General features: G+C 35.7%; 2 protein-coding genes and 1 non-coding gene across 4 annotated transcripts; all 3 read left to right on the top strand.

The window, feature by feature from the left end:
- Positions 1 to 21,456: 21,456 nt before the first annotated feature.
- Positions 21,457 to 22,029, top strand: LOC107952504 (uncharacterized). The gene is made up of 2 exons (XM_016887770.2): positions 21,457 to 21,699; positions 21,790 to 22,029. The coding sequence occupies exons 1-2, from the start codon at positions 21,457 to 21,459 to the stop codon at positions 22,027 to 22,029; spliced, it is 483 nt and encodes a 160-aa protein (XP_016743259.2).
- A 22,073-nt stretch (positions 22,030 to 44,102) lies between these two features.
- On the top strand, positions 44,103 to 49,836 carry LOC107945936 (arginine/serine-rich protein PNISR). Of its 2 annotated transcripts, none has more exons than XM_016880105.2 (6): positions 44,103 to 44,819; positions 45,423 to 45,474; positions 46,425 to 46,508; positions 49,058 to 49,122; positions 49,269 to 49,427; positions 49,519 to 49,836. In XM_016880105.2, exons 1-6 carry the CDS (start codon positions 44,148 to 44,150, stop codon positions 49,567 to 49,569), a joined length of 1,083 nt encoding a protein of 360 aa, XP_016735594.1. In that variant the 5' UTR covers positions 44,103 to 44,147; the 3' UTR covers positions 49,570 to 49,836. The 2 variants fall into 2 exon arrangements, with proteins under 2 accessions (XP_016735594.1, XP_016735599.1); XM_016880110.2 differs by having other exon boundaries at positions 44,104 to 44,819; positions 49,516 to 49,836.
- A 14,037-nt stretch (positions 49,837 to 63,873) lies between these two features.
- LOC121205545 (small nucleolar RNA R71) lies at positions 63,874 to 63,980 on the top strand. The gene has a single exon (XR_005900621.1). It is a non-coding gene; the product is annotated as a small nucleolar RNA R71 (small nucleolar RNA).
- The last annotated feature ends 8,109 nt before the right edge of the window (positions 63,981 to 72,089 follow it).

Genomic DNA, 72,089 nt, shown 5'->3' with positions numbered 1-72,089 from the left:
ACCAAGGATACGGGTAACACCCTCCAACCAGTACTTAGCACAACTAGTGTCTCCTCCCGTAACTCCTCGAAACTCCTTACCACTTAGAGTCGCAGATGCTCTAGTGGTAATCTTTGGCGAACAGGAGTAGTATTGGCACTAGCGATACGCTGTAGCGCCTCGATCATCTCAAACATCAAATGCCCGACTCAATATAGATGAGCATCCTAACATAGTCGCGGTGGTGCATCTCCATACGGCAACAGTGGTACATCTTCATGTGGCTACAGTGGTGCCGACAATGAACCGTGACTACCTAGTCCTAGTCACAGAGGCATAACATAGATCGAATACTATAGAAAAAAGTAGGGAAAACAAACCATGAGTGAGTAGTAGTAAGTGATCCAAGGCATAACTAAATATAATTTCCTATAAGGCATTGTTTCTCGACTCCTACCCCAAAAGATAGTTTATTAAACAATGGACATGCAGGGGTAAAACAAACAATTTCAAGCAATATTATCAGGTAGGCTAGGCTTCGGGTTACAAAAGCCGTGACCTTTAATGTTTAACAAACCTGGCTTTGATACCACCAACTGTGACACTTAAAACTCGACCTGTAACGCCCCGTGCCCGAGACCGTTGCCGGAGTTGAACACGAGGTGTTAACAGACTTATTTCATTGTAAAACACAGTTCATTTTAAAATTTCCAGACAAGCTGGTTAACTGCATCACAGTCACTTTAAAAATCATATCTCGAGTTCCAAAACTTGAAAACTGATTCCGTAAATTTTCCCTAAAACTAGACTCATATATCCATCTACAAATTTTTTCTAGAATTTTTGGTCGGGCCAATTAGTACAGTTTATTAGTTAAAGTCTCCCCTGTTACAGGGTTCGACTACTCTGACCTTCATGCATTGCGACTTAGATATCTCCCTGTACAGGGCTTCAATACTTATACCGTTTGTTTCTAAAGAAACTAGACTCGAAAAGGAATCTGTACATATAGGGCATGACTTCTAATTGTCTGTGGTTAATTTATAGTGAATTTCCAAAGTCGGAACAGGGGATCCAGAAATCGCTCTGGCCCTGTTTCACGAAAACTTATACATCTCATAAAATACGGCTCATATGATCGTTTCGTTACTTTCATATGGAAATAATTCATCAAGGTTCGATTACATAATTTGTTCACTATTATTCCATTCCTACTATTTTTAGTGATTTTTCAAATCCACATCACTGCTGCTGTCAGCATCTATTTTTAAGGTAAACTTTACCTATTTCATGGTTTTCCATGGATCAACTAGAATTTTGTCATACATAGCACCAAAATGATCGTGATTAACCATTCCAATGGCTAATCGTTACCAACATTTCCATACCACTCAATGAACAGCATACAAAATGATTATAACGCTATGCTCAAAATATATATAAGCCATTTTCGCATGGCTATCCAAATATATACATTACCGAAGGTACTTGTCTAACAACAAAGGGCAGTCCTATACATGCCATTAACAGAGTTCAACTAAAAGAGTACCATAAAGGGCTTTGATAGTGTGGGCGACTTTGACTTTGACACTCTCGAGTCCGATAGCTGACGAACCAAAATCTATAGAACATAGAATCAAAGAAACGGAATAAGCATTTAATGCTTAGTAAGTTTTGAATAATGAAATTAGTTTCGGCTAAGGTATAACATTCATATGGCTAAATGAATAACTTCATATATGCACATTCTCATAATTATACTTACTTCACGCTTCAATCAATATATTCATACACAAGGTATCAAACCTAACTAAAGGCCGAAAATTCGTTAGTCAATTGAACGAATACTATTTAAAACGAATCGAACTTTCCGATGCATATACGAAACATACCTTATCGTTTGGAATTTTATGAGCGTATTAATTGAAATTATTACAGCAAGATCGCTCACTTCCAAACCCAAGTATCCTCGGGATTTAGCCGGATATAACAACTCGCACAAATGCCTTCGGGTCTTAGCCCGGATATAATCACTAGCATAAATGCCTTCGGGACATAGCCCGGATATAGCAACTCGCACGAATGCCTTCGGATCTTAGTCCGGTTATCATCCGAATAATCATGCGCATATGTCCACAAATCATAACACATTTTTATTTCGTTTTCATTACTAGGACTCAGACACAAGGCACTTATCTACCATTACCATTTTCAGCTCAATAGCCACATACAAAGAGCATGGTTTTGATTCGCTATATAACATGATCTAATCGAATCATAATCTAAGTTCCATTACTCGAAACTTACCTCGGATGTTGTCGAGCGATTTCAACGGCTATTCGATCACTTTTTCCTTTCCCTTATCCAACTTTGATCCTCTAAGCTCTTGAGCTAAATCAAACAATTTGCTTCCCAATCAAACACAATCACATGGCATCCATATATATTTTAGAACCATTATTAACATACTACTCATTTACAAAACAAAACACTCATATCACAATTATAAAACTACAAGCCGAATATACCTATACTTACCTCACTTAAACATCAAACCTCAATTCATGTACATTCTCAAATAGAGTAATCCTTACTTGAACTATTAGCCAACTTTATCAAATGAACAATTTTACTTAAAGTGCCATATATATATCTACATAAGTGCTTAGATACCATGTTTCCAAAAATTATTTCCTAGCTTAGTAGCCGAACCAATATTCAATAACAAACTCCTCTTTGATCAAATATATATTTGGCAAGTACATGATAATTTATACTACATCAATTTTAAGCACATAAATTACTCAAACATAATCAAATTCACATTCGGTCTTGGTACATAATAAGGTAGCCAATTCTTTACCCTTAGCACCCAATGCTCACATATGATTTTTTGTATAGTTCAAACACTCATCTACCATCGTTCATCTAAATTTAACATGAAACAACAACCATATATCTCTTCCATTTTCTACCATGGCCGAATGCTCTAGCTACCACACCGTTTCAAATTTTGCCATGGGTTAAGCAAAGAACTTAATGACTAACTCAAAAATGCTAAAAAGAAAATCCAAGAATCATCAATCCACCATCACATGTATCATTACAAAGCTTCACACTTAGCATGCTAATGACATCAACACAAATCCACCTTAGCCGAAACTTAACTCATACAAAACCTATCTTCAAACCATAAAATAGGTAGAATTTAACTAATCATTCAAATGGTGCATAAGTTATTTTTTCAAGAATGGCATTGAACTTACCTTCCTCTTGCTATCCACCTTGGCCGAATTTCTTCCCTAAAGATTTTTCTTCCTTCTCTTTCTCTAGTCACGGCAATGGGGGAGTAAGGGTGAGACAACTTTGGTTTCTCCTCCCAGTCACCTCATGTTTTATCATTCTTAATTCACTATTTTATTTTCTAAACTAATAATGCTAATAGAAAATTCATATTATCATCAATGACCCATCCATGGCCGGCCACTACTCATTATAATTGGAAATTTGACATGCAAACCAATCATTCTTATAACATGCATTAATTTATCCTTATAGATTAACCTATCACATTTTAAAAGTGTCACACATAAGTCCTATTAGCTGAATTCACATGCAATCGACTAAATCGGAGCTTAAAACTTTCACACATTCATATTCACACATTTTAGACAATAAATATCATATTCAAATACTTCGGTGATTCGGTTTAGCGGTCCCAGAACTGCTTTCCAACTAGGGTCAATTTAGGGCTGTCACAACTCTCCCCCACTTAAGAAATTTTCGTCCCCGAAAATCTTACCGGTAAATAGGTTTGGGTATCGTTCTTTCATAGAGTTCTCGGTTTCCCAAGTAGCTTCTTCGATTTCGTGTTTGAGCCATAACACCTTTACTAACGGAACCCTTTTGTTTCGCAACTCTTTCACTTCACGAGCTAGGATACGAATCGGTTCTTCTTCATAACTCAAGTCAGATTGAATTTCAACCTCTGATGGACTAATTATGTGCGAAGGATCAGATCTGTAACGTCGAAGCATCGAAACATGAAAAACGTTATGAATCCTTTCAAGTTCAGGGGGTAAAAGCAACCTATATGCAACTGGACCAACTCGTTCGGAGATTTCATACGGCCCAATGAATCTCGGACTTAGTTTGCCCTTACGGCCAAATCTGAGTATCTTTTTCCAAGGTGAAACCTTAAGAAACACTTTGTCTCCCACCTGATACTCAATATCTCTTCGTTTTAAATCCGCGTACGACTTCTGACGATCGGATGCTGCCTTCAGACTTTCACGAATTATTTTTACTTTCTGCTCAGCATCTTTAATCAAATCAACTCCGAAAATTTTACTTTCACAGAGCTCGGTCCAAAACAATGGTGTACGGCATTTACGACCGTACAAAGCCTCGTAAGGTGCCATCTTAATACTTGATTGAAAACTATTGTTGTAAGCGAATTCAATCAAAGGTAAATATCGTTCCCATGAACCACTAAACTCAAGGATACAACATCTCAACATATCCTCGAGTATCTAAATTATCCGCTCGGATTGACCATCGGTTTGGGGATGAAAAGCAGTGCTAAAATCCAACTTGGTACCCAAGGCTTCTTGCAATTTCTTCCAAAATCGCGAGGTGAACCTCAGATCTCTATCCGACACAATAGAAATAGGTACCCCGTGTAATCTCACAATCTGAGAAACATACAATTCAGCTAGTTTATCCAATTAAAAATCCGTACGTACGGGGATAAAGTGAGCCGACTTAGTCAGTCTATCAGCAACAACCCAAATCGCATCTTTCTTACTTGCCGACACTGGCAACCTAGATACAAAATCCATCGTGACTCGATCCCATTTCCATTCAGGTATCATGATCGGCTGAAGTAAACCTGTAGGCACTTGATGTTCCGCTTTCACTTGTTGACATATTAAACACTTCGAAACAAATTTGGAAATGTCTCGTTTCATACCATGCCACCAAAACTGACGTCTCAGATCGTTGTACATTTTCGTACTCCCCGGGTGAATTGACATTCGGCTACAATGAGCTTCGTTCAGAATCATCGAAATAAGTTATGAATTTCTTGGAACACACAAATGACTTCTGAACCTCAAACAATCGTCATCATCAATTTGAAACTCTGATTCCATATTCGAAACACATTCAGCCCGTTTTGTAACCAATTCATCATCGACTTTCTGAGCTTCACGAATTTGATGAATCAACAATGGTTTGGCCTTTAATTCAGCTACTAACACATTGTCGGATAGAATAGACAAGTGTACATTCATCGCTCGTAAAGCAAACAGTGATTTACGACTTAAAGCATCCGCAACCACATTAGCCTTTCCCGGGTGATAGTCAATGACAAGCTCATAATCTTTTAACAACTCAAGCCAACGTCTTTGTCGCAGATTCAAGTCTCTTTGAGTCATCAAATATTTGAGACTTTTGTGATTCGAAAATACATGGCACTTCTCGCCAAATAGGTAATGTCGCCATATTTTCAAAGAGAATACGATGGCAGCTAATTCGAGATCATGGGTTGGATAATTTTTTCATGTGGCTTCAATTGCCTCGACGCATAGGCCACAACTCGACCTTCTTGCATCAATACACAACCCAACCCAAGTAAGGATGCATCACTGTAAATGACAAACTCCTTGCCTGATTCGGGCTGCACTAGCACTGGAGCTTCAGTCAAGTAAGTTTTTAGTTGATCGAAACTTTTCTGACATTTTTCTGACCATTCGAACTTAACATCTTTCTGAAGTAGCTTCGTCATTGGTGTGGCTATCATCGAGAAACCCTTTACAAACCGTCTGTAGTAACCGGCTAGTCCCAAAAAGTTCGAACCTCAGTAATATTTCTCGGAGGGTTCCAGTTAAGTATGGCTGAAATTTTGCTCGGATCAACTCGAATACCCGATGCAGATACCATATGACCTAAGAAGCTAACCTCTCTTAACCAGAACTCGCACTTACTGAACTTAGCATATAACTGCTTATCCCGTAAAATTTGTAACACTAATCCCAGGTGTTCAGCATGATCGGTTTCATTTCTCGAGTAGACCAAAATATCATCGATAAACACAACTACAAACCGATCCAAATACGGTCTGAAGATCCGATTCATCAAATCCATAAATACCGCAGGGGCATTAGTGAGCCCAAACGGCATCACTAAGAACTCGTAGTGACCATATCTCGTTCTGAAAGCAGTTTTGGGTATATTCGAATCTCGAATTTGCAACTGATAATAACCCGATCTCAAATCTATCTTTGAAAACACTGAGGCTCCCTTTAGTTGATCAAACAAATCATCAATACGCGGTATCGGATATTTATTCTTTATTGTCACCTTATTCAGCTGACGATAGTCGATGCACAACCTCATGGTTCCGTCCTTCTTTTTCACAAACAATACTAGTGCACCCCAAGGTGAGAAACTTGGTCGAGCGAAACCTCTATCCATCAACTCTTGCAACTGAGCTTTCAATTCCTTCAATTCCGTTGGTGCCATACGATACGGATCTATCGAAATTGGTGTAGTCCCAGGTACAAGCTCAATACCAAACTCTACCTCCCGAACAGGTGGTAAACCCGGTAATTCTTCGGGAAAAACATCCGGATATTCACAAACCACCGGTACCGATTCAAGTTTCTTTTATGGCTCTTTATTATCAAGTACGTATGCAAGATACGCTTCACACCCCTTTCTCACATATTTTTGAGCTAACATCGAGGATATTATTGTTGGCAATCCATTCAAGACAGTAGACTCAACTCGGATTATCTCATTATTTGCACACCTCAAATCAATAGTCTTGCTTTTGCAATTCACACCGCATCATGCACGGTCAACCAATCCAAACCGAGAATAACATCAAATTCATCAAACGATAAAGGCATCAAGTCTGCCGGAAAATAGGAACCTCCAATTACTAGGGGACATTTCTTACACACCTTATCAATAAGCACACAATGACCCAAGGGATTCGACACTCTAATAACGAACTTAGTAGACTCAACAGGTAAAGTCTTACTGGATGCTAAAGTCTCACATACATAAGAATGAGTAGAACCAGGGTCAATCAATGCAATCACATTAGTATCAAAGAGAGTGAAAGTACTGGTAATAAAATCTGTCGAGGAAGCATCCTCTCGTGCACGTATGGCATAAGCTCTAGCAGGGGCACGAGCCTCAGATCTGGTTGTAGCGTCTCTAGATCCTCTCTGACCACCACTAGGATGTCCCGTATTTCTAGATGGTCTACCTCGAGCAGTAGTAGCACCCGGTTTCCCACTCTGACTTACATTTTGTTCAGACAGTCTCGGGCAATCCTTGATAAAGTGGTCAGCTGATCCGCACTTATAACAGGAGCGGCCATGGAATCTACAACTTCCCGAATGCCATTTACCACAATACTGGCACTCTGTTCTGTCTCGACGATCATTTTCAACACTGGCAACCGAAGTGACTTGTGTACTCACAGGGGGTCGATCACGATCTCGTCTAGAAAAGCCCGAAGTGTCCCTAGATCGGCCTAAATCATCTCTAAATTTCTTCGATGACTGTTGAAAGGGCTTTCCCGAAGATCTCTTACGAAACTCCTTTGCTCCCATATCAGCTTTTCTTTTCTCCATACTGAGCTCTTCGGCTTTGCAAGCTCGCTCGACAAGTACCACAAATTCTCTGATTTCTAAAATGCCAACATACAGCTTTATATCATCGTTCAGTCCATCCTCGAAGTGTTTACACATCACAGCTTCTGAAGAAATGCATCTCGAGCGTACCGGCTAAGCCTTACAAACTTTCGTTCATAATCAGTAACCGACATTGAACCTTGTTTAAGTTCAAGAAATTCCTTCAATTTTGATCAATGAATCTCTGACTGATATACTTTTTTCGAAACTCGGTTTGGAAAAACTCCCAAGTTACTTGCTCTCTGGGCACAACAGAAGTCAACGTATTCCACCAATAGTAGGCAGAATCACGTAGCAAGGAGATAGTACACTTTAGGCATTCATCGGGTGTGCAAGATAGTTCATCTAGTACCCGAATAGTGTTGTCCAACCAAAATTCAGCTTGCTCGGCATCATCGCTGTCCGTAGCTTTAAATTCAGTAGCCCCGCGTTTTCGGATTCTGTCAACTGGGGGCTTATTTGACCTTATTTGGTCAGTTACCGGAGGTATTGTAGGTGCGGGGGTTGTATTAGTCGGGAATGGAGGTTGTGGAACAGCCGTATTAGTTCGAATGTATTGGTTGAACCAATCATTCATCACGCTATAAAAAGCTTGTCTAGCTTCATTATTCTGATTACTAGCAATAGGTTGAGAGTCCGCCGGCGTTGTCCCTTGTGCGGGAGTAGGCGCTACACTCTTAAGATCATCAGCTACCGTTCGGTTGGGATCGGGATCCATTTCTATAAGTAAACACATTTTTAACTGTCAGAAATCACCACACTATCAAATAAACACAAAATGGCATGTATAGCTAGACCCAAACGTATTACGGTAGTCCTAGAATCGACTAAACCGTAGCTCTGATACCAATAAAATTGTAACGCCCCGTGCCCGAGACCGTTTCCGGAGTTGAACACGAGGTGTTAACAGACTTATTTCATTGTAAAACACAGTTCATTTTAAGATTTCCAGACAAGCTGGTTAACTGCATCACAGTCACTTTAAAAATCATATCTCGAGTTCCAAAACTTGAAAACTGATTCCGTAAATTTTCCCTAAAACTAGACTCATATATCCATCTACAAATTTTTTCTAGAATTTTTGGTCGGGCCAATTAGTACAGTTTATTAGTTAAAGTCTCCCCTGTTACAGGGTTCGACTACTCTGACCTTCATGCATTGCGACTTAGATATCTCCCTGTATAGGGCTTCAATACTTATACCGTTTGTTTCTAAAGAAACTAGACTCGAAAAGGAATCTGTACATATAGGGCATGACTTCTAATTGTCTGTGGTTAATTTATAGTGAATTTCCAAAGTCGAAACAGGGGATCCAGAAATCGCTCTGGCCCTGTTTCACGAAAACTTATACATCTCATAAAATACGGCTCATATGATCGTTTCGTTACTTTCATATGGAAATAGATTCATCAAGGTTCGATTACATAATTTGTTCACTATTATTCCATTCCTACTATTTTTAGTGATTTTTCAAATCCACATCACTGCTGCTGTCAGCATCTATTTTTAAGGTAAACTTTACCTATTTCATGGTTTTCCATGGATCAACTAGAATTTTGTCATACATAGCACCAAAATGATCGTGATTAACCATTCCAATGGCTAATCGTTACCAACATTTCCATACCACTCAATGAACAGCATACAAAATGATTATAACGCTATGCTCAAAATATATATAAGCCATTTTCGCATGGCTATCCAAATATATACATTACCGAAGGTACTTGTCTAACAACAAAGGGCAGTCCTATACATGCCATTAACAGAGTTCAACTAAAAGAGTACCAAAAAGGGCTTTGATAGTGTGGGCGACTTCGACTTTGACACTCCCAAGTCCGATAGCTGACGAACCAAAATCTATAGAACAGAGAATCAAAGAAACGGAATAAGCATTTAATGCTTAGTAAGTTTTGAATAATGAAATTAGTTTCGGCTAAGGTATAACATTCATATGGCTAAATGAATAACTTCATATATGCACATTCTCATAATTATACTTACTTCATGCTTCAATCAATATATTCATACACAAGGTATCAAACCTAACTAAAGGCCGAAAATTCGTTAGTCAATTGAACGAATACTATTTAAAACGAATCGAACTTTCTGATGCATATACGAAACATACCTTATCGTTTGGAATTTTATGAGCGTATTAATTGAAATTATTACAGCAAGATCGCTCACTTCCAAACCCAAGTATCCTCGGGATTTAGCCGGATATAACAACTCGCACAAATGCCTTCGGGTCTTAGCCCGGATATAGCAACTCGCACAAATGCCTTCGGGTCTTAGCCCGGATATAATCACTAGCATAAATGCCTTCGGGACATAGCCCGGATATAGCAACTCGCACGAATGCCTTCGGATCTTAGTCCGGTTATCATCCGAATAATCTTGCGCATATGTCCACAAATCATAACACATTTTTATTTCGTTTTCATTACTAGGACTCAGACACAAGGCACTTATCTACCATTACCATTTTCGGCTCAATAGCCACATACAAAGAGCATGGTTTTGATTCGCTATATAACATGATCTAATCGAATCATAATCTAAGTTCCATTACTTGAAAACTTACCTCGGATGTTGTCGAACGATTTCAACGGCTATTCGATCACTTTTTCCTTTCCCTTATCCAACTTTGATCCTCTAAGCTCTTGAGCTAAATCAAACAATTTGCTTCCCAATCAAACACAATCACATGGCATCCATATATATTTTAGAACCATTCCTAACATACTACTCATTTACAAAACAAAACACTCATATCACAATTATAAAACTACAAGCCGAATATACCTATACTTACCTCACTTAAACATCAACCCTCAATTCATGTACATTCTCAAATAGAGTAATCCTTACTTGAACTATTAGCCAACTTTATCAAATGAACAATTTTACTTAAAGTGCCATATATATATATATCTACATAAGTGCTTAGATACCATGTTTCCAACAATTATTTCCTAGCTTAGTAGCCGAACCAATATTCAATAACAAACTCCTTTTTGATCAAATATATATTCGGCAAGTACATGATAATTTATACTACATCAATTTTAAGCACATAAATTACTCAAACATAATCAAATTCACATTCGGTCTTGGTACATAATAAGGTAGCCGATTCTTTACCCTTAGCACCCAATGCTCACATATGATTTTTTGTATAGTTCAAACACTCATCTACCATCGTTCATCTAAATTTAACATGAAACAACAACCATATATCTCTTCCATTTTCTACCATGGCCGAATGCTCTAGCTACCACACCGTTTCAAATTTTGCCATGGGTTAAGCCAAGAACTTAATGACTAACTCAAAAATGCTAAAAAGAAAATCCAAGAATCATCAATCCACCATCACATGTATCATTACAAAGCTTCACACTTAGCATGCTAATGACATCAACACAAATCCACCTTAGCCGAAACTTAACTCATACAAAACCTATCTTCAAACCATAAAATAGGTAGAATTTAACTAATCATTCAAATGGTGCATAAGTTATTTTTTCAAGAATGGCATTGAACTTACCTTCCTCTTGCTATCCACCTTAGCCGAATTTCTTCCCTAAAGAATTTTCTTCCTCCTCTTTCTCTAGTCACGGCAATGGGGGAGTAAGGGTGAGACAACTTTGGTTTCTCCTCCCACTCACCTCATGTTTTATCATTCTTAATTCACTATTTTATTTTCTAAACTAATAATGCTAATAGAAAATTCATATTACATCAATGACCCATCCATGGTCGGCCACTGCTCATTATAATTGGAAATTTGACATGCAAACCCATCATTCTTATAACATGCATTAATTTATCCTTATAGATTAACCTGTCACATTTTAAAAGTGTCACACATAAGTCTTATTAGCTGAATTCACATGCAATCGACTAAATCGGAGCTTAAAACTTTCACACATTTATATTCATACATTTTAGACAATAAATATCATATTCAAATACTTCGGTGATTCGGTTTAGCGGTCCCGAAATTGCTTTCCGACTAGGGTCAATTTAGGGCTGTCACACGACCGGAACGGGCCGACCTGAATCCAAAGTGACACATTAGCCATTGAAGTTACTCTCTAGCACAAACCACCCTAAAACACACCCTAACCTTATAACACCTCAATTCTAACTAATAATTCCCTAATCTTATTGCAAAAGCAATTTGTGAAGCATTTTAAAACTATTTTTACGGATTTAATTCTAAGGGTATTTTAGTCATTTTACCACTTAAAAATAAATGATCCCGATTTTAATTTTAAATGATTACCAAATTCCTTTTAATCAATTTTGGAAAACCCCTAAAATTCATTTTAATTAACCATTTCTCCTTAATCTATTTACTAATTAAGGCTATATTAGCTAAGTTTTATTACTTTAATCATATATATACAATTTTAATTAATCTAATTACAACTAATAAACATGTATTCATAATTTAAAAATTCAAAATCATGCTTAACAAACAACAACTAAATCATACAATGGACTTACCTTAGCCACAAAGCTATCTACTCTTTGACAAGCTACAATTAAAATGTATCAGTGAAAAATTCATGCTCGAATCACCATGTTTTCAATCACCATGATATCACTTAGCAACATACCATAATCCACACAACATTTAACCATAAAATCAATCTTTAAAAAAAAAGTATAATATCTCAACATTAGAATCCAAATAAAGTCTCAAATGCCCATTACAAGTATATCAAATTAACCCAATTGAGTGCGACAATGCCCTCTAATGTTTCTAAAGAAGAGTACTTAATCTATACCACCAAACAGCCTTAAACCTGGACTAGCCTTGCTCTTGTTCCTCAACTTCCCAAAACTTGAAAAAAAAAACTCTACACAAAGCTATGAGGGTGTGAGCTAAAAAAGCTCAATGAGTGGCCATAAATTCAATAAGTAAATCACACCAAAAAGCAACTTAAACCAAGGAAAATCGTGTATCAAATTTCGAGTATACGAATAATAGTTTCAATTATATTTTCATGCTCAATTATAGCATTCAATTGACTAAAATTTCTAGCAACAATGCAACATCATAATATCATAATTCCATATGTTATTCCATGAGTAAAAATTACATTTATTAAGGCATATGGAAACATAATTTAATTAACAAACAAACATTTATATTGGCAAATGGCATCCAAGGAAAAATATAAACATGTGATCATGCATTGGATAAACGAATCTCTGATCTCCTAAATATCGAATACAATACTTAGGTTGAGTGGGGCGTAGCCACACACTCCCTTATATCGCCTCGAAATTACCAATAATTGAGTGGAGAAAAAGGCTCAACACTCTCTTATCCACTCTAACAAAATCAATACTCCTAGAGCTATATGCTCACAAATAACACATATAGTGGTGAGTACTCACTAATTCTATGGCATGCCATCTATATCCAATGGATCCACCATGCAATATTGTCAATATAACCAATCATACAGGGCATAAAAAACTGATATTTAAACACTTAATTCATGATATAAAAATTCAATTTAAATCAAGTCACTTAGCAATTTTAGTACCAACATAGATAAGCACAATAAGTGTCATTGTCCATGGATCTAAAACCAGTAATAAAACCATCATCAAGTGCTCTAATATACAGTAATCCATGCTCCAATTATTATTCAATACAATCCAAATCAATCATACCAAACACACAGTTCATGATCTCCATAAATCATTTACAAATATGCTTATATAAAATTAAAATCAATTTTAATAATCTAAAACATTTGAGATGCAATTGAATCATTAGAAACACAATTCAAAACCCCAATTTAGTAAATAGGCATGTTTACCAATTGCCTTTAAAAGCCACTCACCTTTACAATTTATTTCTCAAGCCAAAGTGTATCAAGTAGTTGTGTTTAGATGTCAATTCTAATAAACAATAGCCTCTCCTCGTTGTGGAGCTTAAATAGAAAGATATCATTAACAACAAGTAACTAAAAAGAAATCATGTACTCACGATATAGCTGAAACACAAAATTCTGTCCCTAAATGACCTTCTCTTCACCAAAAGTCATTTCTAAACATCATTTCTAATCTATCAACACAAATCCTAAGAATCAATTTCATCAAACCATTTTTTTAATTTTTCAGAAAATCAACTAATGATCTTGGTTAAGAATAGATTTGTCAAAGTTGATCAATGAAACAAGTTTAATCTTTTCTTTTCTAGTAAAAAACCTTTTAATAAACATGATTTAAGCTTAGATGTCCATTTAAACTTGGATTCCAACTTAAAACCATGAATTCACCATTGATGAATTTCATGTTCAAGAGAGAAAAGATCAAGATTTGAAAAACCATTTTAATCGATTTAAATAAAAATAATGATTAAAAATAACTTTAAAATGGATTTAGAGTTAAGAAACTACCTTCAATCGATCTGGAATCATCAATATTAAATATTGGATCAAGATCTTTAAAGAACTCGAATGAGTTTTTTTCCCAACTTTGAAAATCTTTTTTGGAGAATTTTGAGAGAATTTGGAGAAAATAAAAGATGAGATCTAATCTTTGAAATGTGGACTTCGAAAATGAAAAAGAAAAATGAGAGAAAACGCTTAGAAATCAGGTGAAAATTGTGTGTAAAGTGAAGAGGTTGAGGTGTTTTTTAGCTAAAGAACTCCCACCTGATTTTCAAAAATTGGGGAAATTGCCATTAGGCCACTCCCACATTTTCCTTGTTTTACAAAGTAATCCTTTCCCTCCAAAATTTCGAGAACATGGATAATTTTCCATAAAAACCACTCGAACATTTCCCTCACTTTGCAAAATGGTCTTATGAAATTAATATTTTAAATTCTCTCAATTAAACCCCCATTATAATTTATTTTTCAATTCTAATCTGACCTAAAATATTTATTTTACCCAAAAATTATTTAAAAATATAAAATTAATTTTTCTAAAAATATTTTTATTTTTCGAAATATTATTTTTTTTATTTTTTAAAATGAAATTAAGCTAACTAAACTAAGAGAAAAATTATTAATAACCCCGATTAACTCTAAAATTTTCACTTGAAACTCGATAAACTTACCTGAAACTACTAGACCTATTTTTAAGGCCTTATAATAAGATTCAAGCTAGAAAAGTATGATGTGATGATATTGATGAGAAATGTATAAATTATGGACTTTTGTGTATAGATTACATGAAATTTGATGGTCTAAGTACAGGGCATGAATCGGAATGATTAGGGTGTGTATATGAGTCTAAAAGCATGAATATGTCTCTCATGAGCAAGTCATTGTATGATGGGTATATGTATGGTGAGTTTATGTTTGTCTCCGAAGTCATCTAAAAAGGTCCATCGAGACTTTAAAAAAGAATATCTAAAAGGAAAATTCAATGGCCATGACATTTTAAATGAAAGGACATAATGTGTAAGACCATAGTTGGTGTAACGCCCCAAAAATCCTGAAATCCAAAAGTCCTGAAATCTTGAATTTTTTTTTTGTACTTAGCAATTTCGGTTAAGTGTTAATTATGCAAGGGTAGGTCTTGGTCAAGGTTTGACTTTGAATTAAGGGGTAGAAGAAATTATAATTTAATTATTAAAAGAATCAGGGTTGGCAAGTAGTTGGGCTTTTAAATAATGATAGGGGAAAATAGCATCAAAAAGCCTTGTGGAGGAGTGGCTAACTGACACCACTTAGAGTGTAGGGAGGTGGTGTTAAAAGCTAGCAAGGAGGTCCAAGGTTTGAATCCTAACTTAGTGTTTTTAGAAGTTTAATTTTGGCCTTCTAGAAGGTTGGAAGTGGCGTGGAAATGGACTCCAAGGGAAGTATTCAGGAGAGAAATCTGAGGTAAAATCAAAGGGTTATCAGGGAGAAAAATGATGAGATAAGAAGTGAGGAGCAAGTGGAGCCAAAATGGGAACTTGGGCTTGAGGAGTTCGGCCATAAGGGTTATCAATAGGTGTCAAATGCAAGGGTATGTGGGTAATGCCAAAATTTTTTTCTCGCTTTGTTGCCAGAAACCCTCTTCCCTAAAAGCCGAAAACCCTTTTGTTTTCTTCCTTTTCTTTCTTCCGATTTATCTAAAAGTAGAAAACCCTTGTTCTCCTTTTTTTATTTTCCTTGCGCCAATTTCTTTGTTTAAGTTTTGGGTTTAGCCGATTCTTCTTCCTCTCTTCCTTCGTGCCAAATAAGTAATTGTTGCCATTCAAATCTCTAGAGCTGAATACTCTCTGACCGAATCTAGTGTAAGTGTTACTCTTCCAATTGGTTTTCTTTCCTAAGTATCGAATATTGTCCCTCACTTTTTTTAATCAACTTTGGTAGGGAATTAGTATCAGATCTCGGATCTTAGCTCATTGCCGAATTGCTCCTTAGGTGTTGCAGTAATCCTCTCTCATTCGCTAAGGTGGCCGAATGTTCATAGTTAAGGTAAGGGGACTTGTGTTGGATACGAGTCATCTATTATTCTGATTTTAATGAGTAAGATTAATGCAGATCTAGGGAGCACGTGATCAGGGAAAGCTATTAAGTATTGGTGTTCAAGGAAAGGTTAAGGTGAGGTTTCGATTTTTAGGTAGAATATGGATTAAGCATATGATTAATGGAAGGGTGATATCATTGTAGGTTGGTGACTAAGGGAATCGCGGTATGCTTGCTTACCAGGTGTGTACATACACTGCACACACACTATGAATAGGCAAAAGCCGAAATGTCGAAATGCCGAAAAGCCAAAAGTTTGGCTATGGTAGTCTTGCGAGTGCGCAAACACTCGTAAGCGGGAGACCAATAGGTTGCTGAGACCCACAGGCAATTCCGTGGACTTGGGTAGTGATTTGGCCATACGGGCCAAAATGGGCTAAATGGGCCCGATGGGCTATTGGGCCCCATAATAGGCAAAAACTAAATATTGATGCTATGTGATAGGAATTTGTATGTGAGCATGAATATGAATATGACTGGGCCTGACCGACCATATAAATGTGATTTGGGCCTAATGGGCCCTATAAATATAATTGGGCTTAATGGGCCAAATACAGGTATGTGAATTTGTTTGGGCGTTGTAAAGGGTTTGGGGCCTAGTATATGATAACTACATAAGACTTAATTAATATATTGAGACTGTGGACAAGTCAAAGGGTTAAGGTGTTGCAACGGGTATATGCATGTCTAGGATTGGATCTAGGGAGAGCTTGGTACTTAAGCAGTCTTAATGACCCACCTCCTCTTCTCTGGAATCTTACCTGGTGCATAGTATTCATTCATCTTAGCTCACAGGACATGTTAACAGGTCAAGGTAAGTGACAACCATAATTAAGGGAAAATTACCGAAATGCCCCTAAGGGCGAAAATAACCAAAATACCCCTAGGTGTTGAATATAAGTTTTATGGATGTGACAAGATACATATGATGTTCTGCTTAGGTTGCATATAGGGTGGGAACTATGGAACGGAGGAAGTATATGAGGTCGCATGGTTGCCTGACAATTGTGGATCCACCGACGGCTTTTAAAGCCCAATATGTAAATGAAGGTAGTTCTGCAATCGGGCTACCATTGATGTATGGGCTGGGTGGGTCGATATCTTTAACCCTACATGGTGTGACCGGGGACGGAGCTGGTGTGTAGCGGATGGATAATTTCGATGGGATTGCATTGCATGTTTGATGATTTCTCTTTGAATGCTTGTTTTTCATCAAGGGTTGTACACACTGAGTTTGCGAAAACTCACCCCTTCTTTTATTTTATTTTCAGGATTTCTTAAATTATACTATGTTTTCTACGTTTTCGCAACTAAGTTTTTTTTTTAAAAAAATCAAATGTTTTAAACAAGGCTTTCGTAATTGAAAAGGTTTTTTTAGTTAATTAGGGTTTCTTTTATTTTAAGAAGGATTTTCAATGAAAACACGATTTTCACTAAAACACTTCAATATGACACGCCGAATTCCGCCATAACGTCCAGGCCGGGTTTGGGGTGTTACATTTAGTGGTATCAAAGCCAGGTTACAAAACTCGGGCTGTGAAGTGGGCCTTATTACTATTTAGTTTCTTTTTCTGTTTTAAAAATATTTTGGATCACACTGTTATGGAAAAAGGGAAATCTTACTGAGCGGTACACTGAGTCTCCGACGTCGAATCAAGTAAGTACTTTTATTTAAGTTTGTTTAAATTTTTATACAGTAGATAGTTAGAGGGCTACTTTAGATGATTGTTAGAATGGAACTAAAGCCCGTAGGATCTGGAAACTGTAGAGGATTTTCGAAAATGATTTTCTTTTTAAATATTTTCATAAATATCAGTGTAATTATTTAATTAACCAAAATTTCATAAAATTTTAATCCAGATAATACATGAATTGATGATGAGTGCTAGAAGAGGTGCAAGGGGTCGTGGCCGAGGCTGCGGAAGCGTTAGGGTTGAATCGTCGGCATCGGGCCATATGCCCGATGTTGGAGTAAAATAGGCTCCGGCCTCATCTGTGGCTGGGAATGGACCGTATGATCGGGCCACGAGAAAAAATGCATTGTCACGGGCAATAATGAGAATTTTGGAAAGGGTCGTTGGGCCCAATAATGGCAGCGAAAATCGGGGGTCCATTCAGGAGCGACTTCATTCGAACGGGGCTGAGATCTTTAAGGGCGTGGCTGGCGTGGCTCCTAATGTGGCAGAATATTGGTTAGAGGCCACTGAAAGGATAATGGAGGACCTGGACTGCTCACTTGAACAAAAGTTGAAAGGAGCAGTGTCACTGCTTAGGGAAGAAGCCTACCAGTGGTGACTGACAGTAAAAGACAGAACCCAACCGGAGCGGGTCACTTGAGAGTTTTTCAAAGCTGCGTTCCAAGGGAAGTATGTGGGTGCAAGCTATGTGGGTGCTAGAAGGAAGGAGTTCTTGAACTTGACCCAAGGAAACAAATCGGTGGCGAAGTATGAAGCGGAGTTTCTACGCCTTAGTAGATGTGCAAGAGTAATGGTGGTAACGGACTATGAGCGTTGCGTTAGGTTTGAGGATTGACTTAGAGATAGCCTCAGGGTACTGATAACTCCACAAAGAAAGTGAGTTTTCTCGGAGTTGGTGGAGAAGGCAAAGATAGAGGAGGAGGTTAAGCGCACTGAGCGTTTAAATCAAGAAAAAGAAAGGGGTAGGAATAAAAGAGAGGCTGAGACTTCTGGTGTTGGAAAGAGGCCTAGGGCTGGGGCCAGAGTTAATGGGCCAGTTAGAGCAGGGCCCCCTGCTGCTAATCCAATGGTGCCACCTTGTGCTGACTGTGGGAGAAGCCACAGAGGCGAGTGTTGGAAGAGGATGGGAGCTTCTTTCGCTTGTGGGTCTATGGAGTATAGGATCAAGGATTTCCCTCGAACACTAGGTCGAGAGCCAATAGTGGGACAAGGTGGTGCTCAGTCTTTTTGGCTGTTGAATGTGATTTCGGCATTGAAGGCTGAAAAATTAGTACGAAAGGGATGCGAAGTCTTTTTGGCTTATATTAGTGATATAGATGTTAAGAGCCCTACTGTTAAGGAGTTGAGAACAGTTAGGGAATTTCTGGATGTTTTTCCCGAGGAGTTGCCTGGGTTGCCACCCAGCAGAGAAGTGGAATTTAGAATCGAGTTGTTACCTGAGATGGCTCTGGTGTCTATCGGTCCTTATCGGATGGCACCAAAAGAGTTGGTAGAACTTAAGGCACAGATTCAGGAATTGTTGGATCGAGGATTCATCCGACCAAGTGTGTCTCCATAGGGAGCACCGATGTTATTTGTGAAGAAGAAGGATGGAACCTTGCGAATGTGCATCGATTATCGACAGTTAAACAAGTTAACTGTTAAAAACAAGTATCTTCTATCGAGAATCGATGATCTTTTTGATCAGTTTAGGGGAGCTTCTGTTTTCTCAAAGATTGATCTGCGTTCAGGATATCACCAATTAAGGGTTAAGGAGGCGGATGTTCAGAAGACAACTTTCAGAACTCGCTATGGGCACTACGAGTTCTTGGTGATGCCATTCAGGCTGACGAATGCATCTGCCACTTTCATGCATCTCATGAATCGAGTTTTCCAACCCTACTTAGATCGGTTCGTGGTAGTTTTTATAGATGACATTCTGATGTACTCAAAAGATGAGAAGGAGCATGATGCACAATTAAGAATTGTGTTGCAGACTTTGAGGGAGAAGCAACTGTATGCCAAATTCAGTAAGTGTGTATTTTGGCTAAAGGAGGTTACTTTTCTAGGACATGTAGTGTCAGCCGAGGGAATTAAGGTGGATCCTCAAAAAATTGAAGCGGTGTTAGACTGGAAAACACCTAAGTCGATACCGGAAATTTAAAGTTTTCTGGGCTTGGCAAGATACTATAGGCAGTTTGTTGAGGGCTTTTCAGTAATTGTTGCACCCTTAACTAAGTTGTTGAGGAAAGGGGTACCATTTGTTTGGACGGACAAGCAACAAGAGAGTTTTGGAAAACTTAAGAAAGTTTTAACTGAGGCCATTGTGTTGATTCAGCCAGTGCCTGGGAAGGAGTTTACGGTTTATAGTGACGCGTCGCAGGTGAGCTTAGGATGTATATTGATGCAAGAAGGAAAGGTGGTTGAGTATGCGTCACAGCAACTTAAGACTCACGAGGTGAACTACCCAACCAATGATTTAGAGCTAGCTGCGGTGGTTTTTGCACTAAAGATATGGAGGCATTACTTATACGGGGAGAAATGTATAATTTATTCGGACCATAAGAGTTTGAAGTACCTCCTTACCCAAAAGGAGCTAAACCTTAGGCAGCGTAGGTGGGTGGAATTATTGAAGGATTATGATTGTATGATTGAATACCACCCTGGAAAAGCAAATGTGGTAGCCGACGCATTGAGTTGTAGGCCTAAGTCAGAATTGAGGGCTATGCTCCCCCGATTAAGCTTGTTAGAGGATGGTAGCTTGTTAGCTAAGCTTCAAGTAAAGCCAATGTGGGTCGAGCAGATAAGGAGTAAGCAGTTGATGGATGAGACCTTGGGTGCTCGTTTTAGACAAGTAGAGAATGGGAAGACATCAAACTTTAGGATAAATAGTGAAGGAGTGTTGTGTTTCTGTAGGAGAATGTGTATACCTAAGGATAGTGATCTAAGACAGTCTATTCTATGAGAAGTACATAGCAGCCTCTATGCTATGTATCCTGGCAGAAACAAGATGTATCGGAACTTGCGAGAGCTTTACTGGTGGCCTGGACTTAAGTGCGAGATTATGGAGTTAGTAAGTAAGTGTTTGGTCTGTTAAAACTGAAGGCGGAACATCAGCTGCCTTTGGGATTGCTTCAGCCAGTAAAGATTCCACTCTAGAAGTGGGAAAGGATCAGTATGGACTTTCTTAGTGGGCTACCCTTGACGCCTACTAAGAAAGATTCGATATGGGTTATAGTGGATCGGTTAACCAAGTTTGCCCATTTTGTACCGGTTCACACTGACTACTCGTTGCAAAAGCTGGCTAGGTTGTATGTGGCAGAGATTGTAAGATTGCATGGAGTGTCGGTATCCATAATATCTGATAGGGACCCACATTTCACTTCGTGATTTTGGAAGAAGCTGCATGAGGCATTGGCTACTAGGTTGAACTTCAGTACGGCTTTCCACCTTCAAACTGATGGACAGTCGTAAAGGGTGATCCAAGTATTGGAAGATATGTTGAGGGGGTGCGTGATTGAGTTCTGAGGTAGCTGGGAGGACTATTTACCATTAGCCAAATTAGCGTACAATAAGAGTTACCAAACAAGCATTGGGATGGCTCCATACGAAGCACTGTATGGGCAAAGGTGTCGAACTCCAACATGTTGGACGGAGTTGGGCGAACGAAGAGTTTTGGGGCCTAAGTTAGTAGCCAATACTGAGGATAAGGTAAAATTGATTCAGGATCGTTTGAAGGAGGCCTCGGATAGGCAGAAGTCGTATGGTGACTTTAAGCGTCGAGAGATAAAGTTTACAATGGGAGACTCAGTTATCCTTAAGGTCTCTCCTTGGAAGAAGGTATTAAGGTTTGGACGGAAGGGGAAGCTAAGCCCAAGGTTCATTGGGCCATATCGAGTTGTAAGGCGGATTGGGCCAGTCGCTTACCAGCTAGAGTTACCTCCTCAACTAAGCCAGATCCACGACGTATTTCATGTTTCCATGCTAAGGCGGTATCGCTCGGATCCTTCACATGTCGTGGCGGTTGAAGAAATTGACGTTAGGCCAGACCTAACTTTCGAGGAAGAGCCCATACAAATAATTGGTCGAGATGTCAAAGAGCTGACAAGGAAGTCCGTTCCATTAGTCAAAGTGCTTTGGCAGAATCTCAAAGCTGAGGAAGCTACTTAGGGACCTGAGGAAGCGACACGACACCAATATCCTCAACTGTTTGAATCAGGTAAAATTTCGAGGACGAAAATTTTTTTTAGGGGGTAGAGTTGTAACGCCCCAAAATCCCGAAATCCAAAAGTCCCGAAATCTTGAATTTTATTTTTTTTATACTTAGCAATTCCGATTAAGTGTTAATTACGCAAGGGTAGGTCTTGGTCAAGGTTTGAGTTCGAATTAAGGGGTAGAAGAGATTATAATTTAATTATTAAAAGAATCAGGGTTGGCAAGTAGTTGGGCTTAAATAAAGATAGGGGAAAATAGAATCAAAAAGCCTTGTGGAAGAGTGGCTAAGTGACGCCACTTAGAGTGTAGGGAGGTGGCGTTAAAAGCTAGCAATGAGGTCTAAGGTTTGAATCCTAACTTAGTGTTTTTAGAAGTTTAATTTTGGCCTTCTAGAAGGTTGGAAGTGGCATGGAAATGGACTTCAAGGGAAGTGTTTAGGAGAGAAATCTGAGGAAAAGATCAAGGGGTTATCAGGGAGAAAAACAAGGAGATAAGAAGTGATGAGCAAGTGGAGCCGAAATGGGAACTTGGGCTTGAGGATTTCGGCCATAAGGTTATAAATAGGCACCGAATGCAAGGGTATGAGGCTAATGCCGAAATCTTTTTCTCACATTGTTGCCAGAAACCCTCTTCCCTAAAAGCCGAAAACCCTTTTGTTTTCTTCCTTTTTTTCTGTCGATTTCTCTAAAAGTCAAAAACCCTTATTCTCCTTTTTATTTTCCTTGTGCCGATTTCTTTGTTTCACTTTTGGGTTTAGTCGATTCTTCTTCCTCTCTCCCTTGGTGCCGAATAAGCAATTGTTGCCATCCAAATCTCTAGAGCTGAATACTCTCTGACCAAATCTAGTGTAAGTGTTATTCTTTCATTTGGTTTTCTTTGCTAAGTATCGAATATTGTCCCTCACTCTTTCTAATCAACTATGGTAGGGAATTAGTATCGGATCTCGGATCTTAGCTCATTGTCGAATTGCTCCTTAGGTGTTGTGGTAATCCTCTCCCATTGGCTAAGGTGGCCGAATGTTCATAGTTAAGGTAAGGGGACTTGTGTTGGATACGAGTCATTTATTATTCTGGTTTTAATGAGTAAGATTAATGCAGATCTAGGGAGTACGTGATCAAGGAAAGCTATTAAGGATTGGTGTTCAAGGTAAGGTTAAGGTGAGGTTTCGGTTTTTGGGTAGAATATGGATTAAGCATATGATTAATGGAAGGGTGATATCGTTGTAGGTTGGTAACTAAAGGAATCGTCGCACGCTTGCTTACCATGTGTGTACATACACTGCACACACACTATGAATTGGCAAAAGCCGAAATGCCGAAATGCTGAAAAGTCGAAATGTTGAAAAGCCAAAAGTTTGGCTATGGTAGTCTTGCGAGTGCGCAAACACTCGTAAAGGGGAAACCAATAGGTTGCCTGAGAACCATGGGTGATTCCGTGGACTTGGGTTGTGATTTGGCCATACGGGCCAGAACGGGCTAAATGGGCCCAATGGGCTGTTGGGCCCATAATAGGCAAAAACTAAATATTGATGCTATGTGATAGGAATTTGTATGTGAGAATGAATATGAATGTGATTGGGCCTAACGATCTATATAAATGTGATTTGGGCCTAATGGGCCATATACAGGTGATTTGGGCCTAATAAGCCATATACAGGTGATTTGGGCCTAATGGGCCCTATGGATATGATTGGGCTTAATGGGCCAAATACAGGTATGTGAATTTGTTTAGGTGTTGTAAGGGGTTTTGGGCCTAGTATATTATAACTACATAAGACTTAATTAATATATTACGACCGTGGACAAGTCAAAGGGTTAAGGTGTGGCAACGGGTATATGTATGTCTAGAATTGGATCCAGGGAGAGCTTGGTACTTAAACGGTCTTAATGACCCACCTTCTCTTCTCTGGAATCCTACCTGGTGCATAGTATTCATTCATCTTAGCTCGCGGGACTTGTTAACGGGTCAAGGTAAGTGAAAACTATAATTAATATAAAATTACAGAAATGCCCCCAAGGGAAAAAATGACCAAAATACCCCTAGGTGTTGAATGTAAGTTTTATGGATGTGACATGCATACATATGATGTTCTGCTTAGGTTGCATTTAGGGTGGGAACTATGGAACGGAGGAAGTATATGAGGATCGCATGGTTGCCTGACAATCGTGGATCCACAGACGGCTTTTAAAGCTTAATATGTAAATGAAGGTACTTCCGTAACCGGGCTACCATTGGTGTGTGGGCTAGGTGGGTCGATATCTATATCCCCACATGGTGTGACGAGGGACAGAGCTGGTGTGTAGCGAATGGATAATTTGGATGGGATTGCATTGCATGTTTGATGATTTCTCTTTGAATGCTTGTTTTTCATCGAGGGTTGTACACACTGAGTTTGCGAAAACTCACCCCCTCATTTATTTTATTTTCAGGTGATGCTCAGTAGAAGATTCGATGTTTGGAGGGACTTTGGGTGGCCGGCTAGCAAGATAATTCGGACTTGGTTTTTTTTAAGCATTTAAGTTTTTTTATTTCTTTTTAAGTGTGTTCAGACCAGATTGTAATAAGGTTTTCATTATGTTATTGTTACTTGAATTATTATTATTATTTTCATTGTAATTATGAGAAGTTGAACATGGATTTCTTAAATTATAGTATGTTTCTACGTTTCCACAACTAAGTTTTTTTTTTAAATCAAATGTTTTAAATAAGGCTTTCGTAATTGAAAGGTTTTTTTTTAGTTAATTAGGGTTTCTTTTATTTTAAGAAGGGTTTTCAATGAAAACACGATTTTCACTAAAACACTTCAATGTGACACGCCGAATTCGGCCATAACGTCTGGGCCGGGTTTGGGGTGTTACCGTTGGGCTATGGCGTCATATGGTAAGACATAAATAAAGGTTATTACCTAATGTGGTTTCTATGTGACCCAAAGGATAAGAGGCAAACCTCACGTAATGCAAGTTTAGGCAAATCCTTAGTGTAAATACGCCAAATGGGGGATGTCTTTGTGGAAATCTTTGTAAAGAATGCCTCTGTAGCGATCTCTGAAAGAAAAGACTTTGTTGTGAGTACTGAAGGAAAATGGATGCCTTTGTGGCAATCTTAGTGAAAGAAACACCTTTATGGCAATCTTTTTAAAGGGCGCCTTTGTGGCAATTTTTGAAAAGAAAGTCTTTGTGGTGAGTAGTAAATGAAAATGGATGACTTCGTGGCAATCTTATGGAAAGAAATGCCTTTGTGGCAATCTTTGTAAAGGAAGCCTTTGTGGAGATCTCTGTTAAAGGAAGACTTTGTGGTGATCTCTCTTAAAAGAAGCCTTTATGGCGATCTCTATTAAGGAAAACTCTTGTGACAATCTCTATAAAGGAAGTCGTTGTGGTGATCTCTGTTAAAGAAAGTCTTTATGGAAATCTTTGTAATGGAAGCCTTTGTGGCTACCTTTGAAAAGGAACGGCTTCGTGGCATAGTTTAAAATAATTTCCCTTATGGCAACCATTTGAAGGCAACGCCTCTATGGAAAATCCTGAATGAAAGGAAAGGAATTCTAGGTGATCTTTGAAGGAATGACGTATACGGTATTCTAAAGGAATAATGTGTATGGTGAACTCTAATAGTAAGGCCCCATAACGTTAAGATGAGTCCCGCATAGTACTAAGGTACGAACAGTGAAGCTGGAATGTGCCCGAGTACGTGACGCATCAAGAGTATTTTGCTTGTATGGTCCTTTGAAATATAAATGATTAAGGAACAAGGTAAGGGCAAAGGAGTACGTGAATGAGGTAATGTATATATGAGAGATAAGTGATGATCTCAGGGCAAGGTATAGCTTCTGTGGCTTAAGGAATGGAACCTTAACGGTGTACTCACCACAGTCAAGGATAATAACAAGGGTATAGACAATGGAGTCTCTGATTACGACTCAAGTAATTAAGAGTTTACTTACAAAGTTCTATCTAACTTACCTTTGTGGTTTTATGTCAAAGGTACGATGAATGATCGAAAAACCACCAAATAAACATAATGTCATGTGTTAAATGAAAACGACCAAAGCATAATTACGTACACAATTTACTATTATGACATACTTAAATATTCATGCAATATTTACCAACTCAATTAGCTTATTAATCACATATTTATGCATACATCACATATCGTAATATTTCATTTAATGATAAATTAGCACTTGAGGCCATGAACATTCTTTGAAAAAAAATTCGAAAAAAAATTCGTGCAAAAAAAATTAGTCTCCATTCAAAATTCAAGGAGTGAATATTTATCTTTGCAAGTGAAAAAAAATTCGTGAAAAAAAATTGTTTAAGTTCTTGTTACTGAGTTTGAAAGTTCTACTTTCTGCCCAAAATCAACAACCTGCCATTCGGCCACACTCTATTCTTTTAATTTCTTATTTCAAGCCTACCTTTTGTCCTACAACATTCCTACTCAAAACCGAACATCAATTTTACAAGCCAACCTACAACAGCTACTTCTAAGTTTAAATAGTTCCTTAAGAACTTAGAGAGGAAGAAGTGAGTGAAAAAAGGCACGAGAGTTGTGAGCTCATCCGAGTGAAGAAAAATCCTTTAAAAGAGTGTAAACACAAGTGTGAGTGAAAATTTGTTATTTTTCTTTCCGAGTGAACTTGTGAGAATTTGTGGTGAGGTTTGTGTGAGTAAAGTACTATGTCAATAATTTCAAAAGAAATGTGGCAACTGGAGGAGGAGTTCCAGATTTTACACTCCAAACCTTTACACGTGAAATGGAGCATCTATTTGATCGAAAACTCTAACCCATCAAGAAACGATTAGAACGTGTCGAAGAGCGGGGCCAGCGAGAAAGATCCCTACAAAAGTAAATTTCTTCGAGTCAAAAGACAGAGTCAAGAACTTCATGGAGACAAACTTTCAATAACTATGTGGGAAGAGACTTATATCGATATTCTTATTCATCAAGGAATCGAGTCGGTATAAAGCAAATCACGAGTTTGAAACCGTTCAAGGCTACCAACTAGAAGGCAGAAATTTCTCTTCAAATGTTTCAAAATATTCATATACGGAGAAGTCCTTACAGAAAAGTGAACGTGTTTCGTATTCATCCATGAAGGGTCAATCTCGAAGAGATGATCATGTTTTGTATGAAGATTCGTATTCATCCATGAAAGGTCAATCTCGAAGAGATGATCATTTTTGTATGAAGATTCTTTCTCTCTTTCCCAACGAAAGTCTACTTTTTTTGAATCTTTTATGTTAACTTCTTCTTGTAACAAAAGAAAGCAAGAAAAAGAAATCGAGAGAAGAAAAAAAGACATGGAAGAAAAAGAAAAGGAAATAAAAAGAGAATGTGTGAGAAAAGAGAATGAAAAAGAAAACAAAATTGCAAAATCATGTGAGCAAGAAAAGAAAGTTGAAAAAGAAAGAGAGATTGAAGAAAGAAAATAAAGTGTCTAAGAAACGAGTGTAGTTGTTGAAAAAGAAAGCAAAATAAAGAATGAAAGTGAGTTTTCAACAAAAAAAAAAGAGATCGTGGAAAAAGAAAGAGAGCCTGAAAAAGAAACGAGTGGAAAAGGTGAAAGTGAGCAAGAAATGTGAGTAATGTTTCTACTAACCAACATGCGAGTTGTTCTCATATTATTTCTTCTTTTCAAGATTCTGGAAATTCAAATGACAAGTTTCAACTTCATTACCTTCCCGATGAGAGACGATTCCATTTGATCGAAAAAGGTAAGTTTAAAGGTGAAGTTATTCCACAGTGCTCAAAGGTAAGCAAGGTAAGGAATCTTTAGTTATTGAATCACAACAACCAAATTTGAATGCTGTTGAGATAAATACCGATGAGTTAGTTTTCAAAAGATCTCCTCACTATGTTTTGATTAATTTTTGTTCGTCTATTATTGTTAATGACTTTGTTTCAACTAATGCCATGAAAAGTTTTCCCTATGATAAGTTTGTTGTTGGCAATTCTATTGAAGACGTTCGATTAAATTGGCATGAACAAAGTGTGGTTATGTGTGATAAAGATTAGTCACATACAAAGTTTGATTTGAATGATTGTCATATTTTGATTGATGGTGATTTCGTGTTACGTAGTGGTACGACGTGTTTGCTTATTAAAGGGCATGACATTGGCAAGATTTTTGATGAAATACGAATAAATCATCCCGAACAAAATTTGGGTTTTAGTGATAAAATCTTGACGTGCCAAATGCATAATGTAACACCCCGTGCCCGAGACCGTTGCCGGAGTCGAACACGAGGTGCTGACCGACTTAATTCATTTACTTGCACAGTTCATTTTAAAAATTTCCAGACAGCTGGCTAACTGAGTCGCTGTCACCTTAAAAATCATATCTTGAGTTCCACAACTCGAAAATCAGTTTCGTGATTTTTTCCTGAAACTAGACTCATATATGAATCTACAATTTTTTTTCTATAATTTTTGGTCGGGCCAATTAGTACAGTTTATTAGTTAAAGTCTCCCATGTTACAGGGATTGACTACACTGACCTTTGCGCATTACGACTTGGATATCTCCCTGTACAGGGATTCAATACTGATTCCGTTTGTTTCTATAGAAACTAGACTCAAAGATGAATCTATACATATATGGAATGACTCCTAATTATCTCTGGTTAATTTATAATGAATTTCCAAAGTCGGAACAGGGAATCCAAAAACCGTTCTGGCCCTGTTTCACGAAAACCTAATTATCTCTTAACATACAACTCATATGACCGTTTCGTTTCTTCCATATGAAAGTGGATTCATCAAGGTTCATTTACATAATTTATTCACTATTTAATTCCATTCCTACTATTTTTAGTGATTTTTCACATCCACATTGCTGCTGTTGTCAGCATCTGCCTTTAAGGTAGACTTTACCTATTTCATGGTTTCCATGATTCAATTAGCCCCTTTTTTTGCATACATAGCACAAAGTATAATCATGATTAACCATTCCAATGGCTAATCAATTCCAAACATTTCCATACCTCTCGACGGACAACATACAAAACGATTATAGTACTATGCTAAAAACGTATATAAGCCATTTTCGCATGGCTATCCAAATTTACACAAAATCCATGGGTACATGACCAACAACAAAAAGGGTAGTCCTATACATGCCATATCCAGAGTTCAACTAAAAGAGTACCAAAAGGGCTTTGATAGTGTGGATGACTTCGACTTCGATGATCCCGAATCCGATAGCTAACGAACAAAATCTATAAAACGGAGAGCCAAAGCAACGGGGTAAGCATTTTAAAGCTTAGTAAGTTTCAAGTAATGAAATCGGCTTTGACTAAAGTATTACATTCACATAGCTAAATGAATCACTTTATTAATACACATTCTCATAAACATACTTACTTCACACTTCATCAACATATACACACACAAGGTATTAACCTATCTAAAAGCCGAAAGTTCGTTAGTCGATTGAACGAATACTATTTAAAACGAATCGACTTTTCCGATGCACATGCAACCATACCTTATCGTTTGGGTTTTCGAGCGTATTAATTGAATTTATTACAGCACAAAACGCTCACCTTCAAACCCAAGTTTCTTTGGAATTTAGCCGGATATAACCACAAGCACAATTCCTTCGGGTCTTAACCCGGGTATAGCAACTCGCACAAATGCCTTCGGGTCTTAGCCCGGATATATCAACTCGCACAAATACCTTCGGGTCTTAGCCCGGATAAAATCACTAGCATAAATGCCTTCGGGACTTAGCTCGGATATCATTCAAATGCTCATGCACACATATATCAATAATCATGACACATCCATATTTCATTTTCTTTACTAAGGCTCAAACACAAAACATTTATTAAACCTTTCCAATTTCGGCTCAATAGCCACACACAAAGAGCATGATTTCAATTGGCTTTATAACATAGTCTCTATGCACATTCGGCTATCCGTCATAGTATGACTAATCATTTCAATATAATTCAAGTAGGGTCATTACTCGAAGACTTACCTCGGATGTTGTCGAACGATTCCGATGGCTATTCGACCACTTTTTCCTTCCCTTTATCGGATTTAGTTCCCCTTTGCTCTTAAGCTTAATTTAACAAATAAATTGATTTAATAATTTGAGCATCGAAAAGAGGAACTCAAGGTACTTGGCCCACATATATTCATTAGACATTAAAGTCACATATGTACGGAATCATGAATCAAACTCAACACATTAGTTAATACTCTCCTTAGCCGAATTTTCTAAGTCAAGATAAAGCCTTCAATATGCTTACCTATGGCCGAACAACACATCAACCTATGTACTCATTCATGTGGCCGATTATGCATGTCTATGTTGAGGCCAATATTATACTCAATACCACACACAAATGGCATACCTTTTACTAACTAATGCATTACATATTATAACTCAATACGCATCCATCATGTACTCCATAACCGAAACACCATCACATGTATCATTAACAAGCTTCATATTTAGCATGCAATGCCATTAACACAAAATCCACCTAGGCCGAATATCATCCCCATGACATAGCAAAGATTTGAACCATGGGCTAATTAAAACTCAAGCTAGCAACTAAAAACATGCATGAATCTCATGGCACAACCTCAAACATACCTTAATCTAGATACAAGTATGGCCAAACCTCCTCCTAATCCTCTTCCAAACCAAACATGAAGCAAGAACTCCTTCCTTCTTCCTTAGAATTTTCGGCCAAAAGAAATGAAAAAGGATGAACAAATTTTTTTTTCTTTTCTTCACTCACGGCAATGGGGGGGAACACTCACACACATTCTTTTTTTTTTGTTTTCTTCCTTCCATTTCTTATTAGTTTATTGCCTATGCTTCTTATTTTATTTTTCCATTAACACAACATGTTTCATGACATGTTTTGCCCATCATCCCTTGTCATGGCCGGCCACTAGTACTTAAATGGGGGGAAATTGACATGCAAGTCCACCCCTTTGATTACATGCACTATTAGGCCAAACTTGCATTTGCATAGCACATTTCTAAATTTTCTCACGTAAGTCCTATCAACTAAATTCACATGCAATTAACTACATCGAAGCTTAAAACTTTCACACATTTATATTCACATATTTTAGGCAATAATTATCACATTCAAATAATTTGGTGACTCGGTCTAGCGGTCTCGAGACCGCTTTCCGACTAGGGTCACTTTAGGGCTGTCACAACTCTCCCCCACTTAAGAAATTTTCGTCCCCGAAAATCTTACCGATAAATAGGTTTGGGTATCGTTCTTTCATCGAGCTCTCGGTTTCCCAAGTAGCTTCCTCGATCCCGTGTTTGAGCCAGAACACCTTTACTAACGGAACCCTTTTGTTTCGTAACTCTTTCACTTCACGAGCTAGGATACGCATCGGTTCTTCTTCATAACTCATATCGGCTTGAATTTCAACCTCTGATGGGCTAATTATGTGCGATGGATCAGATCTATAGCGTCGAAGCATCGAAACATGAAAGACGTCGTGAATCTTTTCAAGTTCAGGGGGCAAAATCAATCGATACGCAACTGGACCGACTCGTTCGGATATTTCGTATGGCCCGATGAACCTCGGACTCAATTTGCCCTTACGCCCAAATCTGAGTATCTTTTTCCAAGGTGAAACTTTAAGAAACACCTTATCTCCCACCTGATACTCAATGTCTTTTCGTTTCAGATCTGCGTACGACTTCTGGCGATCTGAGGCTATCTTTAGACTTTCACGGATTACTTTTACTTTCTTTTCAGCATCTTTAATCAAATCCACTCCGAAAATTTTACTTTCACCGAGCTCGGTCCAAAACAATGGTGTACGGCATTTACGCCCGTACAAAGCCTCGTAAGGTGCCATCTTAATACTTGATTGAAAACTATTGTTGTAAGCGAATTCAATCAATGGTAAATACCTTTCCCATGAACCACTAAACTCAAGGATGCAACATCTCAACATATCCTCAAGTATCTGAATTACCCGCTCGGATTGACCATCGGTTTGTGGATGAAAAGCGGTGCTAAAATGCAGCTTGGTACCCAAAGCTTCTTGCAATTTCTTCCAAAATCGCGAGGTGAATCTCGGATCTCTATCCGACACAACAGAAATCGGGACCCCGTGTAATCTCACAATCTGAGAAACGTACAATTCAGCTAGTTTATCCAATGAAAAATCCGTACGCACGGGGATAAAGTGAGCCGACTTAGTCAGTCTATCAACAACAACCCAAATTGCATCCTTCTTACTTGCTGACAATGGCAGTCCGGACACAAAGTCCATTGTGACTCGATCCCATTTCCACTCGGGTATCATGATCGGCTGAAGTAATCCTGAAGGCACTTGATGTTCCGCTTTCACTTGTTGACATATTAAACATCTTGAAACAAAGTCAGAGATGTCTCATTTCATACCATGCCACCAAAACCGACGTTTCAAATCGTTGTACATTTTCGTACTCCTCGGGTGAATTGACATTCGGCTACAATGGGCTTCGTTCAGAATCATCGAAATGAGTTCTGAATTCCTTGGAACACACAAACGACTTCTGAACTTCAAACAATCATCATCATCATTTTGAAACTCCGATTCCTTGTTCAGAACACACTCAGCCCATTTTGCAACCAATTCATCATTGACTTTCTGAGCTTCACGAATTTGATGAATCAATAATGGTTTGGCTTTTAATTCAGCTACTAACACATTGTCGGGTAGAACAGACAAGTGTACATTCATCGCTCGCAAAGCAAACAGTGATTTCTGACTTAAGGCGTCCGCAACCACATTAGCCTTTCCCGGGTGATAATTAATGACAAGCTCATAATCTTTCAACAACTCAAGCCAATGCCTTTGTCGCAGATTCAAGTCTCGCTGGGTCATCAAATATTTGAGACTTTTGTGACCCGAAAATAGATGGCACTTCTCACCAAACAAATAATGTCGCCATATTTTCAAAGCAAATACGATGGCGGCTAGTTCGAGATCATAGGTCGGATAATTTCTCTCGTGTGGCTTCAATTGTCTCGACGCATAGGCCACAACTCGACCTTCTTGCATCAATACGCAACCCAACCCAAGTAGGGATGCGTCACTATAAATGACAAACTCTTTGCCTGATTCGGGTTGCACTAAAATTGGAGCTTCAGTCAAATAAGTTTTCAGTTGATCGAAACTTTTCTGACATTTCTCCGTCCATTCGAACTTAACATCCTTTTGAAGTAGCTTCGTCATTGGTGTGGCTATCAACGAGAAACCTTTTACAAATCGTCGGTAATAACCGGCGAGCCCCAGGAAGCTCCGAACTTCGGTAATATTTCTTGGAGGCTTCCAGTTAAGTATGGCTGAAATTTTGCTCGGGTCAACTCGAATACCCGATGCGGATACCACATGACCCAAGAAGCTAACCTCTCTTAACCAGAACTCACACTTACTGAACTTAGCATATAACTGCTTATCCCGCAAAATTTGCAACACTAATTTCAGGTGCTCAGCATGTTCGGTCTCATCTCTTGAATAGACCAAGATGTCATCAATGAACACAACTACGAACCGGTCCAAATACTGTCTGAAGATCCGATTCATCAAATCCATAAATACCGCAGGGGCATTAGTGAGCCCGAACGGCATCACTAAGAACTCGTAGTGACCGTACCTCGTTCTGAAAGCAGTTTTGGGTACGTCCGAATCTCGAATCCGCAACTGATAATAACCCGATCTCAAATCTATCTTTGAAAACACTGAGGCTCCCTTTAGTTGATCAAACAAATCATCAATACGCGGTAACGGATATTTATTCTTTATCGTCACTTTATTCAGTTGACGATAGTCAATGCACAACCTCATGGTTCCGTCCTTCTTTTTCACAAACAATACTGGTGCACCCCAAGGTGAGAAACTTGGTCGAGCGAAACCTCTATCCGTCAATTCTTGCAACTGGGCTTTCAACTCTTTTAACTTGGTTGGTGTCATACGATACGGAGCTATCGAAATCGGCGTAGTCCCAGGTACAAGCTCAATACCAAACTCTACCTCCCGAACAGGTGGCAAACCCGGTAATTCTTCGGGAAAAACATCCGGGTATTCACAAATTACTGGTACCGACTCAAGTTTCTTTTCTAATTCCTTGTTATCAAGTACATACGCAAGGTATGCTTCATACCCCTTTCTTACATATTTCTGAGCCAACATTGAGGATATTACAGCTGGCAACCCATCCCAGTCCGTAGACTCAACTCGGATTACTTCGTTATTTGCGCACCTCAAATCAATAGTCTTGCTTTTGCAATTCACAACCGCGTCATGCACGGTCAACCAATCCAACCCGAGAATAACATCAAATTCATCAAACGACAGAAGCATCAAGTCCGCCGGAAAACAGGAACCTCGAATTACTAAGGGACATTTCTTACACACTTTGTCGACAAGCACGTAACGACCCAAGGGATTTGACACCCGAATTACGAACTCAGTAGACTCAATAGGTAAAGTCTTACTGGATGCTAAGGTTTCACATATATAAGAATGAGTAGAACCGGGGTCAATCAAGGCAATTACATTAGTATCAAAGAGAGTAAAAGTACCGGTAATAACATCAGGCGAAGAAGCATCCTCGCGGGCACGTATAGCATAAGCTCTAGCAGGCGCACGAGCCTCAGATCTGGTTGTAGCATCTCTAGATCCTCTCTGACCGCCACTAGCATTGCCCGTGTTTCTAGACGGTCTACCCCGAGCAGTAGTAGCACCTGGTTTCCCACTCTGACTTACATTTTGTTCAGGCAACCTCGGGCAATCCTTGATAAAGTGGTCAGCTAATCCACACTTATAGCAGGAGCGGTCATGGAACCTACAGCTCCCCGAATGCCATTTACCACAATGCTGACACTCCGTTCTGTCTCGACGTTCATTCCCAACACTGGCAACCGAAGTGCCTCGTGTACCCACAGGGGGTCGATCACGATCTCGTCTAAAAAGGCCCGAAGTGCCTCTAGACCGGCCCACATCATCTCGAAATTTCTTTGATGCCTGTTGAAGAGACTTTCCCGAGGATCTTTTACGAAACTCTCCAGTTCCCACATCAACTTTTTGTTTTTCTTTTCTAAGCTCTTCGGCTTTACAAGCTCGCTCGACAAGTACTACGAACTCTCGTATTTCAAGAATGCCAACGAACATTTTTATATCTTCATTCAGCCCATCCTCGAAGCGTTTACACATGATAGCCTCGGACGAAACACATTCCCGAGCGTATCTACTAAGTCTAACAAATTTTCGCTCGTAATCAGTAACTGACATAGAACCTTGCTTAAGCTCAAGAAATTCCTTCCGTTTTTGATCAACAAATCTCTGACTGATATACTTTTTCCGAAACTCAGTTTGGAAAAACTCTCAAGTTACTTGCTCCCAGGGCACAACAGAAGTCAGAGTACTCCACCAATAGTAGGCAGAATCGCGTAGCAAGGAGATAGTACACTTTAGGCATTCATCGGGTGTACAAGATAGCTCATCGAGTACCCGGATAGTGTTGCCCAACCAAAATTCAGCTTGCTCGGCATCGTCGCTATCCGTAGCTTTAAATTCAGTAGCCCCATGTTTTCGGATTCTGTCAACTGGGGGCTTATTTGACCTTATTTGGTCAGTTACCAGAGGTATTGTAGGTGCGGGGGTTATATTAGTCGGGAATGGAGGTTGTGGAACAGCCGTATTAGTTCGAATGTATTGGTTGAACCAATCATTCATCACGTTATAAAAAGCTTGCCTAGCCTCATCATTCTGATTGCTAGCAATAGGTTGAGAGTCCACCGGCGCTGTCCCTTGTGCAGGAGCAGGCGCCACACTCTCCACATCATCAGCTATCGCTCGGTTGGGATCGGGATCCATTACTATAAATAAACACAAATTCAAATGTCAGAAATCACCACACTATCAATTAATCACATAATGGCATGTATAGCTAGACCCAAACGTATTACGGTAGTCCTAGAATCGACTAAACCGTAGCTCTGATACCAATAAAATTGTAACACCCAGTGCCCGAGACCGTTGCCGGAGTCGAACACGAGGTGCTGACCGACTTAATTCATTTACTTGCACAGTTCATTTTAAAAATTTCCAGACAGTTGGCTAACTGTGTCGCCGTCACCTTAAAAATCATATCTTGAGTTCCACAACTCGAAAATAAGTTTCATGATTTTTCCCTGAAACTAGACTCATATATGAATCTACAATTTTTTTTCTATAATTTTTGGTCAGGCCAATTAGTACAGTTTATTAGTTAAAGTCTCCCATGTTACAGGGATCGACTACACTGACCTTCGCGCATTACGACTTGGATATCTCCTTGTACAGGGCTTCAATACTGATTCCGTTTGTTTATATAGAAACTAGACTCAAAGAGGAATCTATACATATATGGAATGACTCCTAATTATCTCTGGTTAATTTATAATGAATTTCCAAAGTCGGAACAGGGAATCCAAAACCGTTCTGGCCCTGTTTCACGAAAACCTAATTATCTCTTAACATACAACTCATATGACCGTTTCGTTTCTTCCATATGAAAGTGGATTCATCAAGGTTCATTTACATAATTTATTCACTATTTAATTCCATTCCTACTATTTTTAGTGATTTTTCACATCCACATCGCTGCTGCTGTCAGCATCTGCCTTTAAGGTAGACTTTACCTATTTCATGGTTTCCATGATTCAATTAGCCCCTTTTTTTTGCATACATAGCACAAAGTCTAATCATGATTAACCATTCCAATGGCTAATCGTTTCCAAACATTTCCATACCTCTCGATGGACAACATACAAAACGATTATAGTACTATGCTAAAAATGTATATAAGCCATTTTCGCATGGCTATCCAAATTTACACAAAATCCATGGGTACATGACCAACAACAAAAAGGGTAGTCCTATACATGCCATATCCAGAGTTCAACTAAAAGAGTACCAAAAGGGCTTTGATAGTGTGGATGACTTCGACTTCGATGATCCCGAATCCGATAGCTAACGAACAAAATCTATAAAACGGAGAGCCAAAGCAACGGGGTAAGCATTTTAAAGCTTAGTAAGTTTCAAGTAATGAAATCGGCTTTGACTAAAGTATTACATTCACATAGCTAAATGAATCACTTTATTAATACACATTTTTTATAAACATACTTACTTCACACTTCATCAACATATACACACACAAGGTATTAACCTATCTAAAAGCCGAAAGTTCGTTAGTCGATTGAACGAATACTATTTAAAACGAATCGACTTTTCCGATGCACATGCAACCATACCTTATCGTTTGGGTTTTCGAGCGTATTAATTGAATTTATTACAGCACAAAACACTCACCTTCAAACCCAAGTTTCTTCGGAATTTAGCCGGATATAACCACAAGCACAATTGCCTTCGGGTCTTAACCCGGGTATAGCAACTCGCACAAATGCCTTCGGGTCTTAGCCCGGATATATCAACTCGCACAAATGCCTTCGGGTCTTAGCCCGGATAAAATCACTAGCATAAATGCCTTCGGGACTTAGCCCGGATATCATTCAAATGCTCATGCACACATATATCAATAATCATGACACATCTATATTTCATTTTCGTTACTAAGGCTCAAACACAAAACATTTATTAAACCTTTCCAATTTCGGCTCAATAGCCACACACAAAGAGCATGATTTCAATTGGCTTTATAACATAGTCTCTATGCACATTCGGCTATCCATCATAGTATGACTAATCATTTCAATATAATTCAAGTAGGGTCATTACTCGAAGACTTACCTCGGATGTTGTCGAACGATTCCGATGGCTATTCGACCACTTTTTCCTTCCCTTTATCGGATTTAGTTCCCCTTTGCTCTTGAGCTTAATTTAACAAATAAATTGATTTAATCATTTGAGCATCGAAAAGAGGAACTCAAGGTACTTGGCCCACATATGTTCATTAGACATTAAAGTCACATATGTACGGAATCATGAATCAAACTCAACACATTAGTTAATACTCTCCTTAGCCGAATTTTCTAAGTCAAGATAAAGCCTTCAATATGCTTACCTATGGCCGAACAACACATCAACCTATGTACTCATTCATGTGGCCGATTATGCATGTCTATGTTGAGGCCAATTATATACTCAATACCACACACAAATGGCATACCTTTTACTAACTAATGCATTACATATTATAACTCAATACGCATCCATCATGTACTCCATAACCGAAACACCATCACATGTATCATTAACAAGCTTCATATTTAGCATGCAATGGCATTAACACAAAATCCACCTAGGCCGAATATCATCCCCATGACATAGCAAAGATTTGAACCATGGGCTAATTAGAACTCAAGCTAGCAACTAAAAACATGCATGAATCTCATGGCACAACCTCAAACATACCTTAATCTAGATACAAGTATGGCCAAACCTCCTCCTAATCCTCTTCCAAACCAAACATGAAGCAAGAACTCCTTCCTTCTTCCTTAGAATTTTCGGCCAAAAGAAATGAAAAAGGATGAACAAATTTTTTTTCTTTTCTTCACTCACGGCAATGGGGGGAACACTCACACACATTTTTTTTTTGTTTTCTTCCTTCCATTTCTTATTAGTTTATTGCCCATGCTTCTTATTTTATTTTTCCATTAACACAACATGTTTCATGACATGTTTTGCCCATCATCCCTTGTCATGGCCGGCCACTAGTACTTAAATGGGGGGAAATTGACATGCAAGTCCACCCCTTTGATTACATGCACTATTAGGCAACTTGCATTTGCCTAGCACATTTCTAAATTTTCTCACATAAGTCCTATCAACTAAATTCACATGCAATTAACTAAATCGAAGCTTAAAACTTTCACACATTTATATTCACATATTTTAGGCAATAATTATCACATTCAAATAATTTGGTGCCTCGGTCTAGCGGTCCCGAGACCGCTTTCCGACTAGGGTCACTTTAGGGCTGTCACACATAATCTGTTTGTGTGTGATGAAAATTTGAATTTGCTGATTTGTTGTGTAAATTTCGCATATTTGTGTAAGTTTGTTCGAATAAAACTTGAGATATATGATTGTTTGAATTTGTTTTTTCCTTCATCTTCTTTATTTGGCATGTATGACTTTTTGATGAAAATGAAATTTCTGTGGCATTATGACACAAGTGATCAAAATTATGTGTTCAAATCCGGAGTACGTTTCCATAAGTCGATGTTAAGTGAAGGTATGAATGTTGCTGGTTTGCAAAGTCAAGCTTACATTTTTTATTTCGGAGGATATCCTATATTTTGGTTTAAAAGATTTAATCATGTTTTGCAAGATTATGTTTCTCAGTTGCTACATGATTTTTCTGAGTTGCCGGCCATGACACTTTCGAGTCAACTTGAGAAGGTAAAAATAATTATTGTATTTGATCCCGGTGATCATTGGGGATTTGCGAATTGGAATATTGTTAACTCTCAAATACTTAGTAATTCCGGTTTGTTGTCTTCATTTCAATTTTTGATTCATGACAAAAAGGTAAGTTCAATTTCCATTTTTGATCCCAGTATAAGAACATTTGTTCAAATTGTGCATAACGATTCTGAAAGTTCTTTCGAGTTCATCATCCATGCTGTCACTAACCTCTTTCATTTTTGTGAAGGTGACATTTGGAAATGGATTCCTCCTAAAGAGGGAGGGCAAGCGTCTAATCTATTTCATTTTCGAGACTTGTGTAGTTTTCAAGTTTATGACGATGAAAAAAATTTTCACGAGCAAGTGGCCGAATTTGAGGACAAATCGTCTTCAAGAGGAAGGGTATGATGTGAACCCGGTCGCATCATGTTATGATGTAACTCGACGCCATCAAGATTGGCCTAAACTTGAGGGGCCCAAGTGCAAGATGAAACATCACATAGGCCTGATTGATTATTGGGCCAATGTTTTTAAGGACTTTTTAATTTAATTAAGTTTTATTTAAATTAATAAGTTTGCATATTTTAATTTTAACTTGCACTTTGTGTGTTTTGCATTTAATAAAGTAATGCATTATGTAACTTTCATGTTAGTTAAGTATGCATCATAAAAATTACTTGCATTATGTAACTCCCATGTTAGTTTAAGTCTGCATTATTGAATTAAGTCTTGCATTAAATAACTCATTTGTTTATTTAGTTTGCATTATAAACCATGCATTTAAGCATCTTAGTTAATTGAATTGTTAGAATAAATGCTTATCTTAATTAATCTAGTTGCTGGAATAATTTATTGATGCATGAGTTTTGAGCTTATTTAATTAAGCTAAGTGTTTAATGTGTTTTGTGTTTAATAAGTGTTTAAAAGTGTTTAATATGTTTGTTTTAATGTGTTTAATTGCAAGTGTCTTTTTAGCTAGAAACTGTTACATTCAAGGGTTGTTACAAATTGATTAATGTAACTTTTCAAGAGAATTTCGGTTACATACAAGTGGGAACATTATTCTTCATTAAAATGAGCTGTTATCATCAATTAAAGGGAGCATTACACATCCTTAAATTCGGCAGCAGCCTTTTCCATCTTCCATAACCGATTGTTGATTAAATGATCACTTCATGAGTTAATTTTCCATTAAAGTTGCTGGTGTCCATTCGGTTGACCAAGGAGACTTTAAAAGTTTTTCCTAAGTATTCAAGTCCATTGATTCAGCTGAATTAAAGTGTATTGAAGATTGGAGTTATTAGGTTCAGAATTCAAGAGTTTTTGAGCTTTATTTCAGCTCATTATTAGCTCATTAATATGATCACATGTGACCAATCGGCTAGCCTCTTTTAACACTATCAATAGTTGTAATCTGCCTATTGTAAGAGAACCTTTTTGCTGAATTTATGTTAAACTTGAGTTTTGTGAGTTATCCAATTCTCTTTGTTCTTTTGGAACAGATCTGACTTATCAAGCATTGCTTGTGGCGTCTATCCTTTCCATTGTTAACCGAACTTATCACTTTCGAGTGTGGCGTTCATATACCTTTGGTTCCTATCACTAATTGATAGTGGGTCAAGGTTTATCGTTTGCTGTTTTCCTTAAACCGTAAAACACCTAAGAGCAATTTAAGATTCGGGTCAACAATCTAATATTATTAGTTATTTTTCTGCCTTAGTAAATTATCCATTTTCTTTGTTTTTAACCACTTTGCTATCCTATTTTTAAAACTCATTTCCTTCTTTCTTCACCTTATTGTTGTTTAAACTTATCTTGTCTTGAAACGAAGAACAACTTACTCAAATTCACGATTAGGCATCTAAACGACTCGAATCATCACCGAAACGAGTTCGTATCACGTACACAATTTACTAATATGACATACTTAAATATTCATGCAATATTTACCAACTCAACTAGCTTATTAATCACATATTTATGCATACATCATATACCGTAATATTTCATTTAATGATGAATTAGCACTTGAGGCTATGAACATAAGAGTGGGCTCTACCACCACACATTGGATACATGGATCTCCAACACACTAATGACTCAATGAGTCAAACATATCCCAAAAGCGTAGCATGTAGCTAACACTTTCCAACACACCAACATATCCTGCTGAATGGAGTCGAGCTCACATTCCCTTATCTCTGCAAAATTGTCCCGGCTTAACGCTCCAAAAACACAACACAAGGGTGAGTACTCACAAATCTTATGGCATGCCAACTATATCTAACTGTCTCAAAGATCACAAGGCCAAAATATCCATAATTAAACACACATTTTACATATTGTTTTCTACACACTTTCACTGCATATTCACATTATAAGCACAACATCATCAATGTCATATGACATGTATAAGATACCCACAATTAACACATTCACAATAGTTATCACAAGCATATTTCACATGTCATAGTATCACATTTTAATTCTCAATTCCACCTATAATCGTATATTTCGCAAATTAAACAAGGGGTATGAGAAAGCTTACACTCAAAACTTAGAGTAGGGGTTTAGGCTACTCCTAAGCTCCCAAATTCCACAATGAATTGTGCCTACTAGCAGTGATTCCAAACACTTACCGTTCACACTTTCGCCTAGTCGCTGAAAGTCTAAACTAGATTTCCTTTCCTTTTGCCTTGCTCGTCGAAGGCTTTAACGGTTTCGATTATTTACCCAAAACAAATCACATAACAAACATAATTATCATTCAGCCATAGATTCATAATTATCATTCAGCCATAGATTCTCTTTAGACTGAAATTTCGACTAGTTTAGCTGAAACATAAAAACCTCAACTCCTACTCGCTCTTATTTAATAAAACTGATTCTAATCGTCTAATTATATATCTAAGAATAATTCCCAACCTTCAAACTATACAAAACTACACGGATTCATGGTTCCAAAATTTTGACAGACAATGGTAATTTTCACGAAAACTCAATAAAACCTTAGAACTCTTTAACAAAACTTGAGGGAAAGTTTAGAAACCAACTAATCACATCAAAACAAGTTGAAAAACACTTTGAAACATCGTTTTCATTCAAAATCCTAAATTCCACCATTAACGATCCAATTTTCGGCATTTATTCAAAAAATTTGATTCAATAGATAAAAACCTAATTTAAAAGGCTAGATATCATCAAAAACTAATATGAAAACAAATCATTACCTTCGATGAGAGAAAAATGAATGTTTGGTTGAAAATCCAAAAAACCCACAAGTTTGAGAGATAACAAAATTAATAGTGTTTTGGTGTTTCTCTTTGAATTTGGGAGGGATTTGGTGTTTGGGATTTGATAGAATTCAAAAAGATTAGAGTTGGAAAGATCAAAATAGATGAATGAGGTTTGAGGTTTCAAGGGACGGCACAAATAGGTGAGAATGCTATTTTTTTTCTCTAATTGTCAAAATAGGGTGAAAAAGGGGGAAATTTGGGTTGATTTAAAACTTCATACATTTGCTTTAAAACTACTCTTAATTTAATTCCTTTTACAAAACAATCCTCTTTTTTAAAATTGAAGGTCTTTTCTACCTTATTTTCAAAAATTGATTTAACTATAAAAAAGCCATATACGAACACATTTTCGGTTTACCATGCTTCAAATTTTCAAACACATTTTGAACTAAAATTCCTAAATTACCCTCAAAACTACTAGGCTCAATTTTGAGGTGTGATAACGACCTTATTCTACGCACGTTTCATATCAACAACTTAAAAAAATACTAATATTTATAATTAAAATATCCATATTTTATACTGTAAAACATTTACTATAAAATATTTATAAATTGTAATATTTATTATTACAATATTAATATAAATATTGTTAATAATATATTAATAATATTTAAATTTTAAAACATTATTGTTAAAATTTATTATTAAGATAAGATTGCAATATTAAATGATTTATTAAAACAATAAATTATATTAGTTATATTAATAATTTACTATATTGTTAAATATAAATAATTAAATACGTATTTTAATAATATTCACCATTATGATTTTTTTATTAATATTTGATATTTTTAAAAATTAAAATAAAAAATTATTAATATAATAATGTTAGATTTAATTCAAATCAATTGTGATATAAAAATAAAATTACTCATAAGAGAATTTTTTTTTTAAAAAAATGACTTATCCTTTTGACAAGGGTAAATCAATTTAATTTTGATTTATTAGACCGTTTTCCATGAAACAAACACATAAAAATATAAAGAAGAAAAATAATTTCGTAAGTCATTTTCTTCGCCTAGAGGAAAATTCTTACTAAAACCTCAAGTTTTTAAAAATTTTAATTGTACATTTGAAAATTCTAACTAAACCCTAAAATTTAAAAATTATTATTAAATCTTAATTTTTTTTAAAACTTTCAATTAAACTAATTTTTTAATAATTTAAATTTTTATAAAACTTCTAAAATTTTTGAAAATGGTCACTAAAACTCTTTAAATTTTTTAAAAATTTTAATTAGATCTGATCCGCAGCTTTTATCCAATAGAGACTAGAAGTAAAACGACATCGTTTATATTACCGTTGACCGATGAGGTTCTTTCAAATCGATAATACGGAAATTAAATCACACATACCCTTCTTCTCGCATTGAATGCTGTTGCGATTCCCACAAAATCAGTTAGCAAAGACAAAAAAGAAAAAAAAAATGGAAGAAGAGAAGGCTGCAGCTTACTACGACGAGCTTACCAGGAAAGGTGAGGGAGCGGCCAGATTCAAGCGAGGCCTCGGTTTCTCCTCTTGCGATGATCAACACGATACGGTTCCTCAAAGAGGCACAACCTTTGTCTCTTCATCTTCATCCTTCCTCAGCAGTTTCGTCAGGGCCTCGAGTACTACCACCGCTTCCAAGCTTGAGAAAGAATCTCAACTTCAATCGATCCAACATAAGCTAAAGAAGAAGCCGGAAAGAGAAGCTAGGGTTTCGGCGAGAACCAACGTGGAGAGAGACGGAGATAAGCATTCGAGGAGGCGAAGCAGCAGCACGAGTAGGGAGAAATACTGGGAAAAGGATAGAGAGAGAAGGAAGCGGAGAAGGAGTAGGTCGCCTCGTAGAGATCGGAGGAGGAGTGGGAGTAGAGATCGCCGGAGGAGGAGTAGGTCGCCTTGTAGAGAAGGGAAATTGGAGCGGAGGAAGCGGAGCAGGAGTTTGTCGCCGCGGGAGTCATGGAGGTCAGAGAGGCATGGGACGAGAGAGGGGAAATCCAAGAAGGAGAAAAATGGAGCTGTTGATTATTCGCTGTTGATCCAAGGTTACGATAGTATGGTATGAAGTTTTTACAGTTTTTTCTGTTATATTCTTTTCTTTAATAGTCATATACAATGTATTATCTACTTCGTCTAGCTCGGTACATTTATGATTGTTGCTGGTTTTTTTGAAAGAATCGATGCCCTCACCGCTTATTCTTCTCTTTATCAAGTGGTATTATCGATTAAATTTAGCTAGATTTTTATGATTCAGTGTACGATAAGAAAGTTTGGCCCGAAGAGATTTGGAATTTTATTTTGGAAGCTATTAGTATGTCTTGGAAAACGAAAATAAAACAGAGTAATATTTGAGGACATCCTAATTAAGAGTAGAACTTGGTTTAATTCTATTTATTCTATTTGAATTATATGAACCTATTTTTTATTCAATTTGCCTGATATTGGGAAATTATTTTTCTGAAATTGGAATCTTTGATTCTAACTCCTTAACGGTAAGCATAATGAATTCTATGCCTTTATTTGTGATTGGTTCTCCATTGGTTCTTTATCTTATCTCAAAGACTAAAGGGTGACTTTGTCAAGTACATTTTGTCTGCTTGGATCTTTCTGTTTAAGGCCTTTGCTTTAAGGGGTGATGAAAAGGCATTTCTTTTGTGAACAGTTGCCTCCTGAAAGAGTTAAAGCCAAGATGAAACTTCAACTTGCTGAAGCAGGTAGTTTGTCCTATTTCTTTGGGATTCCATTTTATTGTTGCTTAAGTGTTATGGGCTTCCGGGAGTGCTATGCAGTGTTTCTTGTTTTGTTGATGTTTGATACTACCAACTTAGCATTATTTTGTTTATGAGGTGAACATCTTAGTTTATCTCTGGGAAATCAATGTGATCATAAGAAATCAAGTTTAGCTAGGGGTGTGCATTTGGTCAGTTCGGTTGATTATTTCACTTTTTGGCTTTTTAAGATTTATTGACTTATAAAAGAAAAAAAAAATATCAATTGTAGTTTACGAATTAGAAAATAAAAGAAAAAAAAGGAAAAAATAATTTTTGTAACTATTTCAAAAATAAAAATAGTATTATATAATAAACAAATTATTTATATTCTAATTTTTCTAGCAATGGGGGATTACTAGCCATTGCGAAATCCTTTTATCAAAAGCCTTAAATTCTCATCTCTAAGTTCTTATATTCTAAGATATCATATACATATATGTATTATCAATACTATTATTTAAACCTCTAGTTGAGTTCAAGTCAACTGGGCACCAACTCGGTTTGGAAAATTACGAAAATATCTTTTTGTATTTAGAATAAGTAATGTTATTCTAGGATACTTTAGTCTTTTTATTTATTTTTTTAAAAAAATTGAATAATAATTTGTATATGATGGAATTTGAACCCATGACTTTTGGGTCAATAAATCTTTAGCTTTACCACTCAACCAAAGCATTATCTTAAAATATTTTGTTTTATTAGTGAATATTATTTTGTGTTTCCGTTGGTTTAAAATAAATTCTTGCTGTTATGTCATCTAACTATACTGTTAATTATTAAAGACAGTGGCTGTAACCCCTCACTGGTCTTGCTAAATAAGAAGGTTTCCCTTCTGGTCTTTGTGTGTGAAGTTTTCCCCCATTCCTATATTAAGAGTTAAATTTTACATGCAGCTGAAAAGGATCCAACAACAGGCCCTGGTTGGGAACGGTTTGAGTTTGACAAAGATGCCCCTGTTGACGATGATGAAATTGAAGGTTAAACACCCATCCATATTGCCTGTTAATTGTATTTTAAAACCAGTTTTAGAAAAATCTATCAGGGTAATGTGATACTTTGGTCCATGGAAACATAGTTCCTTGCAAGTTGGTTTTTAGGTTTATAATCTCAGTGGATTGCTGTTTTCCTTCGGGTAGCTATTTAATAGGTATCTATGTTAAGTCTCATAAGTAATGATGCAGGAGCTTAATATATTTTATAATATTTTTTCACTTCAGTTTTATTTTATAATATTTATTTTAAGCATTAGATATATTTTGGACAGCTAGGAGTATTAGTTTTCTTTAGGGATTAAATCTAGGGTTAAGAATCAAACCTTATTTTCAAGAAGGTCTAGTAACCAGGGATTTAAATAGCGCTGGCAGATCGTGTCACATTTATCGCAATTGCAGGCTTAAGGGAGACTATTGTGGTCATCGCAATTGCGGGTTTAAGGGAGACTATTGCGGTCATAGCAATTGTGGCCTTAAGGGAGACTATTGCAGTCATGGAATTTTTTTAATTATTTATGATATTTTACTTTGTTTATTTATGGGTTAAAAATAATTTATTAATAATATAAGTATACCTAACAACATTTAAATAAATATACAAACAAAATATAAATTTATTTTTACTTCTACTTTCCCTTGTCTTTTCTGAGACTTGCACCTCTCCCTAAAACGATGCGTTATATATATATAACATTAAGAGAACACCTTGATTTTTTTTTAATTTGTTTTTTCTAACTTTCCTTTCTCTATCTTTTCTCGTTCCTTCTGTTATCTTGTTTGTACTTCTTTATCTAATCTCTTTGATAGCATCTCTCTACTCTCTTTCTCCGTCTTTTATCCTAAAAATCCCTGCATCCTTCACTTAGCCCCATAATCATGAAAAAATATAGTAATCTAGTTTTAATAATTTGAAAGTTTTATCAATGAGAAATAATTTTTTTTATATATTTTGAATTACTAAATAATTATCTATATTACATAGTATACATTATTAATTATTTATACTTGGTTAAGGATCAACCGATGATGATAACGAGTATATGTTGGAGAGAGAATAACTTAACAAATATGGGATGCTATAGAATTAGATAAATTGTTAATGATGTTTATTTTTCTTGTTAATTTATTAGTACTCTTATTGTTGAATAGTTTTTGAGGCTAAGGTATTATATAATGGCTTGATTTTAGGTTTGGTTACTTGTTTCTAGAATTTTTTCTCAAGTATTATATATAATTTTTATAATAATTAATATTTTTTAGAATTTAAAATTATGTAGTTGTATAATTACGTTTTATACTATCAAATATGATATAGGGAATTATAATATAATTACACTTTATTAGGGGAATTAAAATAACTACTAATTACTGGAGAGTAGTTACTGCCTTAGTAATTATAATTTCATTCAATTACTCTGTGGTGTCAAAATACACCTAATGGTTATCTGATCGATTTGCCTTTAGATATCTGTGGTGTCCAAATACACCTTTAATGGTTATGCGATCGATTTGCCTTCAAATTTTCATGTCAACCCAGTTTTTAATGTTTCTAACCTGTATTCTTTTGAGGGTTTCAATGGAGATATTGCTAAAATTTCAGACCAGGTGCACCGACTTCCTAAGGTTTAGATTGAGGTTTTTGAAGATGTGTTGGATGTTAAAGAAGTGAGGTTTAGAAGCGGTAATAACTATAGGAGATTTTTGGATGGCTAGGATTAGTTTTTAAGGCTTAAATCTAGGGTTAAGAATAAAACTTTATTTGCAAGGTCTAGTAACTTGCAAAAAAAAAAAAAAGAAGTCTGTTATAATAAGCTGTAACATATTTACAACCAGAACAACATTATTATCTTTGAATTAATTTAAGGAACTAAAGGTTTTCTTAAACCTCGAGAGTTTAAACTTCTTTCTACTTGTTTTTCAGTCCTAATTCTGCTAATTTACTGCTGTTTCCCCCCCTAATCCACGCCATATATGGGACTTAAAACAAAAAAATTCATATATACTCGGTGTCAGGAGTTGATCAAGGCTGAGCATAAAATGAAGATTATTGGTTTCCCCTAAATTTTTATATAAACTAAAGTTGCTTTCATCTCTTCAATTGAGAATGTCCCTAACTTAGTTTCGTAAGCTTCTTTCTTGCCATGCAACCGTGTAAGACTTTAGGCCCTTTCAAGTCTAAAATCCTGGGAGCATGTAAAGTCGTCTGCACCCTCTTCTGTTTTAGAACTTCAAATAAAGGATAAGTTGAGAACATATGTAACTTGAACTTTTGAGCTTTTACCTTAATTGAATTGAATGCCTGTTTAAGGAACTAAAGTTTCCTCTTTCCTCTTTTCTTCAAGTAATGACTTGATTTCGTATTTGTAAACTGTCAATGTTCAATATTAAAGGGAAACTATTATATAAGTAGAGTTCACAATGAAACACATGATTGTGAGTTTAAATGGTTGTCACTGAATATGTACTTCACATTTAAAGTTATATATTTGAGTGGACTTTGTGACCTTTAGCTTGATGTGCCTCCTTGTTAGCAGTTGCTGAAGATGATGCATCATTAGTGAAGCATATTGGTCAGAGCTTTCGGTTTTCTGCCATAGAGGTGTCACATCATTCCTTTGCATCTGTTAATCATTCAAATTCCAATAGATGTTCATGCATTGCAGTTCTGCTGTACGTCTGTTGTTTGAGTTTCGTGGGAGATGATTAATTCTATTGCTCTAGCATAACTGATGTGTTAATATGTAGAAAAGGAGGGAGGAGCAACTGAAAGGTGCTCATGATGAGGCCATTTTTGGCACATCAACGGCTTCTCTTTCTGTTACAGCAGATAGTGAACCAGAAGAGGAAAATCTTAAGAAGGATAGCAACGATAATGCTGTTGCTACTGGCCTCTTAAGTGAGAAGGTGAGTGGATTCGCGGTTGCTTTGCTTTTCAAGGATTTATTTGCATATTGCATGAGAGCAATATATGATTTAGTTATCTCCATGGTAGTAGGTGCTAGCAAAGCAACCAGGTTCGTGGCGAGATCGGGTTCGTAAAGCATAGAGAGGGAAGGGCAAAAAGATGCATTGTTTGACTCAACGATAGTGGATATTGGCAGTGACAAATGGTAACCATCTGCTTTCAACATCGCAGCAGGCGATCAGGTAGTCAATTGAGTTCTGAAAGCATATTCATCCAAACTGAAATTGTTCATTAAAAGCTATCCTCTGAGAAATTGAGTTCTGAAAGCTTTTGTGAAAAAGAAAATGTTTGGTGTACAAAATTTGTATTTTAAACATCTTCATGCGTTAAGAAATTCTATCATATGCATATGTGTGTGAGAACTATATATTTAAAACATAGAAAGTTTAAAAACAACATACAATAAATAATGAAATATATAGCTTGAAATTATTTCATATGTTATTATTAATTATGTATGATATTAAAATAACAAAAAATGGGTTAAATTTTGAGTTCAATAAAATTTAAACATGTAATTACATCATATTAAGAATATTAAATGTATTATATTTGTTTGTCACATGTTGTCATCAATGTTGAGTTATTGTTGAATTGATTTTAATTCTAACTCAATTAATAATATTATTTTGTATACAATTGATGGTGGGGATAAAGTATGCATAATACAATTGAAAGTGAAAGGTAAATATTATATAAAAACAAAACTTTGATTAGTGGGAAAGTTAATCTTTTATTGATGTAAATATTATGAGTTTAAATTTTTTATATATAAATTTTTTATTTTTTTAAAAATAAAGACGAAAGTACCTTCGGATAATATAATATATTTTAATTATAAGAGGTCATTTTGGTAATTTCCCTAATTGATTTTGTATCTAATTGACTTGTGATGCCAATTCGGCCAAAAGTAGGGTTATAAATGAATACAATGTTTGATGAACTACTTGTGAATTGTTCGTATGTTGTTTGTTCATATTTGCTTATTAAGTTATATGTATATGAACAAAAATTTTATTTTCATTTATTAAACGAACAAATTTGAACAAATTTTATTTAAACTCGTTTATAACATATATCTATTTATATAACATTTTATAACAACTATCAAGATCTATAATATATAACAACATATCTATTTATATAACAATATTTTTATAACAACTACCAAGATCTATAATATATAACAACATATCTATTTATATCACAATATTTTTTTAATAACTATCAAAATCTATAATATATCAATTTATATAACAATTAAACAACACTTTTTATAACAACTACCAAAATCTATAATAGATAACAACGTATCTATTTATATAATGTGATGAGTTCACCAAGCATTAATGAATGTTAATTATCCATTGACCGGTTAAAAAATCATTAAAAGTTATGAAAAGTAATAAAACTTTTTTAGAAAATTTTAAAATTTATTTAAAAATATATAAGATATAAAAAAAATTAAAATTTTTTTGGAAACTTACGGCAAGAGCCTTTTGGACTTCTCTTATTCTCACCGACCATCCTCCCCCCCCCCCAAAAAAAAAAAGTGACTGCTCTTTCCTATTCTTTCTTGTCAAAAATCTACAAAACCCAAAATAAAATTGCTTTGAAATTGAACCCTGATCAAGTTACATTGATTAAGCTAAATAATTATTTTGCAGATATCAACTTCATCAGGACATCTTTCTACCGCTCAACAATCCAACTTTTTCTAGTAAAAAAGAGTTCGGGCGAGACATTATCAGATCATTATGTGGTATACTATTTTCTTTTATCATGTTTAGTCATTTTCGATATTTTTAATTTTTTAATTAAAATATGTTAGTGTAGCTATTATCAGACGTTGTTATGATATAGTTGATTTTTCATTTGGGGTTGCTCAAAGAATGTTAGAAATCACCTTTTTGGATTTTGTTTGGCTTATTTTTGACCCATTTTTTAAACGTCAATATTTTTTTTCTTATCAATAAAACTAAACACGTACTTGGACTGAAATAAGATTAAAAACTAAACTAAACACATATATTAACAAATAATATCACTTATTTTTTCATATTGAGAAAATATAATCATTTATGTTAAATTTTATTTTTTATTCTATTTTAGTTAGGTACCTGCACTTTTTAACTTGTTTTGTGGTTTAAATGATTAATGGGCACTTTTATTTAGATTCACTGTTAAAGAATTTTTATGTGGATTTGATCGATTATAAAATTTAAACAATAGTATCAAATATATTCTTATATTATAATAATTATAGTATTTAAATTTGAATAAATTGTTACTTAATTCAACATAATATAATATTTTATAAGCATTTAAAATCAAAACATAAATCATCAATTTTTCTAAAAATACATATGTATGCTTAGTTTATAATGTCTGTATGTATTTTTTTTAACATATTTAACTAAAATTTTAAATTTGACAACTTCAAAATTTTGTATACATGCCACAAACTGAAATAATCAAGTTAAAAATATCAAATAGAAGCTTGATAGTGTGAGCCTTGAAGTTGATTCGTCGAACCAGTTCTACAAAATGAAAACTACAGAAAACAATAAATATAACAGAGTAAGCTTATATAGTTAGTAAGTTCATAAATACTTAAACAAATTCTTACCTCATTTTACAATTAAGTAAACAAATGTAACTAATTTAATACGTATTTCCTGTCAAGACATTTACAACAATAAGGTGAGCATTTCACATATCATTCAATTAGGAAAGATTCAACATATAAATCGTATTAACCAATTGATCATGTCAATTCATATTCATATTCCATTTCTTTTATGCACACAACTTTGTTACCAATATCGCATTTACAAGGTATGCATTTAATACGTATAACTATAAACTTTCCAGTCGTTTTAATATCGCTTCGAACAATTCTTAAACAGATAATCATTAATTATTCAATTTCATCACTTAACATTTCAATATTCATATAAACATATCATCTCCAAATAATTCATGAATTCAATACATATATATTTTCAACATATGGACCGATGAACTATACTAAACAGATACAGATACATGGGTAGCTACACCACACCAAAATGCTTGTAAGAGCTCAAACTACAACACACCAGAGCACCAAAGTGCAAAGCCCATAGGCATCATATAATCAGCATCAATACATCTCTCCACCACACCAGTATAACTTGGTAATCTGCAACAATTGCTGGATTCTAGTATATTCAGTAATATCTTCGTACCATCACATATATCCCGTATAGCATGCAAATAACCCTATTGGCATGCCAATCGTATTCTGATAGTTTACTACATTCAAACAGGCATTTATCAGATTTCATAACATTGTAACTCGGAAGCACTTCAAAAATTATTCCAATACACTTGCTGTAATTTGATTATTTTCTTTCCGAAACATATAAATTATATGTATTTATTCATCATATTTCAATTAAGTCTTACTCACCTTACATACAACCGTAACCAGTTAATATCATCAATTCAATATTAATAATTCAACCTCAAATTAATTAACTAATTCTTAATAGAACATAACTATTCTATGAACTTACCTAAGATACGTAATCGGTTGACTCGTAGGGACTAATCCGCGATTTTCCCTTTTCTTTTGTTATCCTCCGAACGATTCAATTCTTGATCTATATAATGACTAAATTTAATATATCAAATTCAAATACATATTCAACTTATTTATGTGCATGTGACCCTTAATTTTTCATTATTTACATGTTTTCCTTGAACTTTTACATTTATTCCAATTTACTCCCTAAACTCGAAATTCTAAATTTATCAAAATTTCACAATTTCCCATGCTAGTTGAATTTCTTCCTATACTAGTATAGTCCATAATTATTCAAAATTCACAAGAATTCCATGCAAATTTTGATATTTTAACAAATTAGCCATTTAATTAAAAACTAAAATAAATCACTTCACAAACTAATCCTAATCAACAAACAAAGACTACAAATTCATCATTTAGCATAAAAAATAACTAAGATTCATTAATGGTAAAGTCCAAAATCATTACCAGTTTCAAAAATGGAGGTATGGGTTAGCTGGACCTAGTTGTAGTGATCTCAAAAAACATAAAAATTACGAAAAATCGACTTTGGAAAGCTTACCATGCATGGCCAATTGTCTAAATGTATTTGAAGCTTTTTGGTTTCTTCAACAATGGTGGTGTTTTGGTATTGAGGGAAAAACATGAATAAAGACCAATTTTTTTTCATGTTTTTATTTTAATTAAAATTTAACTTAATTAAAAAAATATACTATAAAAATATGCACTAACCGTACAAGCCATTTCATTATGGTCTAACTGCAACATAAGGCCTTCCAACCATGGTTTTATGTAAATTAAGCATAAATAAATTAATAGTGACTAACTTTTGCAACTTTTACAATTTAGTCCTTTTTCTTCAATTAACTATCTAGACATCAAAATTTCTAGACCAAATTTTAATACACCTATATAATCACTCTATAAATATTTAGTAAAAATATTTACTGGCTTGATTTACAGAAACGAGGTCCCGATACCTTGTTTTCCAAAACCACTTAACTCTAGGAGCAACCACTTGAAATTAACTATTCATTCAATTAGTAAAAATTATCATATTAAAATTAAATATACTACTACATTCGACTCGTAAATATCAAATAATAATATTTACGGATTCATTCGTCGGATTTGTGGTCCCAAAACCACTATTTTTGATATTACTGAAAAATGGGTTGTTACAAGATGTGAGTTAGTCGGGTGTTGTTAATGGATCAAAGTGTGATGTCTTACATAGTGTCAATGCATAAAAAGTTGGTCAAGTGAGTTTGGGTCTGTTTACCATGGTGGAGTCTAAAGAGGTCTGTCGGGACTTTAAATACGACTTCTGAAAGGAAAAGTCCATGACCATGGTACTTTCTGAAAGGAACATGTCCCCGGATGATGATGGGCAAACCTCAAATAACATGAATTTAGGAAACTCCATATCGTTAATACGTAGGACAGAAAGCCTTAGTTGCGTAATATGAAAGAAAGCCTTTGTGGCAAACTTCATAAGGAACGCCTTCGTGGTGCACTTTTAAGAAACGCCCTCATGGCGAACACTTAATTCTTAGTGGCATGTTCTATCTGATTGCCGGTAAGTTGTATTTTGCCAAGTCAAGGTGGTGTGAACTGTCAGAAATATCTGGTAAGTTATGAATCTGAATGTTTGTCTCTATGATAGGATATAAGTTAGTTCTAGTAGATCTGTAATATGTATAACCGTGATAAGGTATTGATGTAACACCCCTAACCTGTATCCGTTGTTGGAAAGGAGTTACGAGGTATTACCAGATGAAACATAACTTCCGAATAATCATATGCATAATTTTATTGAAACTCTTAAAACAATAATTATTAATATAAATAAAACTAAATTAATCTCTTTGCAAATCATATTGTGGTACTTTCTAAACACATAATCAGATTTATAATTCATAAGCAATAAGCACCGAACATATCATTTTATCACATTGCATTTGTTCATACCATAAATATAATATAATACTACAATCTATAAACACATATATAAGACATAATAAATAAAGATATTCAAACACATCTCATTTTTTTTTGGCAAGTTCCATTTGGCACCATTTAGAAAATAACAAACTTAATTCCTTATAACTTAAAGTACTATTCATTTAGTCACTTTACAAAACCTTAGCCGTATATAGTAATTCATATTTCAATGTCCACTTTTAACTTGCTAAATCCCTTTGCAAGCATATATTCTTACATAGAACTAATTCCAAACATTATCCAAAATTTTCATATCACATTAATAACAATACAACTATGTATTTGCAATGTAACAAACTTCATATTCAAGACCAATTCAACAAATACATATTCAACTAAGCACATACAATTATATATAAATCAACCCATCACTTCATATACTTATATGTTATATAAATACCAAATCGTGATTAATTTACCAACATAATTCTTATCCATTTCTTTACTTAATGAAAGAATTTTAATAAGCTAACACATCCATTATATATAAATGTCATGTCTTAAACATATATCTCTTACGCGGAAATAATTATTAATAAACTAACATAATTTAAAAACACACAACAAAGCATCCAAATTTACTAGTCAAATGGTCAAAACCCAAATACAATTGTCAAATATAAACAAGTTAAATTCATATGCTTTAAAATAAATATAGGAATTATACTTTTTCCAAATCACAAGACCATGTTAAGTCATTTTATATTCGGCTATTCAATGAAAGTACACTATAAATCAAATTTTATACCTATCATTATAAAACCAAAGTTTTAGCCATATATGCACAAAATCCCATTTCTCAATAAAACCAAATACAAGACATATTTGAATCAATAAACTCATGATTAAAATATCAAACATAACCATACCTATATATACCAAAACCAAATCAACCAAAACCACAACCAAACATTAAGCCAAAGCATAAATTCTAAGATTAACAAAATAGACAAGCTATTTTCGCATGGCTTATACATATATATACAACTTCAACCATATTCGAAAAGTAGTATAGCCTATACATGCCATAGGTTTCTAATTCAACTTTTAATAGTATCGAAAGCAGTCAATAGTGTGATAGACTTCGCTGATGATCCCCGAGCCTGCAACTAGTCTCCAAAATGTATAAATAGAAGTAAAAATACACACACAGAGTAAGCTATCTTAGCTTAGTAAGTCATAAACAAATATTAAATCAATAAAAAAAATAATTTAATAAGACATAACCAAAGCATACTTGTAAATTCAAATATCCACATATAACTAAGCATGAATTAAGTTTTGCCCAAACATGCATTCGTTCTTTATCCAAAATCATCTTTCCTACTCAATATCAATAAAAATTTCACTTGACCGAATACATACTATCATAATACATTTATACAATTCATATTTCCTTAGTCATAATTTCACATTCAATTACCATATAGACAAATGCACATACAAACTTTGGCATAAGTATGAAATTCACATTTCCATATTGGTATGTGATATTCGTGACAGGTTTTAAATATTTATGAATGAATCGTTCTTGAGACTAACTTATTATCACGATTAAGGAAAGTGTACCTATCGAACAGTAGTATAGTTTAGCAAGACCGGATTGCTAAACCTAAAGGAACCACGAGTACTAGTATTTACTTCCTTTTTATTATCTAGCCTAAAAATTAAGAGGTTTTGTTATCTAAACTAATTACTAAACTAAGAATGCACAGAAAAAAAATTTGGGAAAATACTTTTGGGAAAATTCGATTGATTAAGACAATACCTAAGGAAAAATCCACCTAGACTTCACATGTTATTTGACTCTGAATCAGACGATTTATTCATTTGACTTGATCCGTAGAAATCCCTAAGTTATATTATTATCTCTCACGAGACAATAACGTCTAACCCTAGGTTGAATAATTGAAATCTCTTTCTAATTAACACCCTAAAATTGCATTAACTCGATCTATGGATTCCCTTATTAGGTTTCACCCTAATCTGACAAGATCTTGTCACCCTATCTCTAGAAGCGCAATCAACTCCGCTTAATTATGACAATTTTACTCTTAGACAGGGTCTATTCCTCCTCTGAATAAGATCTTAGCTTGAATCAATATCCTGGAATATTATAACAAGGATTAAGAACACATAATTAAGAACAAATCAAATATTTATCATACAATTCAGATAATAATAACAAGATCTGTCTTAGGTTTCATTCCCCTTAGGTATTTAGGGGGTTTAGTTCATACTTATGAAAGAAAACATCTCAAAAGCATAAAGATAACAAAACATAAGAAAACCCAAAACTCCTGAAGGAACTTAAAGGGAGATCTTCAGTCTTGATGATGAATCTAGCTTCTGCGATGGATCAATTGGCTTACCTTGAGTAATTCCTTGCTTCCTACCCTGCGTCCCCCCTCTAAGTTCCTCCTATGGTGTTTAAATAGGCTTAAGAATGCCTAAGACCCCTCAAAATTGGCCTTTTTCGAATAGGGTTATACTTGGGCTCGGCAGGGACATGCCTGTGTGCGATAACTCTAGCCCGTGGTCAAGGCTGTTGAACAGGCACGGGCGTGTAGTCTACCCGTGTAAGTCGTGCTTCGATCCTGCCAAAGGAACACGGCTGTGGGATACACTCGTGCGAGAAATGGGCCGAAAATGGAGAAACCATCCATTAATGCGCTAAGCATGGGATAAAAATATGTAGAAATTACGGTTTATCAAATACCCCCACACTTAAGCATTTGCTTGTCCTCAAGAAAAATCCTCAACTCATAATCAAAATAAATTCTTCTCAATTTATAACCCTATCAATAATATCTCAAAATAATCCATAAGTATTCATACATTGAAAATTCAACTAAGAGTACATCAAAGTTTCAAACATTCCAAGTTGAGCATTTTATCACGAAAACATAGGTGTCTCCCCTTATCTAAGTGATTACCTTTGATCAAAATATCACAGACTTTAACATCCTCACTAAAGATTCACTCTAATCACTTGAGGTGTTTAAGGACATCAATTAAAGCACACATTAGTCAATATGAAAAGCTATTGCCATAGGCTTGCTTGAAAATCAAATTCCACCACTATATATTGAGCTGATACATTAATCAAAAAGGGTTTTTAGAGGGTTGTAACGTGGCTTTGTTAGGGGGTGTGGTCACAAGCTGAAAGAAGAGGTTAGAATCGAGATTTAATTGAAAAATTACATAGCTAGAAAAATAACTAGTCATCAATTGAATACAAGTGAGCTTCTTATCAGAATATGGAATTAACACTCAAGCTCAAAAATGACGAATTACTACTAATATGTATGTAAGTATTGTTTTTTTTAAAGAACAAGTTAAATATTTAGAAGAACAAAACATAGTTAAGCAATTTGTTCAAATCAAATCTCGACAAAAATAGGGATCAAATTGGGGGATTTCAACAATAATGGGTTATGGGTTAATATTGAGGGTAAATCAATTAATGGTTTGTTAGGCTCAAAGGGGTTCACTAAGGGTCAATTATGAAGGTAAGCTTTTATGGAGTGAGTGGGTTAAACCTAAGTGCCTTTATCATCTTGACATATCAAATCAAATGGTGTGGTCTTGACATGCATAATCAAGCAAGTTCTAGAATAACAAATCAATACTGACGCACTCATAATAAAAGTGAGCATGAAAGAAATAAAATATGCTCTAAAGCCTCAAGATCTCACAAAAATTATGGATTTTTGATGTTTAAACTTGTGAATTTCAACTCATGATAATACCTAAACTTAGGGAAACAACCTCAAAGTTTATAATTCCTCCAAAATTAACTTATCATGCTGGATTTCCTAATGTCTTAAAGTTTAAACAATCAATGCATAAATGCCTATGTTTTAATTCAAGACATATCAATAAAAATCATAAATTAATTAAAATTCATTCTAATAGTGATATGAGTGATTCACGTGAGAATAAGACATAATTCAGGGATTTCTGATAATGATATAAAAGACCCCCCCACACTTAAGATGTACATTGCCCTCAATGTACAAAGATAGATATATTGAAAAAGATAGATATATAAATAATCATAAGATAGGGAGAAAAGTGAAACTTCCTGAATGATGAATGAACTCTTTGAATTGGAGTTATGGAGAATAATCGGTCAAGGCAATGATGAGATTGGAAAAGGATACTCCGGTGGTGGTAGAGGTTCATTAGTCCATAAGTCCTTTCCTAGTGGAGTTTTTGGTTCTTATGCGATGATGAGCTTTGGAGCTCTTTATAACTGTGATAAAATCAGGAACTCTTTAGGAAATATAATGGAGCATAATTACTCGTAATGAAATAGCCGAAAATAAAAATTGTAAAAACTCAAGATAAAATAGTATTAAAAGGAAATAAAAAGTAATTTCAAAATATAAAGATAAAAATAATATAAATAATAGGTGTTTTTAGAGAAATTAGGGTACACGATCGTGGGGCACGCCCGTGTGCCTTCATTTTAGCCCGTGCGTTTCGTGGTTTTCAAAATTGGGCGCATTGGTGTACACGGCCATGTTGCATGGCCGTGTCAATCTTCGTTTGCTTCTCCCATGCCGTGTATATAGGCACACGCCCGTGTTATTTTAACAGTGTCGACCATGGGGCTAGGCACGGGCGTGTCGAATGCCTGTTCTAAATTCACAGGTTTGCCCACGGTTTCAAAACACGGGCATGTCGCACGCCCATGTTATTTTGGCAGTTTTGCCCACGGCCATGTCGCACGGCCATGGCAACTTATCGCATCCCGCGCTGGGGAAAAATTTTTGCCCTGTTTTCACACGACCGTATCCACGACCGTGTTGCATCCCGTGGTATGTGCACGACCTACGACACGCCCGTGTGCCTGGCCGTGTGGTTCTAAAAATCCTGTGTTCAGTGACTCAATTAGTGAATTAAATGTTAAATACTAAAATTTAAAGAAGTTAACACCGTTAGTGCTCGGGGTGCCTCCCGAGAAGCACTTATTTATAGTCTTAATGTGACAGCCCTATGTTTGACCCTAGTCGGAAAGTGGTTTCGGGACCACAAAACCGAATCACAAAAATAATTAACCGTTATATCTTATGCTTATTGTATGTAAAATTTATTAAATAGGACTTATGTGAGACAATTGTGAAATGTGACAGGTAATTTTAAATATGGTCTACTAATGCATGTTAAAAAAAATGGACTTGCATGTCAAATTATCCATTTTTCTTTAGTGGCCGGCCATGTAGTTGATTCATATATATTATATGTATATTATATTAACATTAATTTAAACTAAATGAATTAAAGAATAAAAATAAAAGAATAATGGCTTAGTGGGGAGGAGAAACAAAAGTTGGTTCATCCTTTGATTTCTTTGGCCGAAAATTTCAAGAAGAGAAGGGGGGAAAACAAACATTCGGCTACCCCTTCCTAGCCTTGATTAAGCTCAAGAGCATAGAGGGGCAACCTAAGATAAGGGAAAAGCTAAAGTCGCGGAATAGCCAACCCGAAATTTGTTCAGAAAGATACAAGGTAAGTTTTGAGTAATCGCCTTTAGTATAAAATTTATAATGCCTTGACATATATATACTACATGAATTTTGATCTTTTTGGTTCTATTTGAATTAAGTTGAATGGTAAATTAGGGTTAAGCTTGATTGATGAAAGGTACGTGTGATATTCATGCATGATTTTAAGCTGAAATGAAATAATGGTGTTCATAAGAAGCTCATGTCCGAATGTAGCCAATGGCTACTAATAATGTGAAATGTTCTATAAAATGTGTTAGAATACGATAAAAAAAACATGTTATTTGATGTGGAATTGTATCCGGGCTTAAAGACCCACAGGCTTCGTGCTGGAATTGTATCCAGGCTTAAAGACCCGTAGGCTTCGTGCTGGAATTGTATCCGGGCTGAAAGACCCGCAGGGTTCGTGCTGGAACGACATCCGGGTTAAAAACCTGTAGGCTGTGCTAAATATGTGTTTCGAGTCCTAAGACTTGATAGGACCGGTGTCAGTAAGTTAAGTATGATTACGACATTGAATATCCGTGCGAGTAAGTATTATATATATTATACCTGCTAAGGTACGTATTACGTACTCATAAGTGAATTAACTTCAAAACGAATTATTAGTATCAAAGAATGGTATATATATATGTGAGTGTGTGTATATGTATGTGAATGGATACCGTATTTATGAATAAGAGAATGACTTATTTGGTCAATGTATGTCATTGTAAAAGCATGTGTCTTAAAGAAATTTTATGAACCATATAGTATAGTGAAATATGTACTGAGAATTTTCTTGTGTATTCATGTATATATATATATTCGGCCAATGGGTTATAATTAATGTACTTGTGAGTTTTTGGCCAAGTAATTTACAAATTAAATTTGGGTTCTTGTGATACTTAATGTTAGATTTTAAATGATACGTTTTAATTGTTTGAAACACTTAAAACTTACTAAGCCTCGAAAGCTTACTCCGTTTTATTTTATTTCTTTGTTTTATAGATTGTCAATTTTGGCCACCGACTCGGGGATCATCAGCAGTTCATCATACTATCGATCTTTTTGGTACAGTTATATTTTGGCCTTGGTATGGCATGTATAGGTTAGGCCGGTGACGGTTATGTTTTGTATTGTAAATATTTTAGCCATATGAAAATGTCATTTATATAACTTAAAGATCAGTATGTCTCAGCTTAATTTCTGTCTTTGTTGATTGATTATATAGACAAAAAAAAATTTAATTGTTTGGCGCGGTAATACCTCATAGCCTAAACCGGCAATCGGACTCGGGCTAGGGGTGTTACACTTAAGCTGGACTTACCTTTGTTTTGCATGGTCAGGGTGGTACGAGTAGTTTACATCCTCATCCCTGCTATCAACTTTATCAACATAAGGTTTAAGACGAGTATTGTTTACCTTAAATGTGTCAAATTTGGGATGAATTACCTTGACTGTACCGTATGGGAAAATACTGAGTACTGTAAGAGGAATTTCTTCATTAGGTTCAGAAGTGGCAATGCGAGGATCTGCTGCATCTAGTAGTACTTTGTCTCCAACCTTAAGTTGATTTGGTGAGGTATTGAGCTTGTCCTGGCTCGATTTTGGTTTATCGGGTGTTCTCGATTTCTGTGTCCGCCATTCATCTAGCTCCTCAATTTGTAGCCTTCGTTCTTCATAGATAGGTCTTTTATTGTAATTTGAACATGGCTCATATGTGTTCTTCGAAACTGTTTCCTGCATAGAGGGTTTCACCACATGATCAGTACTAGTAGAATGATTTATACAACCACCTTCGATTTTTGATGTGTTACTTGAATTACGAGCTTGAAGGGTGATTGTTTTGTCTCCCACACGAAGTGTGAGTTCACTTGTACCAACATCAATAATGGTTCTAGCAGTCGCTAAAAAGGGTTGTCCTAAAATTAAAGGTGCGTTACTATCCTCTTCCATGTCTAGAACAACAAAGTCTACTAGGTATATAAATTTATCGATCTTAACAAGAACATCTTCAATGATACCTCTAGGAAATCTAATAGTTTTATCAGCCAGATAAAATGCTCATCCTAGTTTGTTTGGGTTTCCCAAGACCTAGCTATTTAAACATTTTATAAGGCATAACATTGATGCTTGCCCCTAAGTCAGCCAATGTATTATGAACATCTAAACTACCAATTAAACAAGGAATCGCCAAACTCCCTGGATCTTTCAATTTATTGGGTAGCTTATTCTGTAATATGGTTGAGCAAACTGCATTCAACTCCACATGCGACGCCTCATCCAACTTTCGTTTATTTGTTAAAAGCTCCTTTAAAAATTTGATTGCATTTAGCATCTGCGAAAGAGTTTCAATAAACGGTAAGTTAATATGTAACTTTTTTAATAATTTAAGGAATTTACCGAATTGTTCTTCTGTACGGTCTTTCCTTGTACCGTTTGGGTATGGCACACGGGGTTTGTACTCTTTACTTACTGGTTTTTGGTCATTGTGGTCCACCTCACCTTTATCTTGACTTACCATAATGTCTTGCTTCTGTTCTGGTGCAGGCTCAACTAACCCTTCCTTGTCATGAGTGGTAATCGCATTGAGTTATTCCCTTGGGTTAGGTTCTGTGTTACTCGGCAGGCTACCTTGTGGTCATTCAGAAATCAGTTTGGTGAGTTGGCCGATCTGAGTTTTGAGCCATTGGATTGATGCTTGTTGATTTTTAAGGGCTGTCTCGGTATTCTGGAAATGAGTTTCTGACACCAAGATGAATTTTGTTAGCATCTCCTCAAGGTTCAGCTTTTTCTCTTGTTGGTAGGGTGGTTGTTGGAAGCCTGGAGGTGGTGGTCTCTGATTCCCTTAGCCTCCCCATGAGAAATTTGGGTGGTTTCTCCATCCTGCATTATAAGTATTATTATAAGGATTATTTTGAGATCGAAGATTATTACCCATGTAATTTAACTGCTCGTTCTCCATGTTGTAACCATAGGGTGAGTAATCTGAATTGCTTGGTCTACATCCACTTGCTTCACACTGCATTACTGGGTGAATCTGTGAAGAACTAAGAAAACATCAATTTTCTTATTCAAGAGTTCTACCTGATTAGAGAGCATGGTGACCAAATTGATGTTATAAACGCCGGCTGTTTTCGTTGGCTTTGTCCTTATGACTTGCCATTGATAATTATTCAGTGATATCTCTTCTATAAATTCATAGGCATCTTCAAGTGTCTTATTATTGATGGTTCCGCCAGCACTGCATCAACCATTTGTTGAGTCGAAGGATTCAGGCCATTATGAAACGTTTGAACCTGTAGCCAGAGTGGTAACTCATGGTGAGGGCATCTTCTCAAGAGGTCCTTGTATCTCTCCCATGCACCATAGAGTGTTTCTAAATCCATCTGTACAAAAGAAGAGATATCATTACATAATTTAGCCGTTTTAGCCGGCAAAAAATATTTTAATAAAAACTTTTCGGACATTTGTTCCCAAGTAGTGATTGACCCTCGTGGTAACGAATTCAACCACTATTTAGCTTTGTTTTTCAATGAAAAATGGAATATTCGAAGGCGAATGGCGTCATCAGAAACGCCATTAATTTTAAATGTATCACATAGTTCCAAAAAGTTTGCCAAGTGAGCGTTAGGATCTTCGTCCTGCAAACCATCAAACTGAACAAATTGCGGTATCATTTGAATTATGTTAGGTTTCAGTTCAAAAGTATTTGCAGCTACAATGGGTCTAACTATGCTCGATTCAGTTCCTGTTAAAGAAGGTTTAGCATAATCATACATAGTGCGCGGAGCAGGATTTTGATTAATAGCAATCGCAAGAGGTAGTGGATTTTCTTGGTTTTCAGCCATCTCTTCTATTGTGGTTGAAGTATCGTCCTCTTGCTCTTCCTCTGTGTATCGTAAGCTTCGCTTTATTTCTCTTTGGTTTCTGCAAACTGTGCGATCGATCTCACTATCGAACAGTAATGGTCCTGACGGGTTTCTTCTGGTCATAAACTAGAAAAACCTGTCAGAAGAGAATAAATGAAGAATTAGAAAAGAAAATAAAAATTTAAATTGCAATAAAAGTAAAATGGCTAAAGTAATAAAAATCGAGTGTTCCTAATATCCTAGTTCCCCGGCAACGGCGCCAAAAACTTGGTACGTGATATTCGTGACAGGTTTTAAAGATTTATGAATGAATCGTTCTTGAGACTAACTTATTATCACGATTAAGGCAAGTGTACCTATCGAATAGTAGTATAGTTCAGCAAGATCGATTGTCGAACCCAAAGGAACCACGAGTACTATTATTTACTTCCTTTTTATTATCTAGCCTAAAAATTAATAGGTTTGGTTATCTAAACTAATTATTAAACTAAGAATGCAAAGAAAGAAAATTTGGAAAAATACTTTTGGGAAAATTCGATTGATTAAGACAATACCTAAGGAAAAATCCACCTAGACTTCACATGTTATTTGACTCTGAATCAGACGATTTATTCATTTGACTTGATCCGTAGAAATCCCTAAGTTATATTATTATCTCTCTCGAGACTAATAACGTCTAACCCTAGGTTGAATAATTGAAATCTCTTTCTAATTAACACCCTAGAATTGCATTAACTTGATCTATGGATTCTCTTATTAGGTTTCACCCTAATCCAACAAAATCTTGTCACCCTATCTCTAGGTGCGCAATCAACTCTGCTTAAGTATGACAATTTTACTCTTAGAATTCCTCCTCTGAGTAAGAGCTTAGCTTGAATCAATATCCTGGAATATTAAAACAAGAATTAAAAACACATAATTAAGAACAAGTCAAATGTTTATCATACAATTCAGATAATAATAACAAGATCCGTCTTAGGTTTTATTCCCCTTATGTATTTAGGGGGTTTAGTCCATACCTATGAAAGAAAACATCTCAAAATCATAAAGATAACAAAACATAAGAAAACCCAAAACTCCTGAAGGAACTTGAAGGGAGATCTTCAGTCTTGATGATGAATCCGGCTTCTGAGATGGATCAGTCGGCTTCCCTTGAGTAATTCCTTGCTTCCTACTCTGCGTCCCCCCTCTAAGCCGTGTTGATTTCCCACTTGGGTCTATTTTCTCCGTTTTCGGCCCGTTTCTCACTCTTTTTACTCTCCTACACTCACCTAAGTATGGAACATGAAATTAAAGTATTAGGAGCATCGAATTCACCAAATCTAAGGAGAAACCATCCATTAATGCGCTAAGCCTGGGATAAAAATATGTATAAAATACGGTTTATCACATATCATACATATATATATCGTTAAACCAAATATGACCAATCATATACTTAAACATATGGTTTCATTCACTTCATTCATAGCTCAATTCTTAATTCAAATATTATCTCAATGGCATTGATAATTTATTAAGGCATAACCAAGCCATACTTATGCAATTTAATTACCAAACATTTATCTATACATAAATTATAACATTTCCAAACACACATTGATTCATTAACATGTTTAATATCACATAAACCTTATTGTGCCGAATATATATACTTCCTATTAAACACGTTCAAGGTTCACATTTCAAATACTTACTAATCGAATGCACATATATCCTTTAATATCAATATGAATTTCACATTTCAATTTATTCTTCATGTAACATTAGGACGAATATAAGCTCAAAAATCAAACATTAATATTGCATACTTATACATTAATCCACATATAGATTTTCATATACACAATCACTACTATTAACGTCATTTATAACTTGTATCACATATCAAACAATCAACTTACCTTATTTTCGAAAAGGTAATAAATTGTCACATACCTGTTCACTTTAACTTGTTTCCACATTCATTCGTAACTTATCCTTGCCCGTTGAACTATTAGGAATTAAAAAGGATACTCAGATTATAACACATATCATACAATGCCAACATCCTAGACGTGGTCTTACATGTAATCACATGTCGATGCCACTCTCCCAGATAGGGTCTTACACGAATCACAATTACAATACCGATGTCTCAAACATGGTCTTACTCAAAATCACATATCGATGCCAACATCCCAGACGTGGTCTTCCATGAGAACACATATCGGAAATCCTATGTCATGACATATGTACCTTAGCTATTCCTAAGGTTCGTAAAGGGCTTATCGGACGTCAAATCTTGGTCGAATCGAATCGTAAAAATAGTTCCCAAGTGTACACATATTTGGCTATCATTTACACATTCTCCAATATATCAATTCAGCACATGCAATTTATTTTTATTAAAAAAATAACTATGTTTATTTGCTTATAAACTTGCCTCGGAAAACGGTAATTGGAACGGGACGATTAATCGATGATTTTAGTTTTCTCCGATCCAAATCCGATTTCTTTGGTTCTTGATCTAAATGTATTCAAAATAAACTAATTCAATATAATCTCATTCAATTTAGTCCAAAAACACATAGGGAAAATGATCATTTTACCCCTAACATTTACACTTTTTATAATTTAGTCCCTATTGCACAAAACGCAAAATACACAAAATTTTAGCATACCCGTGTTGAGTCGAATTTTATTATTTATTTACTAATATAACTGTGACACCCCTAAAGTGACCCTAGTCGGAAAGTGGTTTCGGGACCACTAAACCGAGTCATAAAGATAATTAACCGTCATAGTTGATGCTCATTATATGTACATATGCATGTGTGAAAATTTCATGTTTGAATTTTGTTAATGGTAAGTGAATTTTATCAAATAGGACTTATGTGAGAAAATTTGGAAATGTGCTAGGCAAATGTAAAGTGGCCTAATAATGCATGTTGTGAAATGATGGGTTTGCATGTCAAATTCCCCACTTTAGAGGAAGTGGCCGGCCATGAGGGTATGGGATACAAAGCATATGCATTTTGTATTAATATTATAATGACTACATGGTTTTATAATAGGAAATAAGTATTAAAAAAAACATATTAAAGACATTTTATGCTAATATGTGTGGGAAGAATAATAAAATATGAGGGGAGTGGGAGGAGAAACCAAAGTTGTCTCCCCCTTACTCCCCATTGCCGTGACTAGAGAAAGGGGAGGAAAAACAAAATTCTTCCTTTGTTGTTCAACATGGCCGAATGGAAGGAAGAAGAAGAGGGGAAGTTCGGCCAAGGTGGTTCTTGAGATTAAGGTATGTTCAATGTTGCTTTTGGAGGTTTACACATCCTTTGGAGTGTTAGCCTACTTCTATTTATCTCATGGATGAAATTAGAGTTGTTGGAGAGTTAGGATTCGGCTAAGAGGCTTCAAAATTTTAGTTGATGCCTTGATACTACTAGCATGTTAGCTATATGGATGTGTTAAATTACTTGAAATGCTAGATAAATTTGAACTCCCTACCAAATTCTTTAGGCAACCCATGTTAGAAATTTCGGTATTGAGATGTCTAGATCTTTCGGCCATTGTAGCTATGGAGGAATAAAGTTTTTGTTTCTTGTTAAATTGGATAAATCTTGTTGTATGAGTGCTTAAACAAACTATGATTAAATGGATGCATAAATTCAAAGTGGGAAGAAATGGGCTATTATATTTGATGCTAATGCCGAATATGAAGATGATGAACTTGAATAAATAATATTCAGCTAGCATGATAAGTTATGAAATATTAAGTAGATGATATAATTGATTGATGAAGTGGCTAATAAGGATTTCTAATGAAATTGTTGCCAAGGCCGAATGTATCATGAAGTAAATTTGTTTGATTTAGCTCAAGAGCCTAGAGGATCAAAGTTGGATAAGGGAAAGGAAAAAAGTGATCGAAGAGCCGTCGTAATCGTTCGGCAACTTCCGAGGTAAGTTTTAAGTGTTTAAACGTTGAGTAAATTCAATTATAATAGGACATGATGAGCTGATTTAATAAGATATGATGTGACCATGATATGTTCTAAGCTCAAATGGTAAGTTCTTAAGTGTTTGAGCTTGGGAATTTAAAGGCAATTTGAAATAGTCTGCTTCGGACAGCAGCAATAACGTGACTTTAGAAAATCACCATAAATTTATGGACTTGAATTAGAGGCTGAATGAGACATGAAATTAAAGCTTAATGAGTCTAGTTTCTTATAAAAGAAACCGTGTAAGCAAAGGAATTTCCGATAATGAGATATTTAAAGTTGTGTGAGACGGTGTCAGAATGACTCCGAAATCCCCTGTTCTGTTTTTAGAAAATCATTATAAATTGTAAAAAAATGGTTATAAGATAAAATTTATATTCTTAGACTCCTTAATGAGTCTAGTTTCAAATAAAATCAAATACAACACATTTTGAATTCTGTAAAATGAGAAATTTGATTCGTAGTGAAGAGTGGTCAGATTAGTCAAACAGTGGAACAGGGGAAACTTTAAGAAAAATCTGGTATTGATTGGCCAAACCTAAAATTCTGGAAATTTTATGGATGGAAGATATACGAGTCTATATTCAGGAAAAATTAACGGAAAGTGATTTGGAGTTTTTTAGCTCCAGTTATAAATGATTTAGTGACTATTGCTCAGGAAAAACAGCTTGTGCTGAATTTGAGATTGTGTTGTAAACCTTGATAAACTTGTTCTAGTTGCTCATAAGCTATCGATTAAACCCATACGTGAATTCTAAATTGTGATATTGGAAAATGATAGATGTAGATTCAGCCAAGAGAGTGTATATGTGTGATAAGGCCTAATAGCCGATGTGATGAATGTGAAAGTGTATATATGTAATAAGGCCTAATGGCCGATGTGATGAATGTGAAAGTGTATGTATATATGTAATAAGGCCTAATAGCCGATGTGATGAATGTGAAAGTGTATATGTGTGATAAGGCCTAATAGCCGATGTGATGAATGTGAAAGTGTATATATGTAATAAGGCCTAATGGCCGATGTGATGAATGTGAAAGTGTATATATGTGATAAGGCCTAATGGCCGATGCGATGAATGTGAAAGTGTATATATGTGATAAGGCCTAATGGCCGATGTGATGAATGTGAAAGTGTATATATGTGACAGGGCCGAGTGGCCAACGTAATGGATGTGAAAGTGCATAAATGTGATAAGTCCCGAAAGGCATTTGTGTCAGTACTATATCCGGGTTAAAACCCCGCAGGCTTTATGCGAGAATATTATCACTGATTAATGTCCTTAAGCTTCGTGCTTGTACTATATCCGAGCTCTAAAGACCCGATGACTACGTGTGGGGATTTTGTCCGGGTAAGACCCGATAACTTCGTGTGGAGATTATGTCCGGGTAAGACTTCGTAATAAGAATTGCTTATAAATATATTCAATACGAAAGATTAAACAGGTATGTACTTCAAGTTTATATGTGAGCTTGATTTGCACTAAATCATAAGGTAGTTATGTGATGCATACGAAAGCAATCTATGAGACTATTCCTATGATTATGTGACATCGGATCAGTGTGAGATGTGATGTGAAATCATACGATATATCTATGTCACATGAGCTCACTTTTATGTGAAAGTTTATCTGCCTATTGTATATGATGAGATGTGCAGATTCGGTAAAGGGATGTTATGCCCGAAGGAAGAGTGAAATAAAAATACGAACAACTATGTTATAATTTGATTGTTATCTGTTGACACTGCTTAAAACTTACTAAGCATTGTAATGCTTACTCCGTTTACTCTGTTTCCTCTGTTTTATAGATCTCATTGCGAAGCTACAGGCTCGGGGATCGTCAGCAACTAGTCACACTATCACTATCCACTGTTTGGTACTGCTATGTTTCGGATTGTCTTATGGCATGTATAAAATAGACTAGTGGCGGAAGAATATTTTGGTTAATGTATATAGCCATGCGAAAATGGCTTATATATGTTTGAGCATAATGTTATAATCATTTGGTATGGAATGGTTAATCGCTATCATGATTTGTGCTATTTATGCTAAAAGGGCTAGTTGAATCATGGAAACTATGAAATAGGTAAAGTCTACCTTAAAGGCAGATGCTAGCAGCAGCAGTGATGTAGATTTGGAAAATCACTAAAAATAGTAGGATTGGAATTAAATAGTGAATAAATTATGTAAACGAACCTTGATGAATCTATTTTCATAGGAAAGTAACGAAATGATCATATGGACAGTATGTTAAGAGATATTTAGGTTCTCGTGAGAAAGGGCCAGAACGGTTTCTGGATTCCCTGTTCCGACTTTGGAAATTCATTATAAATTAACCAGAGATAATTAGGAGTCATGCCATATATTTATGGATTCCTCTCTGAGTCTAGTTTCTATAGAAACAAACGTCATCAGTATTGAAGCCCTGTGCAGGGAGATATCCAAGTCGTAATGCGCAAAGGTCAGTGTAGTCGATCCTTGTAACATGGGAGACTTTGACTAATAAACTGTACTAATTGGCCTGACCAAAAATTCTAGAAAAAAATATGTAGATGGACATATGAGTCTGGTTTCAGGGAAAAATTACAAAACTAATTTTCAAGTTGTGAAACTCAAGATATGATTTTTAAAGCGACTAGTACGCAGATTGGCAGTGTCTGGGAATTTTTTTTTGTAAGTGGTTAAAGTCTGCTAACACCTCGTGTTCGACTCCGGTGACGGTCTCGGGTTCGGGGTGTTACAATAACCTTAATGATTTAATATAACAACTTAATAATGCTTGCCATTACCATCCATTCATTTATTCGATGGCATAATTTCAACATAAATACTTCAAATTATAAAGACACATTCAATTTGGTCCTTACACATTAAACCATCAAATTTTCATTTTATGCAATTAAGTCCTTTTATTTAATCGAGCACCCTAGAGACAAAATTAAATCACGAAAATCTCACACATATAAATTCACACCTAATGAACATTGAAAATAATTTTTAAATATTTTTTTGACTCAGATTCGTGGTCCCGAAACCACCATTCCGAATAGGGTCTAAATCGGGCTGTTACAATTTATATGCTCTAGAATAAGAGTTGAATAAAGTCTTAAGGGATTTTCATGAAAAAAAGATGTATACCTATATGTTAAGAAGGGTGTTTGTTGTGATGATCTGTGAGTATGAAAAGTAAGCGGTATTACATCTTCTTCCAAATTTATTTTGAATCTTAGTCAATATTGTTTTGAATTATGAGATTCTGTATAGCATGATATGGAGTTCATCTAGATGATATATGCAGTGAATTATGAATATGAACATGTGCACAAAATTAGATTAGGGTAGGTTTGAGATTAAACCATAGGTATGAAATGATCGTAAGTATTCACTAGGTATATGTATCAGTCCAGGATCATGTCAACGAGCAGCTATTTTGAAATAAGAGAATCATGAATTGATTGGAAGGGTTTCTTTAGTAACAAAATATAGAAGATTAAGTATGATAAAGGTATGATAATTGGTGTATAAGAGAGTGATAAGATCATAAGGTATTAGTTGTAGTAAATGATGCAAAGTACAAGTTGACTCATGGAAAGTCCTGGACTATTGCAAAGGCTCCATCAAGGTATGGTTGATGAGCTCACTAAGTACTATCTGCTTATAGGACTGTT

Source organism: Gossypium hirsutum, chromosome A08 (genome assembly GCF_007990345.1).
Source record: "Gossypium hirsutum isolate 1008001.06 chromosome A08, Gossypium_hirsutum_v2.1, whole genome shotgun sequence".
NCBI classification, from domain to species: domain Eukaryota; kingdom Viridiplantae; phylum Streptophyta; class Magnoliopsida; order Malvales; family Malvaceae; genus Gossypium; species Gossypium hirsutum.
This window is presented reverse-complemented; position numbering and strand designations above follow the sequence as displayed.

What these genes read in the sequence shown, in the direction of transcription:
- LOC107952504 (XM_016887770.2), top strand. Translation starts at nt 21,457, where the DNA reads ATGGCTCCATACGAAGCACTGTATGGGCAAAGGTGTCGAACTCCAACA. An exon ending in AGGTCTCTCCTTGGAAGAAG is followed by an intron (nt 21,700 to 21,789) that starts GTATTAAGGTTT and finishes GTCGCTTACCAG; the next exon opens with CTAGAGTTACCTCCTCAACT.
- LOC107945936 (XM_016880105.2), top strand. Translation starts at nt 44,148, where the DNA reads ATGCTGTTGCGATTCCCACAAAATCAGTTAGCAAAGACAAAAAAGAAA. An exon ending in ACTTCAACTTGCTGAAGCAG is followed by an intron (nt 45,475 to 46,424) that starts GTAGTTTGTCCT and finishes TTTTACATGCAG; the next exon opens with CTGAAAAGGATCCAACAACA. An exon ending in CTGGCCTCTTAAGTGAGAAG is followed by an intron (nt 49,428 to 49,518) that starts GTGAGTGGATTC and finishes CCATGGTAGTAG; the next exon opens with GTGCTAGCAAAGCAACCAGG.